The 71,908-nt window shown below is 47.9% G+C and overlaps 1 protein-coding gene, 1 long non-coding RNA gene and 1 other non-coding gene across 4 annotated transcripts; 2 read left to right on the top strand and 1 right to left on the bottom strand.

Moving 5' to 3' along the window:
* Window positions 1-16,292: 16,292 nt before the first annotated feature.
* Window positions 16,293-16,364, top strand: TRNAT-CGU (transfer RNA threonine (anticodon CGU)). Its single transcript has one exon. It is a non-coding gene; the product is annotated as a tRNA-Thr (tRNA).
* Window positions 16,365-35,676: 19,312 nt separating this feature from the next.
* Window positions 35,677-59,135, top strand: LOC132476754 (uncharacterized). Of its 2 annotated transcripts, XR_009530166.1 has the most exons (4): window positions 35,677-35,953; window positions 50,330-50,489; window positions 53,827-54,016; window positions 58,619-59,135. It is a non-coding gene; the product is annotated as an uncharacterized LOC132476754 (long non-coding RNA). The 2 variants fall into 2 exon arrangements; XR_009530165.1 differs by lacking the exon at window positions 53,827-54,016 and having other exon boundaries at window positions 58,619-59,128.
* On the bottom strand, window positions 47,719-47,938 carry LOC132476752 (cytochrome c oxidase subunit 7C, mitochondrial-like). The gene has a single exon (XM_060078906.1). It carries the CDS (start codon window positions 47,936-47,938, stop codon window positions 47,747-47,749), a length of 192 nt encoding a protein of 63 aa, XP_059934889.1. The 3' UTR covers window positions 47,719-47,746.
* Window positions 59,136-71,908: the final 12,773 nt, after the last annotated feature.

The raw sequence follows: 71,908 nt of genomic DNA, 5'->3' as shown, positions 1-71,908 counted from the left end.
CATAAAAGAATGAAATTAGAACATTTCCTCATACCATATACAAAAATAAATTTGAAATGTATTAAAGACCTAAATGTAAGATCAGAAACCATAAAAATCCTAGAAGAAAACATAGGCAGAAAAGTCTTCAACATAAATCAAACCAGTATTTTTTTGGATCTGTCTCCTAAAGCAAAGGAAATAAAAATAAACAAGTGGGGCCTAAGGAGACTTAAAAGCTTTTGCGCAGCAAAGGAAACCATTGACAGAATAAAAAGACAACCTATTGAATAGGAGAAAATATTTGCTAATGCTATGACCAATAGGGGTTAATATCTGTAATATATAAACAGCTCATACAACTCAATATCAAAAAAACAAACAACCCAATTAAAAAATGGGCAGAAGACCTGAATAGACATTTTTCCAAGGAAGACATACAGATGGCCCAGGCACAGGAAAAGATGCTCAACATCATTAATCATCAGAGAAATGCAATTTAAAACCACAGTGAGATATCACCTCACACCTGTCAGAAAGGCTATCATTAAAAAGACCACAAAGGGCTCCCCTGGTGGCGCAGTGGTTGAGAGTCCGCCTGCCGATGCAGGGGACATGGGTTCGTGCCCCGGTCTGGGAAGATCCCACATGCCGCGGAGCGGCTGGGCCCATGAGCCATGGCTGCTGAGCCTGTGCGTCCGGAGCCTGTGCTCCGCAATGGGAGAGGCCACAACAGTGAGAGGCCCGCTTACCGCAAAAAAAAAAAAAAAAAAAAAAAAGACCACAAATAATAAGTGTTGGCAAGGACGTGGAGAAAAGGGAACTCTTGTTTACTGTTGGAGGGAATCTAAATTGGTGCAGCTGCTGTGTAAAACATTATAGCAGTTTCTCAAAAAACTAAAAACAGGGCTTCCCTGGTGGCGCAGTGGTTGAGAGTCCACCTGCCGATGCAGGGGACACGGGTTCGTGCCCCAGTCCGGGAAGATCCCACATGCCACGGAGCAGCTGGGCCCGTGAGCCATGGCTGCTGAGCCTGTGCATCCGGAGCCTGTGCTCTGCAACGGGAGAGGCCACAACAGTGAGAGGCCCGCGTACTGCAAAAAAACTAAAAAAAAAACTAAAAAAACCCCCTAAAAGCAGAACTACCATATGATCCAGCAATTCCACTACTGCGTATATATCCAAAAACATGCTGCGGAGCAACTAAGCCCATGTGCCACAACTACTGAAGCCCACACTCCTAGAGCCCGTGCTCTGCAACGAGAAGCTACCATAATGAGAAGCCCACACACTGCAACAAAGATAGCCCCCACTCGCCACAACTAGAGAAAGCCCACGCACAGCAACGAAGACCCAACACAGCCATAAATAAATTAATTAATTAATTATAAAAACAGATGTGGTGTATGTATACAGTGGAATACTACTCAGCCATAAAAAAGAATGCTATTTTGCCATTCGCAACAACGTGGATGGACTTGGAGGGACTAAGTGAAATAAGTCAGACAGAGACAAACACTGTATGATATCACTTACATATGGAATATGAAAAATAAAACAAACTAGTAAATATAACGAAAAGGAAACAGACTCACAGATATAGAGAACAAACTAGTGGTTACCAGTGGGGAGAGTGAAGAGGGAAGGGGCAAGACATGGGTAGGAGAACAAGAGGTACAAATTATTATGTATAAAATAAATAAACTATAAGGATATATTATATGACACAGGGAATATAACTAATATCTTATAATAACTATAGATGGAGTATAACCTTTAAAAATTGTGAATCACTATGTTGTACATTTGAAACTTGTATAATGTTGTACATCAACTATACCTCAATTTTAAAAAGTATTTTTAAAATATTGTATGCTTCCACTCATATGAGATACCTAGAGTAATCAAATTCACACACAGACAGCAGAATGGTCATTACCAGGGATTGCTGTAGGGGAAAATAGAGAGTTATTGTTTAGTGAGTACAGAGTTGCAGTTTTGAAAGATGCAAATAGTTCTGGAGATGAATAATGATGATGGTTACACAATGTGAATTTCTTAATGCCATTGAATTGTACACTTAAAAATGGTTACAATGGTAAAATTTACATTATGTGTATTTTATCACCATTAAATATGTTTTTTAAAAAGCAGACGGGGAAAAGACACATTATGAATAATGGAGCAAAGATAAGGATGATGGCAGATTTGTTGGAAATGATACAGGGTAGTGGAGTACCATCTTTAAAATTCTGAAAGAAATCTGTCAACCTAGAGTTCTATAACATGCAAAAGTATCTTTCAAAAATGAAGGCAGGGGCTTTCCTAGTGGTGCAGGGGTTAAGAATCTGCCTGCCAATATGGGGGACATGGGTTTGAGCCCTGGTCTGGGAAGATCCCACATGCCATGGAACAACTAAGCCCATGCGCCACAACTACTGAGCCTGCGCTCTAGAGCTACGTGCCACAACTACTGAGCCCGCGTGCCTAGAGCCCGTGCTCCGCAACAAAGAGAAGCCACTGCAATGAGAAGCCCATGCACCACAACGAAGACTAGCCCCCATTCGCTGCAACTAGAGAAAGCCCACACGCAGCAACGAGGACCCAACACGGCCAAAAATAAATAAAAAATAAATTTATAAAAAAAAAATTAAGGCAAGACGTTCTCAGACATACAAAAGCTGCAACAATTCACTGTCTTCAGATTCTTATAAGAAATGTTAAAGGAAGACTTCAGGCAGAAGGAAAATAGTGCCAGACGGAAGTCTGGATATACACAAAGAAATGAAGAACACCAGAAATGGTAACTATGTAAATAAGTATATGACAGTTTTTCTTAGTATTTGAATCTCCTAAAGGTTAAGTGACTATTTAAACAAAATTAACAACAAATGTTGTATGGGCTTTATAACATATGTAAAAGTAAAATATATGAAAACAAAAACATAAAGGTCAGGTAGAGAGAATGGGAGCATATTATTGTAAATTGTTTACATTATATGTTAAGTGGTATAATATCACTTAATGGTAGACAGTGATAAGTTAAAGATATATATTATGAATCCTACAGCAAACACTAAGTTAAAAACAAAAACCAAAAAACAAAATGATAGCTAATAAATCAAACAAGGTGATAAATGGAACTATAAAAACTAACAAAATCAAAGTTGTATAAAAAGAGAGAAAAGAGAAGGAAAAACAGATGGGACAGATAGAAAACAAGTAGCAAGATGATAAATTTAAACTTATATCAATTGTCTCATTAAATGTAAATGGTCTAAATAATTCAATTAAAAGGCAGAGATTTTCAGAATGGCTAAAAAAGCAAAACTCAACTCTATACTGCCTATGAGAAACATGCCTTAAATATAAAAACACAGATATAGGTTAAAAGGAAGCATATAGAAAAAGGTATACCATGCTAATACTAATCAATTATTGGAATGGCTATATTTATATAAGACAAAATTTCAGAGATTTCAGGACAAAGAATATTACTAGAGATAACGAAGGTCATTTCATAATGATAAATTCATGAAGAAGTCAAAAGAATGCTAAATGTTTATGCACCTAACAACAAATTCAAACTACATGAAACAAAAAAATTACAGAAATTCAGGGAGGGATAGATAAATCCATAATTACAGCCAACGATGTCAATACCCTCTCTCAGTAATTGATGGAACAAGTCAACAGAAAATCAGTAAGGATTTAAAAAAAAAAAAAACAGAAAAACAAAAACGATACTAGCAGCCAACTTGACCTATTGACATTTATACAACACTTCACCCAACAACAGAATACACATTCTTTTCAACAGCACATGTTCCCCAACCACAGGGAAGTTAAAGTAGGAATTAATAAAAGGAAGATCCTTTTGAAAATCCCCAAATATTTAGAAACTAACACACTTTTGTGTAACCTGTGGGACAAAAAAAAAAAATAAGCCAAAGGAGAAAATAAGTATTTTGAACTGAATGAAAATAAAAACACAATATATCAAGTTGTGTGATAACCTGCTAAAGTGGTATCTGAAGAGAACTTTTATAGCACTAAATGCCTTTATTAGAAAAAAAAAAGTTCTCAAATCAATGGCCTCAGTGTCCACTCTAAAAAAAAAAAAACTAGAAAAAGAAAAGCAAATTAAACCTAAAATAGAAGAAAGTAAATAATAAAGGCCAGAGCAGAAGTCAATGACATAAACAGAAAAGCAATACAGAAAAATCAATGGAACTAGAAACTGGTCCCCGGAGATCAGTAAAAATGATAAACCTCCAACAGACAAATCAGGAAAACAAAGCAAGAGGACACAAATTACCAATATCAGGAATGAGAGAGGTGACATCACTACAGATTCTACAAATATGAAATGGATAATAAGGCAATGTTATGAAAAACTTTATGTCAACAAATTCAACGACTTAGATGAAACAATTCCTTGAAAGTCAAACCATGAAGTTCACTTAAGAAGAAATAAATAACCTGATTAACCCTATATCTATTTTTTTAAAAGTTGAATTAATAGTGAAAAACCTTTTCATAAGGGAAACCGCAGGCCCAGATGGCTTTCCCGGTGAATTCTACCAATCATTTAAGGAATAAACAATACCAGTTATATGCAAACTCTTCTAGAAAACTGAAAAGGAGGCAATACCTCCCAACTTATTCTATGATGCCAGTATTACCCCGACACCAAAGCCAGACAAAGACATTACTAGAAAAGTAAATTACTGACCAATATCCTTCAGGAACATAGAACATTTCTAAACAAATTTTAGAAAATTGAATCCAACAATATATAAAAAGGATAATATATCCTAACCAAGTGGAGTTTTGTCCAAGGAATGTAAGGATGGTTTAATGTTTGAATAATCAATCAGTGTAATTTACCATATTAACAAACTAAAAAAATTTAAAACCATGATCATCTTAATAGACAAAGAAGAAGCATTTGGAAAAAGCTGACATTAATTCCTGATTTTTTAAAAAATCCCTCACCAATTAGGAATAAAAGGGAACTTCCTAACCTGATAAAGGCCATCTATGACAAACCCACAGGGAATACCATGCCTAATATTGAAAGACTGAATGCTTTCTCCTTAAGATCAGAAATAAACTAAGAATGTCCTCTCTCACCACTTCTACTCAACATTATACTGGAAATTCTAGACAATAAGGCAAGAAAAATAAATAAAAAGCATTCAGATTGGAAAGAAGTAAAACTGTCAGTATTCACAGATTACATGATTGCCTATATAGAAATCTGAAGGAATCTACCAAAAGACTACTAACAAGTGAGTTTAACAAAGTGGCAGAATAGCAGGCCAATATAAAAAATTCAAGTGCATTTCCATCTACCAGTAATGAACAATCAGGACTTGAAATTTTAAAATATCATTTATAATATACTCCAAAATATGAAAAATAAATCTGACAAAATATGTGAAAGGTGTGTACACTGGGAATGACAAAAACACTGCTGAGAGAAATTAAAGAAGGCCTAAATAAATCAAGAGATATATCATGTCCAGGGACTGGAGGACTCAATAGTGTCCATATGCCAGTTCTCTCCAAACTGACCTAAAGATTTAAAGCAATCCCAATAGGCTTCTTGTATAAATTGTTACCAGATTCTAAAATTCACATGGAAATATAAAGGAACTAGAATAGTCAAAAGGAAGGACAAAGTTGGAATACTAACACTACCTGATTTCAAGACTTATTATAAACCTGCATTAGTTAAGATAGTATGGAACTGGTGTAAAAATAGACAAATAGATCAGTGGAACAAAATAGAGCCCAGAAATAGACCCACACATATGTGGACAACTTATTTTCAACAAAGGTACAAAGGCAATTCAGTGGAGAAAGGATGGTCTTTTCAACAAAAAAAATGGAACAATTTGATACCTATATACAAAAAAGTGAACTTCCATTCATAACCCACAATATATACAAATTTAACTATAAATGGGTCATCGACCTAAATGTAAAAACTCAAATCATAAAACTTTTAGAGGAAAACATAGGAAAAAACCATTGTTACTTTGAGTTAGGCAAAGTTTCTTAGATATAACAAGAAAAGAATGATGCAAAGGAGAACAAATAGATAAATCGGATTTTATCAAAATTTAAAACTTCTGCTCTTAAAAGAACACCGTTAAGAGAAGGAAAAGAGCCACACGGGATAAAATATTTGGAAATTATATATCTGATAAAGGATTTGTATCCAGAATATATCAAGAACTTTCAAAATTCAATAATGAGGGGGCTTCCCTGGCGGTCCAGTGGTTAAGACTCTGCACTTCCTTGGGACTTCCCTGGTGGCGCAGTGGTTAAGAATCCGCCTACCAATGCAGGGGACACGGGTTGGAGCCCTGGTCCAGGAAGATCCCACATGCTGCAGAGCAACTAAGCCTGTGCGCCACAACTACTGAGCCGGCCTGTCACAACTACTGAGCCCGCGCACCTAGAGCCCGTGCTCCACAACGAGAAAAGTCACCACAATGAGAAGCCCACACACCACAATGAAGAGTAGCCCCTACTTGCCGCAACTAGAGAAAGCCCACGCGCAGCAACGAAGACCAAAGCAGCCAAAAATAAATACATAAATTTCTTTAAAAAAAAAAAAAAAGACTCCGCACTTCTACTGCAGGGGGCATGGGTTCGATCCCTGGTCGGGGAACTAAGAGCCCACAAGCCGCATGTCATGGCCAAAAAAAACAGAAAAACAACCCAATAAAAAATGCATAAGGTGGGGCCTCCCTGGTGGCGCAGTGGTTGAGAGTCCGCCTGCCGATGCAGGGGATACGGGTTCGTGCCCCGATCTGGGAGGATCCCATATGCCGCGGAGCGGCTGGGCCCGTGAGCCATGGCCGCTGGGCCTGCGCATCCGGAGCCTGTGCTCCGCAACGGGAGAGGCCACAACAGTGAGAGGCCCGCATACCGCAAAAAGAAAAAAAAAAAAAAATGCATAAGGTGTATGAACACTTCTCCAAAGAAGACAGATGAATAGTAGATAAACACATGAAAAAATGCTCAACTTCATTAGTCATTAGAGAAATGCAAACTAAAACAATGAGATAGCACGGCCCACCTGTTAGAATGGCTAAATTAAATTTAAAAGACTAACCACACCACGTGCTGATGAGGATGTGGAGGAACTGGAACTCTCCTACACTGCCAGTGGGGATGCAAAATGGCACAACCACTCTGGTAAACAGTCAGTTTCCTAAAAATATAAACATCTGATCCAGGCATTCCACTCCTATGTATTCACCCAAAAGGAAGGAAAGCTTTTTAATGTCCTTTCAAAGGCTGGTACACAAATGTTCATAGTAGCTTTATTTGTAATAGCCCCAAACTGCAAACAACTCAAATGTCCATACCACTCATAAGTAACAAGGAACAAACTCTTGGTTCACAATAACGTACAGCATGCATGGGTCTTGAAATAATTACACTGAATGAAAGAAGCCAGGAAAAGAATACATAAAACAACAAGGTCCTACTATATAGCACAGAGAACTATATTCAATATCCTATGATAAACCACAATGGAAAAGAATATTTTTTATTTTTTTTTTTATTTTTTATTTTTTTTTTGCTGTACGCGGGCCTCTCACTGCTGTGGCCCCTCCCGTTGCGGAGCACAGGCTCCGGACACACAGGCTCCGCGGCCATGGCTCGCGGGCCCAGCCGCTCCGCGGCATGTGGGATCTTCCGGGATCGGGGCACGAACCCATGTCCCCTGCATCGGCAGGCGGACTCCCAACCACTGCGCCACCAGGGAAGCCCGGAAAAGAATATTTTTTAAAAAGAATGTATGTGTGTGTGTCTATATATATATATATATATATATATATATATATATATATATATAACTGAATCACTTTGCTGTACAGCAGTAATTAACACAACACTGTAAATTAACTATACTTCAATTTTACATATATATATTTTTTGGCTGCACCACGCGGCACGTGGGATCTTAGTTCTCCGACTAGGTATCCAAACTGTGCCCCCCTGCATTAGAAGCATGGTGTCTTAACCACTGCACTGCCAGGGAAGTCCCCAATTTTTTAAAAAAAAGAAAAAGAATACACACTGTTTCGAGTCCATTTATATAAAATTCTAGGATATACAAACTAACAGATAGTGACAGCAGAAAGGCTGTTGGAGGGTGGGGGAGATGGATTACAAAAGGACAGGAAGAAACAACCAAAAACCAAAAACCAAAAACCAAAAACCAAAACCCCAATTCAAAAGAAAAAAGCCACCCTGGATTTCTACAAGTATTTTTACCTGAATGGAACTAGTGGCTTTTATTTGAGATAAGCTGAGATCTGGATGTAGTGTTTAAACTTTCTCTAAATATTTCCCATCGTGTTATTTTTAGAGCTAGCATGGGATTAAATAGCACTCACTAATATACCGTGACAACTGGCAAACACACATAGGTAAACGCCAGAGAACCATTCACACTTCCAAGGCCTCTAGTTGGTCCAACGAGCAGTTAAAGAGACAGAAAGCATCACAAGAAAACACAGTGACAGCTTTTTAAGAACCATGGAAGGAGAGGGAAGAACAGCAAAATGTTTCCAATAAAATCTTACTCATGTTTCCAAAAAAGCAATTCTAACTTGTCCATAATGGAACAAGGAAAAAGGGAAAAGCTCATCTTTCATGTTCAACATCTTTCTACCCAAGTTTTACGTGTATATGTAGTTTTACAGCACTAAAGCGGAACCACGAGGGGAAAATGCAAAAGGTAGGTTCTGCTCTGTAAGTAAATTTATCATCACATTTGCTCTCGTTTCCTTCCACCCATTTATCTTTTCAAGTTGCCAAGAACATCCCTGGGAATAATCACCTCCTACGTCAAAAGCTGGGGATAGGATAATTGGCATCTGATGATGGGAGATGACATCTTTAAATAGTCACTTTTAACTTCATAACATATATTTCATCTTTAACCATGTATATACTGCTTCAACTCCTAGCTTTAAAAGGCAGGGGGGTATATTGGAAGATGCCCCAATAACAAGCATAAATTCTCCAAAACTTTGCAATGGCTAAAAAAAATTTTGAAACCCATTAGATCAAGTGTCACTTATGTAACAAGGATCTTACAAGGCCTAGGAAAAGGTCAACATCCATCCTATCTATCTGTCTGTCTGTCTATCTATCAAAATGACTTCCTGGTTAATGATTAAAGGTTTGAGTTTTTGAAATATCATGTACTATGAAAAAACCTAAAGGAAAATAAATGATTCTTTGTGGTACTAATAAACACACACCATGTATCATTCATGTGAGATGCTGGTACTACTTTATACAAAGTGGCAACAAATGTGAAGGAACCCATTTGGGACATTCACATAATGTTTCTTACAAGCTCATAATACTGGAAACCAAAGGAATTTGTTCGGTTTGATACCAACACACTCACACCCATAATACGTCTCCACCACATTGGGTGGACCTCGGCCAAGACATCACACAAAGTGCGTGGCTGATTGTTTCTGCCTCGTCCAAACCAACTCCGCACAAAGTTGAAAATGAGAGCCTCAAGCAAGAGCAAATACAACTCCCGTAGCCCAGTAGCACTGATGGCCGGCTCACTCACCAGCAAGCAGATGCTTGCAGCACTGTTTGCTTAAGGCTGCTACAGTACGGCAGAAAGTTATCTTAGGAAAGCAATGACCCTGACATCTATGCTAAAGAACCTTCCACATGTGTGCACTGGGAGCCACGTGCAAAGATGCAAGAGCAGCTCTGCTTGCAATGAAGAAAACTTGGAAACAACCCAGATGGCCAGCAACAGGGGATTTATTAAAACTGTGCTACAGTCCCCCGAGCAGACTAGAACACAGCAGTTATGGCTACAGCCATAGGGAGTGACATGGTTAGACCTCTGATGCTTTGTAGAGTTAAAATCAAAAAGAAGACATGTTGGGCTTCCCTGGTGGCGCAGTGGTTGAGAGTCCGCCTGCCGATGCAGGGGACATGAGTTTGTGCCCCGGTCCGGGAAGATCCCACATGCCGCGGAGCGGCTGGGCCCGTGAGCCATGGCTGCTGAGCCTGCGCGTCCGGAGCCTGTACTCCGCAACGGGAGAGGCCACAACAGTGAGAGGCCCGCGTATCGCAAAAAAAAAAAAAAAAAAGAAGACATGTTTACAAAATATGCACAATATGTACCATTTGTTGGGTAGAACATCCCCCCAAAACACTACGTTTCCTATGTATAAACATAGCAACAGAAAAAGAAAAAGACGTGGGAAAATCCAAAAAAAACTCCTAAGAGTGGTCACCTCGAAAAGGAAGAGGAGAGAGAGGAGGGAATTGAGAGCTGAGAGGGTGGGAGTCCTCCACCGAACGCAGAACAAGTAATAAGAGAAATAGCGATTTAATCCTGTTACTGTCGACTGCTTTTTATATCCATAAAACCGTCCCCAACTCTGCACACTAATGTTTGTGCCTCAGATAACTGGTTGACCTTTTCAGAGCGTATCTGGGGGAAAAAAGGGAAAAGAGAAAGAACAAAACTTTTTATTGTTCATAGCTGCCAACTTGATCTTATTCTGGTTCTGGAATGAACCAATTTAAACTTATTTTTCCAGGGTTAGAGGTTCTAAGATTGACTTGATGAGGTGATATCAGGGCATTCTATACAGCTGTAATTTTTCTGCAGAATTCCTCTTTGTACCATTTTCTGTATGGTTGGCATTATTTGTGAAAGGGAGTTGAAAAAACTATTGCCTCTCTCTCCAAGCTGGGAGACCTTCAGTTTTTCAGAGGTTACACAGGCAACACATCCTGCTTCAGTCCTCACCTTGCTATGTTCTGCAGGGGCCTGCACACCGCCTCTATGTGGCAGGGATTCCTGCTTGGATGGAGTGCCGAAAGAAGGTAAACACAGGTACCATGAACTTTCTAGCTGCTCTTCCGCTGAAAATCACAGAAATCTCACATGATGAAATGCCAACGAAATGAATTTAGAATCCAAGAGTCATAGGCACCAGCAACAAACAATTGAAATATTCATAGATGGGGGGACTCAATAGTGTTAAGACATTAATTTCCCCCAAATTCAATTATAGCTTCACTACAATCCCAATCAAAATCCAAGCAGGCATTTTGTAGAAACTGATGAGCTGATTCTAAAAAGTATACAGAAAATCATATGGAAACAAAGGACTAGAATAGGCAAAACAGTTTTGTCAAAGAAGAACAAATTTGGAGGATTTACAATACGTGATTTCAGTACTCTCCATAAAATACAATCAAAGACTGTGTGGTAATTGGCATACAGATAGATATACAGATCAATGGAACACAAACCACAGCAACAGACCACACGTACACGGTCAAGTGAATTTTAACAAAGGCACCACGGCAGTTGCATGGAGAGAGGATAATCGTTTCAACAAGTGGTGCTGGATATGGGAAAAAATGGACATCAAGCCCAACCTCACACCATACACAAAAATTAACTCAAAATGGATCCTAGACCTAAATGTAAAAGTTAAAATGATAAAAATTCTTGGAGAAAACCTTTGTGACCCAGGTAGACAAAGCTTTCTTAGGACACAAAAAAGCATAAAAGAAAAACATTGATAAATTGGACTTCATCAAAATTAAAGACTTCTGCACTTTGAGAGACCCCACTGAGAACATGCAAAGGCAAGCCACCAAGTAGGAGAAACTACTAACAATACGTATATCTGAAAAAAGACTTGTGTCCAGAATATACAACGAACACTGATGATTCAAAAATAGGAAGGTGGGCTTCCCTGGTGGTGCAGTGGTTAATAATCCACCTGCCAACGCAGGGGACACGGGTTTGAGCCCTAGTCCAGGAAGATGCCACATGCCATGGAGCAACTAAGCCTGTGTGCCACAACTACTGAGCTTGCACTCTACAGCCCATGAGCCACAACTACTGAGCCCACGTGCCACAACTGCTGAAGCCCACGCACCTAGAGACCGTGCTCCACAACAAGGGAAGCCACTGCAATGAGAAGCCCATGCACGGCAATGAAGAGTATCCCCTGCTCGCCACAACTAGAGAAAGCCTATGCACAGCAACAAAGACCCAACATAGCCAAAAATAAAACAAATAAATTATAAAAAAAAAAAGAACTGGGTTAAAAAAAAAATAGGAAGGCAAACAAGCTATAAAAATGGGCAAAAGATTTGAGCAGACACTTCACAAAAGATGTAACAGGGACTTCCCTTGTGGTCCAGTGGTTACGAATCTGCCTTTCAATGCAGGGGACGCAGGTTCGACCTCTGGTCAGGGAACTAAGATTCCCACGTGCCGCAGGGCAACTAAGCCCATGCACTGCAACTACTGACCCGTGCACATCAACTAGAGAGCCCACATCCCACAATGAAAGATCTTGTGTGCCGCAACTAAGACCCAATGCAGCCAAAAATAAATAGATAAATAAAAAAGACAATGTAACAAATGGCCAATGAGCACATGAAAAAGTGCTTAACATCATTAGTCATCAGGGATATGCAAATTAAAATGAGGTACCACCACATACCCACTAGAGTAGCTAAAATAAAAAAGACAAGTGGACCCAGAGATTATCATACTAAGTGAAGTAAGACAAAGACAAATATTATATATCATTTATATATGGAATCTTAAAAAAATGACACAAATGAACTTATTTACAAAACAGAAATAGACGCACAGACATAGAAAACAAACTATGGTTACCAAAGGGGAAAGGGGTGGGAAGGGATAAACTAGGATTTGGGGATCAACAGATACACACTACTATATATAAAACAGATAACCAACAAGGACCTATTGTATAGCACAGGGAACTATATTCAGTATCTTGTAATAACCTATAATGGAAGAGAATCGGAAAAAGATATATATATATATAAAATTAATCACTTTGCTATACACCTGAATAACACAACATTGAAAACCAACTATACTTCAATAAAAATATAAAAGACAGGAATTGAAAGATGTGACCCAACTGGAACCATGTATTTCTGGCGGGAATGTACAATGGCACCACATCACCTGGTCCTCGGCCCCTTATTCCATGTGTCCTCCACGCATTCAATTCACAGGTTCATATAACCTGCCTGGCCTCATCAAGCCTGCTCTAAAACCCTGAGTTTATGAGATTAAGCAATGACAGGGGGCTGTGGCCTCTGGCTCTGGCCCTGGGTTCTAAACTGTCCATCACCGACAATGCAGTCGCAGGGATGCTGTGAGTAGCTAAGTGAGCCTTCTTCAGGCAAAGTCTTGATTTAGGTTACCAGAGAAAAGCATGCTGTCATCACCTCAGGCAATCTAAATATCCAAGCCTGCGGGGTTTTTCTTCCCTCCTCTGCAAGAAAATTAATTTCTCCAAGAACTCTTTAAAGCAGTTCTCAGGGCTTCCCTGGTGGCGCAGTGGTTGAGAGTCTGCCTGCCGATGCAGGGGACCCGGGTTCGTACCCCGGTCCGGGAAGATCCCACATGCCGTGGAGCGGCTGGGCCCGTGAGCTATGGCCGCTGATCCTGCGCGTCCGGAGCCTGTGCTCCGCAATGGGAGAGGCCACGTGAGAGGCCCGCGTACAGCAAAAAAAAAAAAAGCAGTTCTCAAAGTGAGGGCCCGGACCAGCAGCACCAGCACAGCCTGGGAGGTTGTGAGAAAGGCAGAACCTCAGCCCCGCCGCAGGGTCCATCCGCATCTTCCCAAGATGTTTAGGTTCAAGTGCCGAGCGTGCTAGGCCACAACCAAGGCTCCATGGAGCTAACGCAGGTGAAAGCCCTTCACACACTGTGAAGTGCTGTTAAAATGGATGCAGCCCTTGCTGGGGAGGGGCGGGGAGGGGGGCGCGTTGCGGGCAGCAAGCAGGGGTGAGGATGTTGAGGGCGGCCCCAACACAGGAGCCGGTGGCCGCAGAAGTCCTGCCTGGAAGGAGACAGTGTCTCCAAGACACCTTCATTTTTTCAAGCAACCTCAACTGTGGTTAATCACTTTTAGACCCACTGCATTTCAGTGGGGTTCGGGTGAATCATTTCAGAGGAGTGAGGGAGTAAAAAGGCTGAAAACCTGATAAAAACTGTGGCATCCCTTTCCCAGAAACACACACATTTTACATACACTTTTGGTGAATTCACAGATTTCTTAGTTTTGAGTGCAGTGGGCACCAGATTAAAAATCTCGGGGAAGGGCTTATCTAGGAAGTTCAGCGCCAGGACTCTGCTGGCACCGTAGCTGGAGGGCACTGGCCAAGGAGGTTCTCCAGACCACATGGAGGACCACACTGAAAGGAATCGCAGTTAATTTCCCCTACAATACTTTTTGAAGACCTACCTGTGCAGGTACCTCTCTAAGACGCTGGGGCCAGGACAGACAGATCCTCCAGCCAGGTGTCCAAGATTTGTGGCTTCTCAGGACTCCTTACACCTGTGAGAGAAGTAGGATCAGACCTGTGTTCTCTACTTTAGGGCTCACAGAAGGTCACAGGGTCAGCCTCCCTCAGGACACCCCAGACCCTGCGTACCTCAGGCATCCCACCTGCCCATCAAGATACAGATGCACCTCTATCATTTAATCCCCTCCCTCCCCTCAGAAGACAAAGCTGAAAAAAGCACCTGTTAGAATCTCATTTCCATTCCACCTGCCAGTTAGTTCTGGGCTCAGCTCACATGTGATGTTCTCTCATTTGCTAATTTCTTTTCACTTTTTATAAGCCCTATCACTTCTGTACAATAATTCCAACAACTCAGTGAACACCAAAAAATGGAGGGGGACAATGGAACCAATTTTATCATCAACTATTCAAAGGCAATGCTCAGTAATACATTTTAATTCTGAAAATGTTCAATTTTTTTTTTTTTTAATTAAAGAGCTGCAGTGAGATTTGCACATAGATCTCAAACACTCCGGGAGCAGTAACCCAGAGTTCCTGTCTGAGGGTAAATGTCAGGGCCTTTTCCAGTCACCTGCCCAAACCGTGACATTTAAAGCAACTTGGTGAACACAACTTCCTGGCATGTATAGGTTTCCCATTTGCCTATACACCTGCACAGTGGACTGTGGACATTCTTAATTTATGTCTCCTTATACCCTGCGAGCATCACTGGTACCAGGCGGCAAAGGTGCATGTAGCAGAATGTTCTGTGCAGCTAAAAAGCTGCAGACAACCCAAGGCCTTACTCCCAGAAATTGATTAAATCAACTGTGATAGAGCCACTGGATGGGAAACCGTGCAGCTATTAAAGAGAATAAGGTATCTCATCCATGCATTATATTATAGTATATAATGCAGTATATATAATTTACGATGCAATAGTGTAATAGTACACATCACATTAATGTATAAGAGAAACTGTTAATTTTAAAAATAATATATGCTATCACTTATCGTGATTATAAAATGTACTACAAGCCACTGTATTAGTTAACACATCCATACATTAATTAATGGAGAATCAAAGTGCACTTTAAAGTCAGTCCATTTGAATAAAAATAAAAGGGCACGTTTGAATACATAAATGTGAATATGAGTATCAATTGTCTAAAGCATTGCGGCTCAGCCTTTCCCGCGCATTGGCATCACCTGGAGGAGAGCCTGTTAAAGCCCAGATTGCCCGGCTCCCCCAGCAGGTCTAATTGGGTAGGTCTGGGGTGAGCCAGAGAAGTTGCATTTCTAACCAGCTCCCAAGTGATGCTGCTGGTCCCGGGGCCACGCACACACCCAGGGCTCAACCGCGGCAATCTGGAAGAGGAGCTTTGGGGCTTTTTATTTCAGAAAACTTACACATTCATTCAACAACACTCGTTGAGCGTCAGCTCCATGCAGGGCAGACGTAGACCGCCGGAGGGGTCGGGCTAGTAAAGGAACCACAACCTTTTCCTCCGCCTCCTGGGTGCCTCACCCTAGAGGGGAAACTGAGGCCCCGAGACCGGTTGTCCAAAGTCGCGGAGTCCCTCTGGTGGAGCTGGGATTCGACCCCCATGCTCTGAAATGCCTGCAAGCGTCCTGAGCGCTCCCGAGCTCCAAACGAATTCCTCCCGCCGAGGCTGTGGGGACTCTGGGGACTCCGGAGACGAGGTCCCCGGCCCGACTCGGACACGCAGGGTCGGACGGACTTCTCTGCCCGCTCTGCTGCCGTGAGTCTGCTGCGGGCGGCCGGCGCGCGCACGCTTGAGCCCCGCCCCGCCGGCCGCTGCGAAAGGGCGGGGCCGGGCGGGTGCGCTGGGGCCCGCGCTCGTGCCCGTGGGGCGAGCGCACGGGAGTGGCGCCAGGATAGAGGCTCGCCGAAGCGCCGTTCTAACGCAGGCGCGGTGGCCAAGTGGTAAGGCGTCGGTCTCGTAAACCGAAGATCACGGGTTCGAACCCCGTCCGTGCCTCCCGTTCTCATTTCCCTAGAAAGGGCCACCTTTTAGGGGTGTGACCACTTTTCGACAATAATCATCGATGTTCTACCGTTTCTGGATCCCATATTGATCGATAGATCTTCGCCTCTGGGTGCCGACGGAGCCAACTGTTTTCACTCAGTTTAGATTCAGGCTCTCTCCGGCCCGCGGAGGTCAAAGTCCTGGGGGTCAGGCCTCTGCACTGCTGTGCCGCTAACTTCACCCGCGGGGCGTTTGGCTCCCTGCAGACAGCGCCCCCTGCAGTCCCCGGACGCCTCGTCCTGTGCGGGATGGAGGAGGGCTCCGGGTGGGCGGGGGTCTTAAACTCCGAGGCCCCGGAGGTCACGTGAAAACCGTGGCCCGAGCAATGATTTTAGCGCAGAAAAACCTACAGAGGATGGCCCTTGGTTCAAGAGCCACTAAGCATTTTTCTGAACGTTAAAGTCCAATTGTTTCCACACTAATGAGAGAACTGCCGTTGCCTGACACTGAGCCCACACCCAGAGTCAGCTGGTGTCTGGCTTGCTATTTTTAAAAGGAAGTCCATTGTAGGCACTGCGTTAGAGAGGAAATCCTGCCCAGACTTGGAGCTGGTCCGACATGAAAATCTAAAGCTCTCTCCTCTCTCTCTCTCGGAGCCTCCGTTTGCCCCTCAGTAAAATGGATCTCTGGTCAGCGCTGGCGTTTGTAAAGCAGCTGCCGAGAGACTGGCTGTAGAGGCGGCTTCAGTAAACGGAGCTACCGTCGTAAGGCACCCATTTTCTTTGCATCACCACGGGGCTGCTCGAATGCATTTAAAGATGTTATGCAATTACCTCAACCTCCAAGAGCTGGCATATTGTATAATCTGGAAACCAGCTTGACCTAAATTGGGGACACCTGTATCAGCGCGAGATTCCTACTGGAAGAAAGCATTAATGGAACTCTCGGTGTGTGCCTAGTGGAGCCGGAGTCTGGGACAACCTCGGTGAACAAGGGTGGGTTCACTCAGAGAGAGGGGGAGATGGATGCGAAGGAGATCGGAGAGCCTGGCAGGAGCGGCGGGGGTAAGAGTCCTCCTCGGCAGCAGAGCGCTCACACTTGTGAGCAGTTCATCAGCATCCCCTGGAGGCGTAGTTAAAATGCCGAGCGCTGGGCCCCACCCCCCAGAGCGTCTGCATTCTGTTAGTTTGCGGTGGGGCTTGACATGTGCATTTCTAACAAGCTCCCAGGTGATGCTGACGGTGTTAGTTCCGGGACCACCCATTGAGAACCATTCCACTAAAGAGAGCTATATTCTAAAGCCACATTCTAAACCCAGGAGCACGTGTGTATGCATGTACACAAACATGTGAGTTAATACATATAAACACAGTGAACACCAGTGCTTCTCACACTTCAGCCTGAGGATCAGGTTAAAATTTAGGTCGGACTGTGCGTCTGAGGTGGAGCCGGAAAATCTGCATTTCTAATTGGTGTTTTAGTGATGCTGATGCCGCTGGTCCCACACCTCACTGAGTATGGGGGGGAGGGGGGGAAGAAGGCTGCACACAAAAATAATGTAACGGAGCAGGACCCTATGGGGCCTTCCCGGCGTAGCCTTCGCCCACATCCTCTGCTTTAGCGCCTCTCTGAAGTACCTAGATAAGTGTTTGATGTGAAAGTGTTTCACAGATGTGAAAAAACCCCACCAAATAGAAGATATTAACTACTTGATGACCGTGAGCATGTAGCCCCCAGGCCTCCTGGAGCCGACGGACTAATAAAGTTAACTCCTGTGCCACTGCCCTGTTACCTCACCATCAACCAATCAGAGACCCGTACAGGAGGTGGTCCCGTACCCTGCGGCCCCCTTCCCTCACTTGGCCTTTAAAAATGCTTTGCTGTAGCACAGGGAGATCAGCTCGGTGCTTTGTGACCGCCTGGAGGGGTGGGATAGGGAGGGTGGGAGGGAGACGCAAGAGGGAGGGGATATGGAAACATATGTATATGTATAACTGTTTCATTTCGTTATAAAGCAGAAACCAACACACCATTGTTAAGCAATTATACTCCAATAAAGATGTTAAAAAAAAAAAAAAAACAAGACATGTACCACCATGTTCATTGCAGCACTATTTACAGTAGTCAGGACATGGAAGCAACCTAAGTGTCCATCGACAGATGAATGGATTAAGAAGATGTGGCATATATATACAACGGAATATTACTCAGACATAAAAAGAAACGAAATTGAACTATTTGTAGTGAGGTGGATGGACCTAGAGTCTGTCATACAGAGTGAAGTAAGTCAGAAAGAGAAAAACAAATACCGTATGCTAACACATATATATGGAAGAAAAAATGCTTTGCTGAAACCCTTCAGGGAGCGTGGGGGTTTGGGGGACACGAGCCACCTGTCTCCTCGCATGGCCCTGCGATAAACCTTTCTCTGCTCTAAACTCTGATGTTTCTGTTTGTTTGGCCTCATTGTACGTCTGGCACATGAACTTGGGGTCGCTAACAATAACAGTTGTTGCCTCTCTGGAGGGAAGTAGGCTGGGGTAGCTGTTGAAAGGATTCCTTCACTTCTTACCCTGTGAACTTTCACATTGTTTGGATTTTCTACCAGATGATTGTATTACGCGTGTAATTTTTTCCCCCCAAAATCACCTCCAAAACCCACAGAGGCAAAGAGAACCGATTAGAAAACAGGCAAATTATATAATGATCCAGAATTAAGTCATATAAATGCTTGAGTGTTCTCTGCTCTCCATTGAAGTGTTTCGTCGTTTCTTTTTAGGTGACACAGAAGTACACTTATGTTCCTCCGTATTAAAAATATCCCCAAATAGTCCTCCCCATTAAAAATAAAATGACCACACTGCCCCCGACAGGCGGGCCAGTATCTGTGGAGCTGGTTAGTTGTCCACACAGATTTTCCTGTCCTTCCCTCCAGAAAATGAAGCAACACTCCTCTGGGACACCATCCCAAGAAAGAGCCCATTCTCATCCACGCCCACCACTGCCCACACCCCACCCCACCCTACACAGGGTGCTCCTCTCTCTGCCCCAGGTGAAGAATGGACTTTAGAAAATTTATATAAGGTACTGTAGGTTTCCATTTACACACAAAAACAAAATTGCATAAAATATCTAAGGGTATATATTCATGTATGGAGAAATGCTTGCTGTTTTATTTGTTTTTTGTTTTTAAGCCTGGAAGATTACACTTGAATCTCAAAACCATCACTGTTGGTTGAAATCTGGGGATGACACGGAGCTGTAGGACCAATGTGGCACAGGCTGCAGGATCAGAAACTAGTGAGCAAAATTCTGAATTCAGGTCCTGTTTACACTTAAATGGGTAAAGCTGACTGTGTGTCTGAATAAGTAAGACGTTTTGTGTTGATTTAAACTGCTTGTGTTCATGAATATATAAAGCCGTGTTTGGATCTCTGTAACTTCTGTATGAATTTCGTGTCTGAAAGTCACCTTGAAATCAGAAGTCTTTGTTCTATAATCACACTCTAGTCTCCCTTAGAAATGTAAAGAGAAGAGAAGACCCCTGATGCTGGGGTTAGGAGGAAAGACAGGCGGGTGTCACTGAGCCTAGAGGGACCCTCTGAGACCTCACTGTGAAAACTTGACCATTGGGAAGAAGGTGGATTTGCAGAAGGAGACCAGGGCTTTCTGGGAAAGAAGAAATTAAACTCTTCCAACCCACCTTCCTGTTATCCAAAGTTAGAGAGAACTGTAGGACAGGTCCTGACAGTCAGTGGCAGAAAAAGGTTTAATAGGACTTTTTTTTTTTTTTTGGCTGCGTTGGGTCTTCATTGCTGCACACAGGCTTTCTCTAGTTGCGGTGAGCGGGGGCTACTCTTTGTTGTGGTACATGGGCTTCTTATTGCTGTGGCTTCACCTTGTGGAGCACAGGCTCTAGGCGCATGAGCTTCAGTAGTTGCGGCACACGGGTTTAGTTGCTCCACGGCATGTGGAAATCTTCCCAGACCTGGGCTCGAACCTGTGTCCCCTGCATTGGCAGGCAGATTCTTAACCACTGCGCCCCTAATAGGACTTTTGAAGTCAAAGAGGGAGCTACAATCCTAGTGTTAGCAAAGAAGGGCTGTTTTTTGGGTTTTGGTTTTGGTTTTTTTGCGGTACACGGGCCTCTCACTGTTGTGGCCTCTCCCGTTGCAGAGCACAGGCTCCGGACGCGCAGTGGCTCAGTGGCCACGGCTCACGCGCCCAGCCGCTCAGCGGCATGTGGGATCTTCCTTCCCGGACCGGGGCACGAACTCGTGTCCCCTGCATCGGCAGGCGGACTCTCAACGACTGCGCCACCAGGGAAGCCCAAGAAGGGCTGTTTGTCAACAGAGGCTGCGCAGGAGAAAGCTTCAACTGTGACACCATGTGGCAGCATGAAGCAAGAGCAGCACTAGAATTATTTTCCTGCCCCACATCTACAAGAATCAGTGGGAGGCATGGACTAGCCACATAACCTCTCTGTGCCTTTGTTTCTCCATAAAATTGGAGTGACACACACTCACTGGCTTCCACTCTCATGGAGTTCGTCTGATGACAATATTGTAAACATCCACCAGCCAGGACGGTTCAGTAAATGGAGAGCCATCCCTCATGCCATCATGGGCAGCCATTGAAAGGAATGATTGGGACTTCCCTGGTGGTGCAGTGGTTAAGAATCCGCCTGCCAATGCAGGGGACACAGGTTCGAACCCTGGTCCGGGAAGATCGAACGTGCCACGGAGCAACTAAGCCCGTGCACCACAACTACTGAGCCTGCGCTCTAGAGCCAGTGAGCCACAACTACTGAGCCCACACATCACAACTACTGAAGCCCAAGCACCTAAAGCCCATGCTCTGCAACAAGAGAAGCCAGCGCACTGCAACAAAGAGTAGCCCCCACCCGCCGCAACTAGAGAAAGCCCACGCACAGCAATGAAGACCCAACGCAGCCAAATAAATAAATTAAATTAAATTATCAAAAAAAGAAAGGAATGATTGATTTATTGATCTGAAGGGGTGATAATGAGATACAGCTAATTGAGAAAAGCCGACATCCTGTTTTTGGGGTTTTGTCTTACAGCTTTATTGAGGTATAACTGATTAACAAAAAATGGCACATATATCCAACTTGATGAACTTGGACATATGCATACACCTGGGATACATCCCCACATTCAAGGTAACAGATATATCCATCACCTTCAAGTTTCCTGCATCCCTTTGCTTCTTTGTGTATGTGATAAGAACATTTAACATGAGATCTACCCTTTTAACAAATTTGTAAGTATACCATACAGTACTGTTACCTATAGGCACTATGTTGTACAAAACATCTCTAGAACTTATTAATCTTTTTATCTTTTTATTTTTTTAATTTATTTTTGATTGAAGTATAATTGATTTACTATGTTGTGCTCATTCATCTTGTATAACAAACTCTGATGTTCTGTTTTTGTAAAAATAAATAAGCATAACTACTGTATATAAAATAGGTAAACAGCAAGGACCTACAGTATAGCACAGGGAACTATACTCAACATCTTGTAATAAACCATAATGGAAAAGAATCTGAAAAAGAATATATATATGTGTATGAATATATACACATATATATATCTGAATCACTTTGCTGTACACTTGAAGTTAACACAACATTGTAAATTAACTATACTTCAATAAAAATTTTTAAAACATATATAAGATGCAATAAATAAATAAGCATATTTATCAGTACACATAGTGGTGTGTGTATTGTTTTTTGGAATGTGAAGGATGCCCATACCCCAGGCAGAAGGCTCCACGTCATGCTACTGACAGTGAATACCTCCAGGTGGGGCGAGAAGTGGAGAGGAACTGCAGGAAAAGTTACTAATTTTTTTTCCTAATATTGTGGCATTGGAAAGAAAAACTGTGTTACTTTGGATTCACTATTAACAACAGAAAAAAGAGAAAATGTAAAGAGGAAAGAGATGGCAGACTCTGGACAGCACAGGCGTTAACACAGAGCTGGCACCACATCCACGAGGTGCTGAGCGTCCAGTGGAAAGGCTCGCTCTTGTCCTCCACTCTGACCCTTTCCAAGGGGAGCCTCCCCTCCACTGCCCTGGCACGTCTCCCATCTGGGCTGACATCATGCGCTTAGTAAACCTACATTAAAGAATAAAAATGGGACGCCTCATAAAGGAGAGAGTGGTTTGTAGCCGAGCATGAGCTGAGAACCACATTTCAAAACCAGAAGCGTATTTCAGGCGTGAGTACCACTTAAAAGAAAATATTGTGGCAGGCCCCTGGAAGCAACAGACGTTGTTTATGTCACATCGACTTGAGTTTTGCTTAGCAAATCACCAGGCTGGCGTGTGACGCACATTTCCTGAGACTGTATTCCCTTCGGCCCCTGTCCTGCCCTTCTAACTCAGGTGAGCTGAGCTGATTTTTCCTTACTGAGGGGTCAAAAAGAACCCCTGAACCTGAGGCCCCGCTGGATGAAAAAATCTGTAATAATTCTTGAAACAGGCCCCGATAAGAAAGCCCATATGTCCCTTTGAGAAGTTTTGGTGAATGGACTCTAAGGAACTCACTACCCTTGCCTTCTAGGATTCATGCCCTTGTGTAATCCCTTCCTCTTACCTGTGAGTGGAGCTGTGACCTGTTTCCAACCAACAGAATACAGTAGAGGTGGCATGATGTCACATCTCTGATGGTCACATAAGATGGCAATACCCATCTTGCTAGCAGACTCTCTCCTCTTGCTGATGTGATAAAACAAGTGGCAGTGTTAGGGAGGCCCATGTGACAAGGAACAGAGGGCATCATCTAGCCAAAACCAGGAAAAAACTAAGGCCCTCAGTCCAACAGGCTTCAAGGAACTAAATTCAGTCAACAGCCACATGAATGTGAAAGCCAAGTCCGTCCCTGGGTGCTGTGGACTGAATGTTTGCATCCCTCCCCACCACCAATTTCATGTATTGAAGCCCTAATCCCCAATGTGATGGAATTTGGAGGTGAGGCCTTTGGGAGGTGATTAGGGGTAGATTAGGTCATGAGGGTGGGACCCTCATGGAAGAATTAACCCCTTATCAGAAGCTCTCTCTGGGCTGTGTGAAGACTCAGTGAGAAGGCAGCTGTCTGTAAGCTGGGACGAGAGCCCTCACTAGACACCAAATCTGCCAACACCTTGAGCTTGGAGTCCCCAGACTCCAGAATTGTGAGAAATAAATCTTTGTTGTTTAAGCCACCCAGTTTGTAGTATTTTGTAATATTGAACCGACGAGGACACTGGCTGGGCATTGTGAACTCAGCCCCGGCCAACACCTTAATTGCAGCCTTGCAGAGGACCCAGCTAAGCCGTGCCTGGACTCTGACCCAAAAAACTGGGAGATTATGCACGTGTGTTGTCGTAAGCTGCTAAGTTAGTGGTAATACTGTTATGCAAGAAGAGTCCGACAGGGAACACCAAAATCTGATCGTCCGAGTCCCCACGCGGAACTCGGAGTCACCATGGGAGTCCCCATGGTGACATCTACACAGTAGCCCAGCAGGAAACCTGGGAGTCATCCCTGTGTTCATTTTCTCCTCCTGCTGTACCAAGTTCCCACAGCCTTAACGGCTTAAAAGAGCACAGTTTCTGTACATCAGAGCTCACGTTAGCTCGGCTGGTTACTCTGCTTGGGGGTTTCACAAAATCAAGGTGTTGACCGGATGGGCTACTATCAGGAGGTTTATCCAGGTTGTTGGCCAAATTCAGTTTTCTTGCACTTGTAGAACGGAGTCCTCTCTTTCCTTGGCTCTACAGGCCTCTCTGCAGTCAATGCACATGGGGTCCCTACATCTGGGCCAAATCCTTCTCATATTTCAAATCTCTCTGACTTCCCTTTCTGCATCGTTCTCATGTGAGCCAAAGAAAGTTCTCTGCCTTTAGAGCTCGTGGATTTAGATTGGGCCCACCTGGATAACACAGACTCATCACTCTATTTAAGTTGAAAACCTTAATTACATCTGCAAAATCCCTTTTGCCATGAAACAACATATAGGTTCCAGGGATTAGGGTGTGGACAATATCTGGAAGACCATTATTCTGCCTACCCCAACCCATGACTCACCTCTCCTCCTCATCTGCTCATCTCATTGGTCACTGCCCAAACCTCTCTCCAAACAGTCACCTCCTCTGTGTTGCCTCCCTGTACCATTTCTCCTTTGACCTCTGGGGTCTGGACTATTGCAGTAGACTCCTAATTGGTCCCCCTTGCTTTCAGCCTCGTTCCTTTTCCATCTCCTCCCACTGTCACCTGACCTCTGTCAAACACAGCAGTGAACATGTCACTTGCATCCTTTGGTCCTTCATGAGAGGCCCACCACCGCCACCAGGATAAACCCCAACTCCTTAGCCTGGTATTCTAGGCCCCAAGCGTCCCTCCTACCATTCTCCCCCTTGCTCTTGCCACACCAGCCTTCGTTATTCCTTCAGTTCAGCTTGATTTGTGCCTGTGCATATGCTGTTCCCTCGGCCTACAATGCCCTTCCTCTACCCCCATCTTGGAAAACTCCTACTCATGCCTCAAAACCTTGCCTAATTGTTACTAACTTAACTATGATTTTGAATCATTCCTCAACCTCTTAGTTGGAGTTAGTTGCTATTTCCTCTGTGTACCACCAGCACCTTGGGTGTATCATTTTGATAGCACCTATCACAAGATGTTACAGTTTCTTGCTCACAGGCCCATGTATCTCCCAAAAGCCCAGAAGCTGAAAGCCCAAATGCTCACAGGAGCCAGACAGATCATGTGAACATTGAAGCTGCTTGGGTACAAGACAACAGGGACTAGTGGGGACAGAAGAAAACTTGAGAGGACATGCCAGGTGAAAGGCCACCACAGAAAACCCCATGTAGGGGCTTCCCTGGTGGCACAGTGGTTGGGAGTCTGCCTGCCAATGCAGGGGACACAGGTTCGAGCCCTGGTCTGGGAGGATCCCACATGCCGTGGAACAGCTGGGCCCGTGCGCCACAACTACTGAGCCTGCGTTCTGGAGCCCACGAGCCACAACAACTGAAGCCTGCGTGCCACAACTACTGAAACCTGCGCATCTAGAGCCTGTGCTCCACAATGGGAGAGGCCACTGCAATGAGAAGCCCTCGCACCGCAACGAAGAGCGGCCCCCGCTCGCCGCAGCTAGAGAAAGCCCGCGCACAGCAACAAAGACCCAACGCAGACAATAAATAAATAAAAGTCCCATGTAGATGAGACACAGGAATCCTACTCTGAGATGTAAACCGTGGGGAAATTCTCATTGTATCCACCAGGCTGCTCGGAACAACATTGCTGGGAAGAGCTAAGTGTCCATCAAGGGGAGCATGAGCTGAGAACCACATGTTCTCAAAGCCCCCACCACAGGAGCTTTGGCCTGAAGAGTAAACCATGGTGGGTCCACAGGGTGGAATCAAGTTCTGCAGTTCAAATGCATAAACTGTAACTCCATTGCGCGAGGCAGATAAAACTCACAAAAAGAGGAGCAAAAAAAGGCAGGCATAGAAAGATGATACACCATGATACCATTTATACAGAATTAACGTTATGTAAACAATACCCTGTTTGTTGTTTCTGGCTACTTAGGTAGTAAAAGCATAGAAACATGCCCAAGAGTGATGAAGTCTAGACTCAGGACAGTGTCATCCGTGGGGATGTCAGAAGATGGGCTGAGACAGAGAAAGGGCACACGAGGGTCTTAGTTGAATCTGGATGTGAGTTATGTATTAATTCAGCTGGGTGGTAGGCACACAGGTGTCTGTTAACTTATTTCCCATCCTTTTCGGTTGGCCTGAAATAGCTCATAATTAAAAACAAAAACAAACCAAAAAAAAAAGTGGGTCAAGTGTGGTCTAATCCACATCTCACCACCTAGCTCAGAGCCTGGCACAGAGATGATGAGGGAAATACTGCTTCCACTTTACAGATGGGGTAATTGAGAGAAAGAGAAAGGAGGTACTCAACCTGGGCCCCGGAGGAATTGTTGGCGTTGGGTACCAGGCTGGAGAAGCGTGGGCAGATGCAGGAATGGTTCATCCCTAGGCAGCTTCCGAGGACTCCCCTGGAACCAGCCCTCCCTGGGTCAGATTTACTCTGATTTTTGCAGAATGTGACATTTTGAGGCAATACCCGTTCAATATCGGAAAGGAACTGACCAGCTTTTTTGGCCTCACTAGGCAGCATGCAGCATCTTAGTTCCCCGACAAGGAATGGAACCCGCACCCCCACCAGTGGAAGCGCGGAGTCCTAACCACTGGACCGCCAGGGAAGTCCATGACCAGACATTTCAACCTTCACTGTGGGCTGTAGGAAGGTATCAGAGGGGATGCGGGGTGGCGAGCGCTCCACTAATAACACAGCTCGATGTCTTTGAAAAGACCCCCCGCCTTTCTTCACAGCCCGCCCATCCCAGTAGGAAGCTGCCTCTGGCCTCTCCCCAGACTCTACATCAACCCAGCCGGGCTGACTCCCTTCCGTCTGGCCAGCTCCACACTTGTCACACACACCATCTATTCTCTTCCTCAGACTCTGTCTCTTCCCAGTGTATCTCCAACCTGTCTAGGTTCCTTTTGCTCCGTCCCCTCACCTATTATCCAGACAGACATACCAGGAAACCTTGCTCCCAAGGCTAAGATAGAATTCTTCTGAGTCTTTGGGAAGAGGCTGTGGGTATTGAAAAAAATACTACTTTCTTTCTTTTCACAAGGATGACCACTCTCATTGACCTGAACCAGCAACTCTCTGCTCCTCCCAAATCCCCAGTCCAGGACAGCCAGGGTGACCCACCATCCCCATTCACTTGGGACTGTTATAGTTTTATCACTGAAAGTCCCATGACCCGGGAAACCCCCCAGTCCTGGGCAAACCAGGATGCTGCGTCTCCCTACTTTCCTTCCTTCCTTCCTTCCAAAGGAATTCAGTTTGAATGTCATCTCAGGGACTCTCTTAAGAGGCCTGGGGACAGGCTGCCACAGCTCTCGTCACTCCTGTTAGGAATGACCGCCAGCCTCTGACCACCCAGAAAGGCCCTTCTCCTGCTGGACCCCCAGGCTCCATGTTTTTCCCTGATAAGGCCCCAAGCTCGAGTCTTTCACAGCCCACCTTCTTGATTTCAGCCATACCTTGTACCTCCTGCATTGTATTCCACTAATATTTTTATTTAACTTAACTCACCTGGATAACCTAGACAATTTTATCTCAAAAGAAAAATGTTATCTCACTTCCTCAGATGGAAAAAGAGCACCATCTGCCATAAATGGGTGATAATTACTTTAAAATGCAACAAAAACAAAATGATCTTTGTACATTGCATAGCGATACTGCTACGATGAAATGTTCTGAGCCAGAAGCCTGGGCCCCCTTCCAGGGGGCTTAGTAAGTGTTAGGAAGGTGTTAAACATGGAGCAGCACCTAAGTGAGATTTTCTCCTTCACAAGATCACAAAGCGTATAAGAAAAGTGAAAGGGGAATACATTTCTACTAGGTTATTCAGAGCTATCTAATGCCTCCTCTGTGGAGGATCTACCTTGCTCTACAATATGGGCCTTGTACTTTAGGGCTACGTCTCCCCAGTGACCAACAGTTGGAGCAAACCATCTGATCATTCAGTGGATCTCAGCAGCCAGGCAGTGACCACGCCACCAGCCAACATCTACTGTGAACCCTCTGGGTGCTGAGCCTGGGAGAAGAGCCTTTACATGTCAAGTCATCGAATCATCCAGCAATGCTCACAGCAATCAGAAACTGAAGCTCAGAGAGGTTCACTGGCTAGTCTAAGTTCACCCAGCTAAGAAGTGGTGGAGCCCAAGCTCAAATCCATATCTGCTCATCTTGTGGTCAGTGTCACGCATGGATTGCTGCATCCCCAAGATGCAGGTGGAGACAAAGACCCTGGATGGGCCCATGTTGTCCCAGGAAGCACTGATAATTGCACGTTGCATCCTTAAGTGGTAGACACTTAAGGCCATGAAGATCAGCTGGCTGATTGACCTCAGCTCTGATTGGAAAAAGAAAGCATTTTAGGTCAAGTGCCCAAAACTCAAATACATACATGGCCAGGCAGGTGAATGGCCAGACCTAAGTGAATCTAGCCAGGCAGCGATCTTAGTTTGGATACTTTATTCTACAAGGAACAGGAATTCCCTGGCTCAAACTGGCTTAAACAATAAGATAATTTATTATGCATTTCTCAGGAAGTCTAGAAGTAGGGTAGGTTTCTGGATTAGTTGTTTGAGCAGCTCCACCAGGCCACCAGAGACACGGGTTCCTTCCATCTCTCTTTTCTGCCATCACTGTGTTGGTTTCACCACAAGACTGGTCCCCAAATGGCTGCTGCTGTTCCAGGCATCATATCCAAATCCATCTTGTCTCATTGGTTGGGATTGTATCACATGACCATTCTCCAACCAATGACAGAAAGTTTCCCCTGAGCCAAATGGCTGAGCTGGGGAGAGGTGAGGAAGAACAATGGGAAGAACAGATCTTCCATGACCAAGTAGAGAAAGCATGTAGGGCAGCCACTTGAAACAGAGATGCTGCTGCTTATAAGCTTCTGTGTTCTCCTCTTCCTCCTGGGCCCTGAGCTAGGCACCGCATTTCACAGCCCCCTTGGGTCCCTGTTGGGCCTCATGACTGGTTCTCACCAATGTGGGACACTTCCCAGCTGATACAATTAAAAGCTGGTCTGCTTTCCTACCATCTCCTTCACCATCCTCCAGCTCAATGTAGAAAGAATGAATCCCTCGAAGATGTCAGAGCCATGAAGTGGAAGACATCTGTTTCCCTAAATAATGTGTGGACACCCCCATCCCCCACTTCTTGGACTATGATATTGTAATAAGGAAGAAACTGTATTCTACTACAAGTTAATCACTAAAGGGATGTTGTCTACAAGCTTAAATTATACATAATGGCCCATCTCTGGGAACCCTGCATCCCAGGTAACAAGCATTAAGCTAAAATACCTTTGTTTAGCTCACATGAAACATCCTGACCAGGCCCACCTGTGAATGACTGTGGGAAGGAAGAAATTAACATATCCCCTCCAGAGGCTGACTGGAACCAGGAAATGTTTGACTTGACTCCCTCTCCTTTTACTATAAAAGAAGCCTGAACCCTAACTCAGGCAAGATGGTTCTTTGGGACATGAGTCTGCCATCTTCTTGCTCTGCTGGCTTTCCAAATGAAGTCGCTATTTCTTGCCCCGACAACTCGTCTTTCGATTTACTGGCCTGTCAGTGAGCAGTACGAACTTAGACTTGGTAACAATATGAGCAAGAAATGAACTTGTATTGTGGTAAGCCACTGAAAGCTTGGGGATGTTTGTTATAGCAGCTAGCCTTCACTGACTAATATATCCTGTTATCCACTGTTCTGCTCCAACCAACTGTTGCTCTGCAGGAAGACAGGCCTATGGCTGCCAAATCTTTTTTTTTTTGATGGGTGGGATTGTGTTTCTGTCTTACTGGTTGTTTAGCCTGAGGCTTCCAACACTGGAGTTTGTAGGCTGTTGGGTAGAGCTGGGTCTTGGTGCTGAAATGAGGACCTCCGGGAGACCTCACTCTGATGAATATTCCCTGGGGTCTGAGGTTCTCTGTTAGTCCGGTGGTTCAGACTCAGAGCCCCCACCACAGGAGCTTTGGCCTGACCCCCAGCGGCTCGCTTGGGGGTTCCTCCCATCTCCTTGGGCGTCAAGGTCCCCCACCAGTATCCGGCAGGCACCCTAGTTGTGGGGAGATGTGAACTCCGCATCTTCCTGTGCCACCATCTTGACTCCACCCCCTGCCAAATCTTTTGATCACCTGATTTTCTTAAAAGACACCAGAAATCTGGATTATTTAAATAGGAAATTTCCTGGTTTAAAAATGTTGGCCACCAAATCAAATTTATTTTTATTATTTTAAAGCCTCTGTAGGCCAAATGAAACATGTCTGTGGGCCCTGCTCAGCCTGTGGATTGCCAGTTGCAACCTCTCATAAAAAAACCCTCCAAATCCAACAGCATTTATTTTAAAGTTGGTATTGGTCTGAGAGGTGGTGATGGGTCCACAGTCATGTGGGTTCCAGAGAAGAATTCTATGCTGATGGAGATGTTGATCAACTCTTTCATTTCCAACTGGACTGGATGTGGAGCATTCTACTAGTTTCATGACACAATTTGGCCACCCTATTGAAATTCCAAGAAGCCAACTCTGGGTGACACTCTTTCTGGGTGACCAGGTCCAGCTCAGCTGAGCTGGCCCACCCATCCAGACCCTGGTGCTGCTTCCACTTTGGTTTCCCTGGGCTGAGGGGTGAGGATGAAACTGGTGCTAGGGACACCAACCACATCTTAAAGGAGAAGCCCTCGCACTTGTAAATCTATTCCTACATCCCAGGCATGGCCGGTTCAAGACCCCCATTGAACAGCTAATGATAATCCCTACAATTTATCGAGCACTTGCTATGTGCCAGACCCAGACAAGCACTTCATGCAAATCATGAAATTTAATGCTTTTAACATCCCCATTGTTGTCAATGAGGAAACAAATTTAGGAGGACTAAGGATTCCGGGGTCATGACCCCCTTAGCAGGTGAGGACCTTGTTCCCAGCCCACCAGGAACCACAGACCCCTTGGTCTCACCAATGGCAGTCTGTCTTTCTGTCTACTCAGGGCCTGGAGTTTTTCGCCTCCTGGGAAATGACATCCCAGGCTCACCGCCTCTCTTCCAGTACTTTTCCTTCCTTCTTATTCATTTTCTAAAAAATCTTTAATTTGCCCGGCCATGTGCAAGACAAGGCAGAGTAGCAAGGCTACAGGTCCTGGGCGAGTAGGTTGCCCCCGTGTTTTTCCGTTTCGTAAAGAAACATGAGGCTTCAGGCCCACAGGGACCTGTGGCTCTGGGTGGCCTTAAGAAAACCCAGGCAGGCCAGGGGCTGTCTCCGCCTGACATCACAGAGCCCGAGGGGCAGGGCCATGGAAACTGCTTTCCCTTTCATCCCCTTTGCTCCCAGTTCCTGTTGTTCCCTATGGGGCACAGGTACCACTGTGGCAGGTGGGCAGGGCCAGATGAAAGGCCCTGGAGTTGCTCCTGCCATTCAGCATGCTGCCGAGGGTCCGAGGCCAGGGTAGGATGAGGGTGAGGCGACCTCTGGCTTTCAGGGAGCTTTGGACCTAACTTGTAAGGACCACTGGGCCTAAGTCCTGGTGTTCAGGAAGAATTTTTAGGCGAGATTCTTAACATTATCTCCAGAAGATATCATAAGGGTGGTCACAGCCACCTCCTGATGGGGTTGAGGGAGGAACACAACCATCACGCCACTTCAGACTCATGTCGCACGAACCTCGGTGGACGCACATAAGAAATTACTTTCCGTAAATCCTGATTCTGTCCCATATCTAGCATAACTACATTGCTATGATTGCATCCCTGTTTGTGTGTACCTGTTTTTTAAGTCCACATCTGTTCGATGCAAATGGTTAAAACCTATTGTAGAATAATTTTTATATGCTTGCTTTGGAAGTTTTTCATTTTTGATATTCTAGGAGTCTTGGGAGATGGCAGTGACCGGGCATTTCTCCCTCCTGTACGCCCTGAGGAAAACCTACAGAGAGGCAGGGTGAAGCCTGCTCTCTCTCTCTCTCTCTCTGTCTCTCTGGGTCTGGGAGCCAGGAGTCCAGGCCTTTCTGGAAGGCTCCCTCTTCCTGGTGTGGCCTCCCTGCACTTCTGGCCTAGGCCTTGGCATCCTCCCTGGGCCAGAAACCTGGGTGCGGGTCAGGCTCCTTCCTGGGAGAAGGCCAGAGTGGGCCTCTGGGGCTTCCGGCCGAGGAGCGGGTTGTTTTCCGGAGTCTGGCAGCGCTTCCGGTACTTAACTGGATTTCAGGCCCGCCACTAGCTTGAGTCATGGGAAGCTGAGCCAGAATGGGCAAGGGCAGGCCTCAAAGGGATCAGGGGCATCTTTTAAAGTGCAAGGTAAAGGCAGGGCCCTCGCTGCCTTTGGTGGGACCTTGCCCATGGGCCTGCCTTCTGCATCCAGCTCTTAGGGTCTGAACTTGGGGTGATAAGGTGACCTTCCAGAATCCTGGGGCTCAGCGCACAGATGTGGGCGGGGGCATCCTACAGGACCTTGAACCAGCCTACTGTGGCTCCAGGGAGCTACTTCAGCTCCCCAGAAGGGCTGGCTTTGCACGTGCTACACCTGCGGCCTGGACTCCACCCCTCTCACTGGCCCAGTTTTTTTCCTCTTTCCAGTCTCAGCGCAGACATCCCCTCCTCCAGGTAGTAACACAGAGCACAACCAACCATCTGGTGAATGTACTCAGAGGCCCTTCTCCATCAAATGTTAAGATTCTAAGAGAAATCCCGTTCTCAATTTTGAACTACATATGAATTTGGCAAACTGGTTTCCTCCCGCAAAAATGAGAGCAAAAAGAGAAGAAATCTGAAATATAACTCTGAAGCTGCAGGAAGATCAGAGCAAAGAGAAAAAAGAAGCATAGGGACACTTACTCAACAGAAGCATCTTTAGACGAAGGTACAGAACAATATGTCAGCAGGATCTCAGAGTGACCATTTCTGATGTTTGTCAGGATTGCATTCAGAAACTGAGGGATTTTCTACTTTGGGTATAGATGGTAAAGAACTGAAACGCCCCCCTATTTAGACTGATTTGGAAATGTTAGTGTTTGTACAAAAGTCATATCAATTAAAGCAACCGTACTCCAATAAAAATTTTTAAAATAAATGTCATATCATTAATTTCCAATGGAGTATGTATTAATTTCCAATGGAGTATGTAATTTCCAATGGAGTATGTATTAATTGGCCTTAATGAGGCCAATTTTTCCAGCAATGTTTTTTTCCACTTCTTAGGAAGCTTTTGTTATGTATGTTCTGTCAATACACTTAAAACTGCAGCTTCTAAACACAAAATAAAAAGAAAATTTTACAAGAGAAACAAATTTTTTGATTGCCAAATTCTCCTACATGGACTTTGTCTCATTTAATCCCCCTACAAGTCCTATAAGGCGGGTATTATAACTCCTGTTTTACAGATGAGGAAACTGAGGCCTAGAGAGGCTAAACCAGGCCCAGGGACTTGCAGCCAGTCCTGGCAGGGGGCAAGAAGTGGGAGAGGGCGCAAAGCCTCTCTCTGGCTCTACCCAACAAGAGGGGACTGACCCAGAGGACAATGCAGCCTTGACAGAGGCAGCACTGAGTGGGACAGTAGGGAGGCCCAGGAGGGACATCCCGGCCCAGCCTTAGTCTCTCATGGTGCCCTGACCCCAGGCAACTGGGCTCCAGCACTCATGCCCTGGACCACGAGGGCAGCATGGTAATCCCCTGCTGACGTGGGTCTCTCCCTGAGATGATGAGTTCCAGAGGGCAGCGCCTGTCCTCTTTGCCACTGTGACCCCAGCATCAGCAGAGGGCAAGCAAGCATTAGTTCAATGAACAACTGACCTCTAAGCCTCAGTCTTCCTGTCTGGCTGCCATAAGGTAATGCGGTGAGTTCGGTAAGACAGTATATTCCATGTGCTTGGCACATAGTAGGTCCTCAGGAGGAAATGGGGATGGATGATTATCAGTGATCAGTCCTCTGCCTTAAGAGGGGTCTGACCTAGCCCCCCTTTTTCTCACTGCCCCTCCAAGCTGCTATTGGTGAAACCATCCCCTGGGGGTCCCCCAGCCCAGAGTGAGCCCAGAGGGCCCCACCGCAGACTTCCTTGCCCCCCCCGTGAGCACAGCCCTCCAGACTTCTGGAATTGGGATCCAACGAGAGAGAAGGGACATGAGCCACAAGGCCAGTGGGTCAAAGTCCAGGGCAGTGGCTGCAAGCCAGGACACCCCCACCCCTCCCCACCTCCCTCGGTGGGGGCAGGGTAGGACTGCAGCTGAGGCAGGAGGAGAGGAGGGGGCTGTGTGGCTCACTTCCTCTGACTGGGGCCCCCGGGACCCCCCCTGATGGCATCAGGAGCGCCCACTGGGTTGGGTGATGTGTTTTCTGAGTGTGACACCCGTCGGCCAACAGAGGACAGCAAATACATTTTTTATGATCCTGGGAGGCTCATTCCAGTCACGTTTACTTGAAAAGAGGCTGGGCAGTCGAAGGGGACAAGTCATGTCTCAGTTATGTGGATCCTCTTTGGGCAAGAGGGGACACTTGTGGGATGATGTGGGGTTCTGGGAAAGCGATGCGGGGTGGGGGGCAGATTTCAGGAAGGGGGCGGGCTGTAGGGGGTTCCCCCTTACTGTTGGAACCTCATGTACTTTATGGAGGGGGAGGAGCTTATGGGGGGAACGGGTGTCAGCACAAGAGGCCAGATCTTTGCCAGGTGGAGAGGGTACCCTCATCCCCACCCCCCAATTTCCAGCCTATCTCCCAGAGCCTGGGACCATGAAAGCGCAACAGAGGGACTTTGGAATGGGGAAGGGGAAGCACAACTTTATGTTTTGGCCTGAAGGTGGGTTGGTATTTTGGGGAGTTCTTGGGAACAGAGCATGTCTATCCAATTTCAGACCCAGGGCTTCTGAGGGACTCCAGTCATCCCAGAGGAGGTTAGGGGCCGCCAAGGGGTGAGCGGCCAGGTGTGGAAGCCAGACTTGGTGCAGCTCCAACTTCTACTGTTTGTTCATAGCGTGTAGGGAGGAGTGAGAAAAATCGGAGGAAGGGCTAAAAGCGCCGGCTGGCACTGTCACTGAGTGTTCCGAAAGTGGGGGGGGGCGGATCTGGGGGCGAGTCGGAATCTTAAGTAGATGCGTCCCCATTCAGACACCCCCGGCTGAGGGATCCCTGGAGCGCATGTGGAGGAATCCTGTCCGCCCCCCAGAAGGGAGGCCCAGCCTAGGCTCCCTCCTCCGGGCCACCGGGGTATTGGAAGTGGGGAATCTCCCCTATTCCCCGTCCCCGCCCCCCACCCCGAGTTTGGAGAACCCCAGGCTCTGCCCCCATAGGTCGAGGCTGACGTCGCCGCCGCATTTCTAGGAATGCCCCTATCCGCTGACTATATTTGGCGAGGGTTTCTAGGAAGCTCCCCCCACCCCACCCCCCGCCCCGCCCGGCCCCGCCCGGCCCCGCCGCAGCCCCCGCCCCGGGCAGGCGGGAGCGCTCGGCTTCCAGGCTCTCACCCTCTCTCCCCGGCCGGGGAGGAGCCGCCCCGCCGCTTGGGCCGCCGCTGCCGCCTCCCCAGCGCGGCCAACCCCGGGCCGGCCCAGCCCCCGCCCCGGGCCGGCCATAGGGCGTGGGGGGGTGGGGAGCGGGGGAGGGTGGAGGCCGGGCCGGGGTGGGGGGGCGGGGGCGCGGCTTTGTGGCGGCAGCGGACCGTGGAGGCCGGGTGCAGCCCCGTCGGCTCCGCGCTCTCGGCAGAAAAGGCTTTTATACGCCCCCTGCCCATCACTTGGATCTGATCTGAGTAAGGGGGGGGATTTTTTTTCTGGAAGTACCCCCCCACCTACGGTGAAGGATTTGAAGCTGGGCTCCAATCGAGGAGGAGGCTGCAGGGCCCGCGGGGCGCCCCCCACCCCGCGCACGCCTCCCGGGAGCCCTGGAAGGCGCAGCCCCGGGGGGCCCCCTGCACCCCCGGAGGAGGCAGCGGCGGTGAGTTTCCCCCTTTTTCCTGCACGGCAACCCTCCCCCGGGCCTGGGAGCCGCGGCAGGTGGGTGCTCAGGCCCCCGGGACAGCAGAGGGTGCGGGGTGGCTGCCTGGGGGTGGGTGGCGACACGAGCCGGGAGGGAGGTGGCGGCGGGGTGAAGCGCGCGGCTCTCCCGGGACCCGGCGCTAGACGCTTGCCTGGGAGGGAAGCCGCCGCCGCTGCCGCCCCCCGAGGCAGCGGGATTGGGCTCCCTCCCCCCCTCACCCCTCCCTGGCTCCCGAGAGAGGCGTGTTAGGCGTGGAGGTGGGATGGGGGCGAGGCAGCCCCCCCACCTCCCTAATGCCGGGGCTTGGAAATTAACGAGGCGGGTTGAAAGCCTACCACCCCACCCCCACCCCGGAAAGCCGGTTCGGGAAACTGACTCGCTGCGTGACCCCGATATCAGTGCCGCTCGGAGAGCAGGCCGCCCTGCTCGCGCGTCCGCGCCCGCCGCACCTCGTCGTCACTCCACGTGCGCCCGGGGCCGCGCTGGCACGGGCAGGGGGGCCAGCGCCAGCCTCCGGGGGCTGGGCCCTGGGGACGTCCGGAAAAGCCGGGAGCACAGTCCCCAGAGAGTTACCACCTCCCCGAAGTAAAGTTGGCTGCCCCCTCCCTCCGAGGAGTAGGCGGCCATAGCACGTTGGCTGTAGCTTTCGCTGGACAGGAGTTTAAAAAAAAAAAAAATCTAGGTTCCGGGGTGCGGATCGGGGTGTCAGGGCCCGAGACCACACCAAGTTGCTCTGGCAAAAGTTAGGAGAAAAAAAGGAAAAGGCATTTTTGATTTGGGGCTGGGGGGGAGTGGCGTTTCTGGTTTCTCCTGCTTCCAAGCCCCACCGTGGGGAGCGTTGGAATGTGCCGCTCAGATCCTCTGAGGACACATCCATATTTATAATTTATTTTTAGGAGAAGTTGTGAAAAAGGGAGGGGGTTTAAAATGGGGAGAAAAGGTGTGTGTATCGGGGTGGCCTTTCCAGAACCCAGAGGCTAATTGAGCTATTAAGATGGAAATCACTTCCTCCAGTCGGGGCAAGCTGCAAATTTGACTTTAATAAGACAATTAAGGGCACAAATAACTAAACTTTAGCCGGATTTGGGAAGGGGTGGGGGTGGGGCACTGCAGGAGGCCCCCCAGGCACAACTTTTGCGCTCCCCTGAGGGCCATTTTGGACGCTCAGCGTCTTCCCTGGGACGATGTCAGGCCCAGCTATGGGTCTGGGGGCAAGGGAGGGAAAAGATACCCCCATGGGGCAGGCAAATACGCCCTCCGTCCCCACCATGCTACTCTGGCTTTTGGATGAGATGAACTGTCATCCCATCATTCCTGCAGGAAAACCCAGTAATGATTCCTTTAATTATCCAGGATTCTCCAAAATCCTGCCTCAAAGGCAGCCTGCCCCAGTGCTGTGAGCTGAGAAGGGGGACACCCTTCTGGAGAAAGGAGGTTTTGGAGGCTGTGGTCCCAGAATCGGGGTTTTGAGGGCGAGATGAGTTTATGTTTTATCCAACTGGCCCACAAAGTCCCGCTTTTGGGGTCATTATAAACGGCGAGGGATTCAGGCCCCAGCAGTCCCTGGAGGGAGGGGGCAGAGACCTAGCTGCACTCCGAAGGTCGGTCGGAGGAAAGGGTAAAACTGAAAAGCCGTCTGGGGGATATTCTTATATATGTGTGTGTATGTGTTCTCAGTCTGTTGAACCTGCTGTTTTCAAGGGCCTTTCTTTGGGAGGCCAAGAAGGTATGAGAAGGCAAAAGTACTTCCCCCCACCCCCCCCCCCCAGTGGTTTAATGAGATGTTTTAAACAGGATTTTAAGGGAATGAGTGACACATGGGTCGTGTCAAACCATTTGACACCCTCAAAAATCAAACATCACTGACATCGTGAATTGCAGTTACATTAGATTTGCTTGCTTGCTCCCACGTGGAATCGCAGTATTTCTTTGCAATTCTTTGCTACGCTGATCTTAGTCATTTTATAAGAAACGCTGGATAATGTTGTCAGGGAATTCTCTAAGGCAAGGGTGGCGGAGGTACAAATGCCCTCCCATTAACCTTATTAAGTTCTGTTAATACACACACACACACACACACACACACACACACACACACACACACACACACACACACACACACACACACACACACACACACACACACACACACACACACACACACACACACACACACACACACACCCTCCAGTTGTAACCTATATAGACATCCACATACCTTAAGTTTCTTTATTTGCAAACCTGGATTTCAATCAAGTGTTCACAGCAGGGCATAGAGAAAAGTGAGCTGTACCTGAAAAACTCTGGAACACCAAGTCCCTGATAGAAGATTCGTGTTGAATAGACATGACACATAGACACACTGGTGACATTCGCGTTCCCGGGGCCTTGGCAAAAAACAGTTCTTTACTTTTCAGAGTTCTTTCCCTTTGTTATGGGACACGATGAAACAGCACAATTTTCAGGAGTCCACAATCCCAGCGTGGCTGGGCGATGGGAAATTGTCACGTTGTGAATTGCTGAATCGTCACCCCCATCGTAGCGCCAGAGAGCTGACTGTCAGGTCCTATTTGCTTTGCTAAATAAGGACATCTCACCAAATTAGCCTCTAATGATACTTCTACAAATAGGGTGTTTTACGTGAATTAACGAGACCGGAACACCAAATGTCGCACCAAGATACTGAGCTATAATCGTGGCGATGAAGTAGCATGTTAAAATTGCTGAATTGTCAAGTATGGAAAAATCAGAATTTAGTGCTGAATGTGAACTGGGGGCTGCTTTAATTCGAGCAATCGAAACAGCACAGCCCCTGCTTACACTCGGCCCTCTGCAAGGGTGAATGTAATTATGAATACATTTAGCAAACTCCCCCTGCCTCTGAATCTGGAAACAGGCAGAGTAGTACGGTGAAGAGATTGTAAGTCAGTACTTTGCAGTGAGAAGTGGTCACTAATTCAGCAAAGGATCACAGCTTCTTTTCATATTCTGACCACTGCTCTCCCCCCACTCCCCGACCCTAACCAATAAGAAAAAAAAAAAGCTCAGCTCTGGAACTGCTGAATACATTTTGGCTTTTCTCCTTTTGCCCCTCTGTGTGAAATTTCACGAAGCAGTTGCTACTTTTCCCTCCAAGGAAGTGTGGATGGATTTTGAAAGAAAAAAAAAAAGCAAATTTGAATGTCGGTCTTAGCAATACACAAGCCATAGCCGACTCTCACAGGGAAAAAAATGTTTCAACAGAAAGAATATGGAATAGCTGGGGGGGTAAAATATTTAGGAAAGGGGCTGCAATGAAACTCCTACTTCCTTAAAAACAAAACATGCGTTTCTGACCCAAACCAATGAAAGTTGGAAAAGTCCCTAAGGGAGCACTCCCTCTATTTCTTGCTTCCCAGCCTCCCACCCACTTATATTAAGAGCAGAAGGAAGATTCTTGCTAGATAAATTTACAACTACCTTATAGAAGAGCAGCTCAGCCTCTTGTAATTGTGATATTGTAAATATCAGCTATTTTAGGCATGAGGATAGAAATGGGTCAGATGAAAGTGAGGGCAAACTTGGTCCTTAGAACCACTTGCCAGAAAGGGCACACCCAAACAAAATCATCCATTTTCTTTCTTGCCGAGCATCCCAAACTTGGGAAAATGTATCCCAAACTTGGGAAAATGTATCCCAAACTTGGGAAAATGTAAAGTCCTTTTTGCTTCTTATATTTGGAACAAGGTGAAAGTAAACGCTGAAGAAAAACACCGACGCGAACGTGATATAAAATGATCACAGACTTTAGGCCTAGTAGCCATGCATGCTTTTCAGGCAAAAGAGTACATGTTGAAGAGAGTTTGGAAGGAGGGGACTTCGGGGTCCCTGTCACCCCCAAGCCCCCCACACCTCCTGGGGGTCTCTTTCCAAAGCACCCAGTCCTCAGAGGCTGCTTTCCCAGCGTCCTCCATTGTAGGGGGGGGGTGTGTGTGCAGATATTTACAAAGCTTTCGAGTTTCCGATTTTACATCATCTTCCTTAATATAAAATAGTCAAGTTGAAGGAACCACAAAGCAAACTCCTTTCTCAGTGTCTCCGGAAAGGCTGCCCCACTAGCATGAAAGGGAAGCACACCTAGAAAAGGAAAACGGATGTTGGTGTCCCAAGAAAGCCATTGTCAAAAGGGACTGAGAAGAGGGAGGCAAATTTAGCCTTTGCTGGAGGATTTGGCCCAGGCGGGGAAAGGAGCCTTAAGGTAGCTGTGCAGTGTGGTGTGAAAATTTTCTGAGAGACGTGCAGAAAACCAGGCTCTCTTGTTGGAATCATGCGTGAGATCAGTGCCCGGGTCTGTTGGCATCTCTGCCCAAAACAGCCTGGACCGCTGCCAGCCCAGACCTGAACGTGGCCTTGGAGCCACCACCAGAGCCCAAACAAGCCCCAGACAGGTGCTGGGGTGCGGTGGGGTGGGGTCTCTCCTCCTGGGGCCCTCAGGGCCCGCAGCATTTCTTGGCTAAAAGCAGGGAGCTGGGGGGGGTGTTAGGCTCCCGAGAGCAGCCTCCCCAGAGACTCTTGACTGTCCCGGTTACCATGTGGCCTCCGGTGAGGGCAGAACCCAACTTTGCTAAGACCAGGCTAGCAGGTTCCAGAGCAGAGCTGTGCTTTTGCAGCCCGGGCTGAAGCTCTCTCTGCCCTCCAGCAACAGGGCTGCGATCCTGCCGTTTGGGGTGGGCCGAGGGGGTGTGGCACGGGGCCAGCCGCAGAGCAGGGACACATCTAAGCTACCGTGCAATCTACCCCCTGCAGGTGTGTGTGTGTGTGTGTGTGTTTGCCTGCCTTCTCCAGCCAGCGGCCTCCCGTCCACGTGGGGAGCTGAACCCTCTTCTTTCAATCAGGGTGCAAGGAAAACCCAGGCCAGGGGGTCAGGGCTGCAGCCTGGAAGTGGGGAGAAGGCTTTGGCAGGCCATCAGAGGGCCTGGAGGGAAGGCCAGGGAGGTGGATGAGGGGACCTACGTCTAAGCCACCCTGGGGGCCGGCAGAGAGAGAACTGTGTGGGCATTCCAGAATAAGACATGCAGGAAAGAAGCCTGCTCAGCCTTGGCACCGGGTCGCATCCTCTGGGGGAAGTTGCACCCAGCCTGGAGTCAGCCAAGCCCACAGGCCTCCCGTTTGGCCTCAGTAACTGGACTCTAGGCCACCAAAAGGCCCCATGGGTTCCTGATTGTATCTTCGAGTGGCATTAAAAGGTCCAGACCAGGCACTCGTAGGCCAGGCCATATTTAGCCTCAGGTTCACCCGGAGAATATTTTAGGTGCTGCTTGAAAGGCGAGATCTAGGCCTGGTTGCCGGCTGTCACATGGCAAGTGTAGAATCGCCCCCTCGCAGGTCTGGCCGAGGTGGCCGGGTGCTCACCACCACAGATGCCCGGAGTCCCTGCCAGAGCTCCGGGGCCACGCGACAGGTGCCGAGGAGCCAGCGAGCGCCCAGGTCGCGGGTTCTGTGTTGGGAAGGCTTTTTGCCCCGTTTTTCACTCTGATGGTGATAAGGCCGCTTCCATTCACAGAACTCACAGAGGCTGTTTTCAGCCCCTCTCTTCCGCGATGGCCCAGTGTGATATGCCAGCTTGCTGAGTGAGCAGCCTCCTCCTCGGGTGTCAGCAGCGGTAGAGGTGTTAACCCTTTCAAGGCGGGCGGGGGGTTGCTGGCTGGCTTGGGGGAGGGCCTTGTCTGCAGAGACCTTGAAGGCCACAAACCCTGGGGAGCCCCTGCCCTTGACTCCTTAATCCTCACTCGTTAGTGGCTGGACCTGAGAGTCGGCACACTGGACTTTAGCTGTGATTTTCCCCCTTTGGCCCCATCAGTGATAACCGCCAGGCTCCCCGACCCAAGCTCTCGCCCTTCACTTGTTCATACAGCCCTGGAAACGGCTGCTTAATTTACAGATATTTTCATCCGGGTTTCCAAGTTGATAACTTTCCCACATTCCAGAGGAAGGAGGGATTGAAGGATCTGTGATTCACTTGGGTTATTAACGAGGGTTTGGGATAATCATTCGGGGTCTTGGGGAGATGGCACTGGCTCTTGAGCATCACCTGGCCTTAGGGACTAATCCTCGTCACCTGCTCTGGGATTCCAGATCCTGGTTTTCTGGGCACAGAGGAGGCGCATCTATATTGAAGCCACTGTGTGGAGACACATTTAGCCAATTATCAGCCTTTCGGGAGCCTGGGTGGAGCCACCGCCTGTGCACCAGGAAAGCGTCGGCTTGTTTAAAGTTTGCTCTAACTTTGTACATTTTTTCCTTTTTAGTTTTGGCTCTTGGAGTTCCGAGAGCCACCACTTCCTGCCCAGCTGGTTCATTACCGCAGGGAAAATGAGGGACTTTTGGGGGCAGATGTGTTTCCATTCCGCTATCATAATGCCCCTAAAAATCCTTATTGCTCTTGCAGTATTCCTCGGGGGTCCCTGGGCCAGCTGTGGCAGCTGAGTTTCTCCAGCAACTAAAAGAAGAGACAAAGGTGTTCCCCCAAACCTTCCCTTCTGGTCCCTGGTAGAGCTCCCCTCAGCAGTGCTCAGAACTGGTGATCACCATGAAAAATAAAAAGATGCCATCCGCAGACACCAGTTCCTAAACATGCTTTTTGCCCTCCAGGGGCCGAATGTTGGAGATCAGGCTTGGGAAACAGGGCAGCTGAGGCTGCTGTCAGCGTTTGCTCTGGGGGTTCATGGTGGGGGAGGTGGGGAAAGTGGGGAAGAAACAAGTGTTACCTGTTTGACAAGGCAATTCACATTCAGCCTGGGCCTTCCAGCAGGGCCTCTGGGATCCTCACCTTGGCAGGGGCTCTGGACAGTCCTGATTGGCTCACCAGCTCCCTGAGTCAGACCACTTCCCCATTCTCTGCCTCGGTTTCCTTCTCTGGCAAGGGAGGGGCAACACCCCATGCTCTGTTCTGAAAGGGTTCTCACCTGTACCTAGAGCGTTATCATGAGTTCAAGTGATAGAAAAGCTCAGAGGGTGCTTTGAAAGTGGTGATGCCAAAGCATGAAACATGGAAGCTGTTAGTGCTGATACTTACTAATACACGCTTCATATGCTAAGACAGCTCGGACAGGAGCAGAGACTACAGCCCAGCAGTAAGCACAGGTTTCTAGAATCATGGAATCAGGCAGCCCCAGCCCTGAGACTCTTGCACAGTGTCACCCCCAGGCAAGTGACTCAACCTCTCTGGGCCTCCATTTCCTCACGTAGGAAACCTATGTTTTGGAATAGAAGTTTCCCAAGTCTGATATGCACATGATTTTAAGTGGTACCTGGCTAGAGACGTAAATTATTCTAACAGGTATTTCTTTGTACAGCAGATTTCTACTTATGGCAAGCAGTTGGCTTTCAGTTTAGGGTAGGTGTAGAAGGGCTCTTTTTTACATCAATTTATGCAAGATAAAGAGGGTGAGTTGGGCCTCCCTGGTGGCGCAAGTGGTTGAGAGTCCGCCTGCCGATGCAGGGGATACGGGTTCGTGCCCCGGTCTGGGAGGATCCCATATGCCGCGGAGCGGCTGGGCCCGTGGGCCATGGCCGCTGAGCCTGCGCGTTCGGAGCCTGTGCTCCGCAACCGGAGAGGCCACAACAGTGAGAGGCCCGCATACCGCAAAAAAAAAAAAAAAAAAAAAAGAGGGTGAGTTGCTTGAAAGAAAAATATTAAGCAAAGGAGAGCACGGGTGGCCTGAGGATGGGCCAGAACCCAAGATGATTCTTTCTAAAGTTTCAAAGTCTACCTCTCTTTTTTTTTTTTTTACTTTTTGGCCGCGTGGCATGGCTTTTGAGATCTTAGTTCCCCAACCAGGGACTGAACCCAGCCCTCGGCAGTGAGACGCGGAGTCCTAACCACTGGATAGCCAGGGAGTTCCCCATAGTCCACCTCTTAAGAAGTCTTGTTTGTCTTAGGGATTTTCTGCACCCGTGGAGTTGGTGTGGGGAGGGGTAGGTTGCCAATTCCAATCTGCAGGGGGCTCGACCTGTGACAACCGGGGGGTCACGTGTCTTCTCCCCCCACAAACTCCTGCCCTGCTCACCAACACCAGTGAGACCCCTTGGATCTCTGCCCCTATGCCCACCCATAGCTCTGACTTGTCTTTTATTTTAAGATCCTGCTGCCCCAGCACCCTCCTTCCTGGCCGAGGCACCTCTCTGAGCCTCAGTTTTCTCAGTGAAATGGGGAGAATAATTAACCCCCTGTCTCAGAGCAGTGTGAAGATCAGGGGTTAATGGGACTCCACTGAGCAGCTATGATGGTGCACAAACGGCACGGCTCAGAAGGCAGTGGGCACCGGAGGCCCTGGGATGGGCAGGGGGCACAGCGGCACCCTTGGCCTGGAGGGGTATTCCTTGGACAGGCCACCCGATGCCAGGCCTGGGCATCAGCTCCCCACCCACCCCCTGGGATGGGGAAATAGCAAGCACTGGGTCCCAGCCAGCAGGGGCGGGCTCTGGTTTCACTTTCTGCTGTGTCATGGGGTGGGGGGTGGCATCAGGGCCCAGCTGGCCAGCTGGGGCAGGCACCGAGAGGCTGGCAGACAGCTGTGGCCCAGCTGCCAGAGCACAACCCGTGCCCTCACCCTGCAGCCTGCCAGGATGGGGGCTGGGCCCTAGGGCACCCCTTAAATGCCTCTCACCCCCTTGCCTTGCACAGCGAGAGGACCCCAAGTGAGAAAAGCCAGGAGGGGATGAAATGGTTCCTCTAGCCACGAGATTGCCCCCAAACCAGTTCTTAAGGCCGCAGTCTTGAGGTTCTGAGCACTGCAACTGTTGATTCTGGATCAGAGCGCTCTGGCTGGATGCCTGCTTCCCACCTGCCTTCACTGGTGCATGTCTATCGAGGGCCTACTGTGTGCTCAGCACAGTGCCTGGTGCCAGAGGTACAGCAGGAAGCAAGACAGTGCCTGCTCTCATGGGGCTCCAAGTTGAGTCGCAGGGGACAGACAAAAGAGCAAGTAAAGAGAGAAAAAGGGAACTGCCTGGTGGTGCAGTGGTAAGAATCCACCTGCCAATGCAGGGGACAGGGGTTCAATCCCTGGTCTGGGAAGATCCCACATGCTGCGGAGCAACTGAGCCTGTGCGCCACAACTACTGAGCCCACGTGCCAGAACTACTGAGCCTGCGCAGCTAGAGCCTGTGCTCTGCAACGAGAGAAGTCACCACAATGAGAAGCCCGTGCACCGCAACGAAGAGTAGCCCCCGCTCGCCGCAACTAGAGAAAGCCCACTTGCAGCAACAAAGACCCAACGCAGCCCAAAAATTAATTAATTAATTAATTATTTTGAAAAGAGAAAGAATCCCATCTTATGGGACAGTTCCACACTGCACGCTTTGTGGTAGCATCTCAGAGAAGGTACATGCATACATGCGTGTGTGTGCAAGTGTGCGTGTCAGGGATGTGTCGACTCCTGGGACACGTAGTCGGTTGAGAACACAGACCTAGGGACCAGATGTCCCATGTTTGAATCTGGATTTTTCCACTGACTGGTGTGAGATCACAAGCAAGTTCCCTCTCCTTTTTGGGCCTCAGTTTCCCCATCTCTACATGACAGGGTTGTAATGAGGATGAAATGAACATCCGTAAAGAACTTAAGACAGTGTCTGGCATCAACCGTCTGCTGTCTAAGTCTTAGCCATTATCTAATAGTCATAAATGTGCGCTCTTCTCATAGGATGAAATGCAGCCGTCACTGCAGGCTGAGAACAGTGATATTGTTGAGCCTGCCCTCCCTGCTCAGCGCTGTACCTGCCTCATCTCACTTACTAGCCACAACCAGACCTCACATTGGCCTTAGCATCTCTTTGTTCACATGAGGAAATGGAGGCTCAGACAGGTGAAGAGATGTGTCCAATGGTACCCAGCTGGAAAGCAGTTTGACCCCAGGCGCAGGGCCAGCTTCACAGCGTGGGCCCTGCATAGTTCAGTGCTCTGCTGTTGTCATCCTGAAATTTTGAAGAATTTTCGAACAAGGTGCCCACGTTTTCATTTAGCAAATTACAGAGCCAGTCCTGCCCAGATCTGACTTACTCCAAAGCTGGCGCTCTTAACTCCTACCATCCATCTATCATACAGCTGGCCCAGAGTGGTTTTCCAATTCATTGGTACAGTATTTAGTGTGGGACTGAAATCCTGGGGAGAATACAGGACTTATTATGGGGCCAAATTGCCCAGATGCCTACTTGATTGTCGCCCCCATCAGAAGGAAGGGGGTTAGTTGCCAAGGGCAGGGGGTGACTCATTCGTTGCTATATCCCTAGGACCTGGCATGTATTAGCTGCTCAGTTAATCACTGTGAAACAAAGTGAATGAATGGGAGGCTGCCGTATCTCCCGAACTAAACCCGATTTAAATAACACCGTCCAGGAAATCAGGTCATCAATGGTGGCTACCCTCAGCTGGCTTCTGGACAATCCCCTGAAGGGTGTGGAGACAAAGGTCTCTTCCCTCCCCTGGCTGCAAACCTGCATGCCAATACCTCGAAGCAGATTACTGTTTAAACAGGTTCTGGTGGGGACCTCAGAGGAAACACAAGTGTTTAAAGACATGGCAGGCCTGGATTCCTGAGCACCTGTTGTTGGGTAAGATGCCGAGCTCAGCCAAAAGAATACTTGAGTTCTGGGCAGGTTCAAGTCCCAGCTGAGGATCAGGGGGTACAGTTTCCTGGACTGCTAAATGAGAGAGTTTGGATTTGGGGGTTAAGGGTCCTCTTTTCCTCTGAAATTAGAGTTTTTCTACACTCTCACAGTTCCAAATTTGCTCCCCCAAAAAACTTAGCTTTACTAAGAAGCAAAGAATCCTCTCAAAAGCCTTTAAGATATTTATAACAATAATAAACGTGTTTTGGCCAACTGTTTTCACAGGCTTGATCTCCATCACTTCACATAATTACCATACGAAATAGGAGTTACTGCCCTCATTTTCTAAATAACAGAGTAACCACCAACATATATTGAGTGTTTTATATGATGTAAGCACTTTACACATATGAAGTCATTTTCATTGCACAAGCAACATATAAAGGAGGCACTGTTACTGCCTCTGGTTTCCTGATGAGGAAACAAGCTTAAAGAGAGGAACTGACTTGTCCAAGGTCACACACCCAGCATGTGATGAGCTGGAGTTCAAGCCTGGATCTTCTATGTCAGGGGTCAGCAAACCTTTTCTGGAAAGGGCCAGATACTAAATATTTTTAGACTTTATAGACCATACAGTCCCTGTCACAGCTACTCCACTCTGCTGTTGTAACAAGAAGCCAACCAGAGACATTAAGTAAATGAATGGATGTGGCTGTGTGTTCCAATAAAACTTTATTTACAAAATCAGGAAGTGGGCTGATTTTGGCCCACAGGCTATAGTTTGCCAACCCTGTTCCAGACCCCAAAACCTGCAAGAACCTGGCCCTGGCAACGATCTTCCTCACCCTCTCTCCCCACCTGTGAGGTGACTGAGTTACGTTTCAGAACAGAGACCAGTGGGGCTTGGGAGAAGTTGAGTTGGCCCCTCTTTCCTTGGGATTATGAAGCCCTTGGAATTTACAACTACTAGGACTTGTTAGTGACTGCCATGATAGATCACCACGGGGACTTTAAAATCGTAATTTTAATAGCTGTCAAGTGAGTAACTTTTTTATGCCATAAGTTTATTTACAAACATATCTAGGATGCTGAGTTCAAGAGTTTGATCCTTTTTTCAAAGAGACTGCACACTTAAAATGCTCCTCTTCGTATCTGTCTCATTGATTATTTTTTAAGCAGTTGGTGTCTTACTATATAGAAAGGTGCAGCAAATCCAGACCCAAAGTACAAAGTCATCATAGCTAGTAACCACCACTTGTTTTCCACTGAAAATGGTAAATTCTTCCCTGGACCCTCCTCACAGTGGCTCCTACGGACCACTGAGGTTGTGAACCTCCGGATGCTTTGTCCCAACATAGCGCTGTTGGAAGCCCTGCGAAAAGCTCAGAAACCGAAGGCAGAAGAAATGGAGGCAGCACACCTCATGCTCCTTTCCTCACGACCTTGTTCCCCTGCGTGCAAGGACCGAAAGGGAAGTGAGTAACTTTTAAAGAGCAAAGTGTTTAGGAAAATACCTCTATGGGGCACTTTGGCTGTGGAAGGAACTTCTCTTTGGGGAAGGCACTTCTCTGTAGTTGGTGGGAATGGCAATAGAGTGAAAAATGTCTTAAGGCAGAGGAAGGTACCGGGAAGGGGAGATGGAAAGTTGTGTGTGTGTGTGTGTGTGTGTGCACACACACGTGCAGAGAGAGGGTGGAGGAGAGAGAGATTTCCCAAAGGCAGGAGGCTGGAGCCTAAGGATTCCTGGCAGGAGAAGGGGGTCAGGGGGGAGGACATGACTTTCTCCCCCAACAGTTTTATTGAGATATAATTCATTTACCATGTAGTTCACCCATTTCAAGGGCACAACTCAATGGCTTTGAGTATATTTACAGAGTTGTGCGACCATCATAACAATCAATTTTAAAACAGTTCTATCCCCTCAGAAAGAAACCCCCATACCCGTTAACAGTCACCACCCCACCCCAATCTTCCAGTCTCTCCCCCAGTCCCCACCCCTAAACAACCACTAATCTACTTTCTGTCTCTGTAGATTTGCCTGTTCTGCATATTTCCTACCAGTGGAATCATACAGTATGTGATCCTTTGTTACTGGCTTCTTTCACTCAGGATTTGTGTCCTCAAGCTTCATCCATGCTGGGCTTCCCTGGTGGCACAGTGGTTAAGAATCTGCCTGACAATGCAGGGCACGTGGGTTTGAGCCCTGGTCCGGGAAGATCCCACGTGCCGCGGAGCAACTAAGCCTGTCACCACAGCTACTGAGCTTGCGCTCTAGAGCCAGCGAGCCACAAGTACTGAGCCCACGCATCACAACTACCGAAGCTCACGCGCCTAGAGCCCGTGCTCCGCAACAAGAGAAGCCACCGCAAGGAAGAGTAGCCCCTGCTTGCCACAACTAGAGAAAGCCCGCACTCAGCAACAAAGACCCAATGCAGCCAAAAATAAATAAATTAAAAAAAAATTTTTTTTAAAGGTTCATCCATGCTGTGGCCCATATCAGAACTTCATTCCTTTTTATGACAAATAACATCCATATTTTATTTATCCAGTTGTCAGTTGATAGACATTTGGCAGTTATGCATAATTCAGCTATGAATATTCATGTGTTTTTGTGTGGACGTATGTTTTCATTTCTTTGGAGTAATATATCTAGAGTAGAATTGCTGGGTCATATGGCAACTCCATTTTAACATTTTGAGGACCTGCCAGAGGCACATCATATAGTGCCTTCTTCAACTTTGTATTATGGAAGTTTCCTACCATACTGAAAATGAGAAAGCACCCTGTACCCATCATCCAGGTTCAACAACGAACAACATTTTGCCAGTCTTGTTTCACCTGCCTTCCCTCTTCCACCATTGTTTCCCACTGAGTAGTTTGAAGCCAGTTCACACACTGCACTTTATGCTGTTAACTTGGCTGAGAGGTCAACATTTCCTTTCATCCCAAACCTTCAGGCCAAGTCTCCTATACCCATATCCTTGTGTGGATGGAATTTGGGGACAGTGGAGGAATTGGGGCATAGTCTAGAGTGAGTCAGCGTGGGGTGGGATGGGAATGCTGCTGAGTGAAGCAAGTCTAGCTACAGGATTTGCAAAATGAAAATGTGGAGCCCTTTGTTCAGAAATTACTAAGAAATTCAAGATAGCAACAGTAGAACATCAAACTTAACGTAGACCCTGTACAACAGCACAAGTCATGTGCCCATGAGGCCAGCAAAAGGGCGCCCAAGCAGAACTGAGAACTGATTGATTGGCTGCAGGAATTTCGAGCTTTGGGTGCCTAGGAGGGACACAAGCCTCCCTCACCCCCAATCTCTGGAAAGGAGAGTTGGGTCTCTCATGGCATGTGGGACAGCGTTTAAGTCCGTTCCATTGGAATCTCCAAAAATAAGATGACCCCAGCTGACCTGTGGGTTATAAGTACTTCTAAAAAATAGCCATTTGTCTTAAGCCTTCTTCCCTAAGAACCTGCAGTTGTTTCATTTGGCCACAGCATTTTGTCCTGGACTCTGAGTGTACCGTGATATCACGGCAAATGACAGGGCTGCAGGACAGAGGCCTGCTGGTGAGCAAACAATCCAGGGCAGCAGCACAACCAGGGATACCCGTTAGAGGCAGGTGGCCATGGCAGACACTGGCAACCATCATGGCACCCAATCCCTCCCAGCTCAGACAGAGCTCCCTTATCCTTCTCAAAGGATAGCCTCCACCAAGCAAATGAACCTTATTTCTCGTGCTTATCTAGACTCTCAACCCAAGAATTCACCTAGAGATTCAGAGTCTACAGTTTGTGTTGGGATGACACTGCAAGGATTCACTTATACTAACGGAACCTTGTCATGAACGGGAACGCAACACGACTGAGGAGGAGAGAGTGGAAGAGAGGGACTCACTGAAGAGAGCAGGTAAGGACCTTGCAGTGCCTCCTGTTCTCTGTGGCATGTTCAGTGAATGAGTGAACATTCATTCATTCGTTCAATTATTTGAGGACTTATACATAAGAGACTGAGTTACCGGGCATGAGCAATCTAGTAGTCAACAAGACAGACACAGTTCCTACCCTTAGGGGAAGGAGAGGCAATCATAAACCAAAGAGGAAGAAAACATTTTACATTTGATTAAAATAATATAACAACGGCAAAAAAAAAACCCAACAACAGGTCTGAGTAAATTCGGCTGGCAGTTTTGGGGTTTATAGACAGTGGATCTTAAAGCAAAGCCCAACTCAGGATTTTGGCAATTCTCAGCAGAGTGAATGTGGAAGCAGCACAACCAGGAGAAGGCTCTGGAGGAGGTAGATGGCTCAGGGTTTTATTTTTGTTTTTTCAACTGACAGCACTTTCTCCTCCCACTTCTCTTAACAGACGCAATGCCCAGTGGGAATATGGCCAAAGATGGCCGCTTACAGCACCCAAGCCTCAGCTATAGTAATTGGTCCAGGCACAGACACGTGACTCAAATACAACCAATCACTGCAGCCCACTTCTGGGCTGCAGTGATTCATCCAGGTGTGGTCATGTGACCCAAGCAGGGCCAATCCAGGATTACGCTAACTAGAGCTGGTGAGAAGGCTGCTTTTCCCACCCCCTCTCCAGCATCCAGAGCTATCTGTGACCACAGAGACTGAGGCCAGTATGGAGGAAGGGAGAAATGAGGATTGGGATGGGGGTATGGGGAGGAGAGAGAGACTGGCGCTGCGTTCTGTCCCTGGATCCAAGAGCAACTCAGCCTCTTTTGTTCTTCATCATAGCTACCTGAGTAATGAATCTCCCATCTTCCTCAATCAGATCAACTCTGGTTTCTGTATGGTCCAAAGCATCCCAATTCAGGACTTGGGAACTGTTTTTCCCTCTTCATGGATTGTGTGAATCTAAAAGGGGTAGGTTATCCTCAGAGCTCATTCTCCCCTAGGTTTGCCTGCCGTACTTGGGAATGAGAGATTCCCCAGACACATCTCCATGCTCCCCCGCTCCAATTCATTTACCACTGAATCAGAGCTAAACACTTATTCTTGGACTTCAAGTCCTGCCCTCTTCCTGCTTGCTTGCTTCTCCCCGACCTCATTCCCAACATACACCCACCTCCCCTTCCCACCCTGCTCTCCACCAAGGATGGAGCCTGCAGCTTGCCGTGGCCTCTGCTCCAATGCCCACCACATTATATTTGCAATGATTTACTTATGACTGTTACCCCCCATGACCTTGAGCTTGGGGACCCGCGTCTCACTCATCTTTGCACCCCCAGCAGCTGGCACACAGCAGGTGGGCAGCAATGTGGGAGGGAGGGAGGGAAAGGAGGAGGAGGGGAGAAAGGGTCACTCCTTCCTACTGAGTCTGGTCAACAGATGGATCACTCAGAGGGTCAAGTTCTATACTTGTTTCCTCCGCCAGATACTCTTCCCTCAGGTGGACACACAGCTCGTGCTCCCAACCCCTTCAGGCCTCTACTTCAGTGTCACCTGGGAACTGCATTCTCCCAGTCCCCCCCACCTTTTTTTTTTTGTGTGGTATGCGGGTCTCTCTCTCTCCCTCTCTCTCTCACTGAAATGTCACCTCCAGGTGGGCAGCCATCTTTGATTTGTTCCCTGCTGTATCCTCAGCACCTAGTAGATGCTCAATAAATATCTGTGGAATGAATGAATTCACCAAAAACCACAGTCTTGCCAAATTTGTTGCTCCCTGTGCACTTCATGTGTTTTACAGGTGTCAGGTGATGTATTAGGTTCCTAGGGCAGCCATAACAAATTACTACAAACCGAGTGGCTTAAAACAATAGAAATCTATTCTTTCAAAGTTCTGGAGGCTAGAAGTCCAAACTCTGGCAGGGCTATACTCCTCCCAGGCGCTCCAGAGGAAAATCCATGCCTTGCCTCTTCCAGCTTCTGGTGGCTCCAGTGTTCCTTGACATGTGGCTGCATCACTCTAATCTCTGCTTCTATCTTCCTACGTTCTTCTCTCTGTCTGGCTCTGCTTCTCTCATACAAGGATGCATGTAACTGTATTTAGTGCCCATCCGAATAAGCCAGGGTAAACACCTCTCAAGACGCTTAACTTAATCACATCTTTTTCCATATAAGGAAACCTGTGAAGGTTCTGGGAGAGAAGTGGACATAGCTTTTCTCTCTCTGGGGGTCGCCATTCAGTCCACTGTATGATTGGCATGAAGACCAGAAAAGCAAAGGTTCCCACCACCACGCCATTGGCCTGACAGATACGTAATGAAAAAGAGTATTATTGTTGTATTACATTGCCCTGGTCAGAGGAAATAGGGGAAATAAAGGAGCCCCTTTGCATTTTTTCTCTAACTCCACTTTCACTTTTTAAATGTAACCACTGTAAGCAGTCTGCATAATCTTCATAAATTTTCTAACCATATTTGAGAGCATATACTTTTTTGGCTCCTAATATTAAGAAAATTGGAGGGGGTGGGTGTTATAATATATCCTGAAGACATGACAGCCCTCTGACCCACCACAATCTTTCTAATGACTTCTAGCAATGCACCATAGTTAACCTGTCCCCAACTGGCCAGCACTTCAGTTAATTCCAGGATTTTGCCATTGTAACATATATACTCTCTGGCATGTGTCCCGGTATCCTCATCAGATACATTCCTAGAAGTGGAATTTCTAGGTCAGAGGATATGTGCATTTTAAATTTCTACAGCTATTGCCCAGTGCCCTTCACCAAGGTGGCATCATTCATAGGCCCATCAACAATGCACAAGTGAGGGTGTCTGTTTCCAACACCCTCGCCCCCCTTGGCAAGGATGCAGCATGTCAGGAGGAAGCAAATCTCAAACTCAGATAAGTGGACTTTCCATGTGGACCTGGGTGAGGGTGGACACGGCCTCCAAGTTTGTCCCTGTGGCTTTCTGAAGTGCTAAGTAAGCCATTCACAGTTCTCGTCTGGGTTTTATAAACAAAAGCAGAGTTTGGGGAGGTGGGCCAGAACCGTGCAGCGGATGCATTGTGCAACTCAGTATTTATTTCTTTAGTGCGGTCAGAACTTAAATATGGTCAAAACATATTCTCCTGTTAATTTACACAAACAAATATGTTCCTGGGCTGACACCTCCAGTGCCAAGTTTCTAGGGGAAATGAAATTCTACTGTGAGAGGATAAACCACTAGAGAGAAGATGAGGGTGGAAAAGTCGCCACCGTTTGCTTTGCACATCCGAACTGGGCTGCTGAGAGGTGTTTCAGAACTGGGCTCTCGCCTCTTGGTCTCTTTCTGTCTTAGCTGCAGATAAACTTGCCAGTAATTTCAGCAAATGAAACATGGAACGTGTCGAGGCCAGAGGACGGAAAACACTCCGGTTTCGATAAAAGGAGGTCTGCTCGCCTTGGAATCCTCCACCCTGCTAGTCAGCAGACGCAAAGATTTATCCAGAGAGGGGCTGATGAATTGAGAAAACAGAAATGAGGCCAATGTGAGTTGCCTTTCAAGAGCTGTGCTAATATAAAACGAAGCAACTTGAATTTGTTCCAAGAGGGGATTAAAGCAACATGTTATTTTGAGTGATTGCTTAATTTATTGAGCTGTGGCTAGATCTGTAATGAAATACAGCCCTTGCAACTGATAACCTCCTGCTGTAATTGAACTTCTACAATTAAGGAATATTTTCTAAGAGTTTCTCTGGAACAGCTCAGAATTTTTAGTCTGTGTGGTGGGGTGTTTTTGAGCACTCATTTTCCAGGCAAGCTTTTTTTTTTTTTTTCTTTAAGGAGTGACAGGCTGATGTTAATAAGGAAAATAAGCAGCATTTTATTGAATGTCTTACGTGCACCAGGCACTTAATATACATTATCTCTAATCCTGACAACAGCCCAAGGAAGTCACTCTTTTTTGTCCTTATTTTACAGAGATGAGACTCCTAGATGTTAAGTAATTTTGCAGAGTGGCACTGTCCAAGATGGTAGCTACTAGCCACTTGTGGCTATTTCTGTGTAAGTTAGTTAAAATTTTTAAAATCTAAAAATTCACTTCCTAGGTTGCACTAATAACCCTATGGGGCTAGTGGCTACCACACTGGACGGTGCAGATATAGACCATTTTGATTACTGCAGAAGGTTCTACTGCTCCATGCCATTCCAGGTATTTCACAGGTAGAAACTGGCAGTGCTAGATTTCAATCCCAAGCTAATGGGCTTTGAAGGCAGCATCTGCCATACCCCTCATTTCCTTCTCTTCCTTTGGCTGAGAAGCAAGGACTAGAGCAGTGATTCTAAACCCTGGCTGCACATTAAAATTACCTGGACTGCTTTAAAAAACAGTAGTGGGCTTCCCTGGTGGCGCAGTTGTTGAGAGTCTGCCTGCCGATGCAGGGCACACGGGTTCGTGCCCCGGTCTGGGAAGATCCCACATGCCGCGGAGTGGCTGGGCCCGTGAGCCATGGCCGCTGAGCCTGCATGTCCGGAGCCTGTGCTCCACAACAGTGAGAGGCCCGTGTACCGCAAAAAAATTAAATAAATAAAAAATATAAATAAATAAATAATTAAAAACCAGTAGTGATGTTAGTGTCCCAGGCCCAGAGATTCTGACTTAATTGTGATTGAGAGGGGTTTTTAATAATTCTCCCTGTGACTCAAGTGTGCAGCCAGGATTAAGAGCAGTTAGATGAGAGGATCCACACACAGGATGGTGGAAGGAGCTGGTTCGTCTGCCATGAGAATGTAGTCCCTTGTGGATCCTGACATGGGCTTCTCTCAGAGCCACTTCTAAGCCTCCTCATCAGAGACCTCAGGTTCATTTCTGAGGGAAAGGCTTAAGTGCTTTCTCATATGCTTCCTGCTTGAGTGGGAGACACAAAGGGGAACTCTGCTTTTAGAAAGAGGCTTTGTCACACTGTCATGGAAGAAAGGAGATGTGGATGTAAGATCACAGAGATGAAGTGAAAAACCTGGAGTCCCCAGTTTGAATGGGAAGCATCAGTATTTTGCCTTACAAAATAAAGCACGTGTTTCCTACCCCTGTCCACTGAAAAGGTTAGAAATAATGGGCAATTCACTAACAGTGAGCACTCCCAGCACCCACGTTGTGGTCTCTAAACACCACTTCCAACTAGAAGTGCTCTCTGCAGGTTCTGTGGAGATAGGGCTGATTCGAGGTCTGAGGCGGGAAATATGCAAGATGAGCCTGGAACACCTTATCATCCAAGTAGCTCAGAAGCTGTTATGGGGACATATCAAAAAGGAGGCAGGAAGACAACGTGAAGAGGCTCCCACTGGCCAAAGATGGGACATTCTGAGCATCAATAAGAATAATAACTGCAACTGATGGAAATGTGTTAAGTATGTCCAAATCTGTAAGTTCACAATGATACTTAGAAAAACAGAAAAGCATAAACTCATTTGTCATCTTTGGAGGATGTTGGGACCAACTTTTTTTTTTTTTCTTTCCTTTTGGCCACACTGCATGGCTTGCAGGATCTCAGTTCCCAGACCAGGGATTGAACCGGGGCCATGGCAGTGAAAGCCCGGAATCCTAACCACTAGGCCACCAGGGAACTCCCTGGGGTGAACTTCTTATTTTGAAAACTGTCAAGTACAGGGGAAAGAAACAAGCATTTATCCTTTCTGGTATGAACCACACTTTACAGTAACCAAATGGCTGATCAGGGGAAGTTTCTTTATAGACATATTCCAGCTAACAAATAAAGACAGAAGGAGAGAATTAGTAAGCCGCCATTTTCAACCTCTAATGGATCTAGACGGTGATCATCAACGGCTACTAACATCATGAAGGGGGACAGCCACACGTTACGTGCCTTCAAATAGAAATGCAGCCACTAGGAAGTAGTCATACAAACACAAAAAAAACAAACATGAATCTCAGCGAACTTCTAGATCTAACTACTGATTTACAAGAAACAGAGTGGGCAGAGGAACACGTATAACACCAGCTCGGGGATGCAATAAGCAAAATCCAGACCGGAACACTCTACAGAACAACCAGCCCAGTTTCCTCAACAAATAAATTGCAAGAGAAGAAAGAGGAAGGGAGGGAGAACCCGCAGATTAAGAAAGGCGTAAGAGGCGTATCAACCAGTAACAATGTATGAACCTTATATGAATCCTGATTTTTTTTTTTTTTTTTTTGGCCGTACGCGGGCCTCTCACCGTTGTGGCCTCTCCCGCTGCGGAGCACAGGCTCCAGACGCGCAGGCTCGGCGGCCATGGCTCACGGGCCCAGCCACTCCGTGGCATGTGGGATCCTCCCGGACCAGGACACGAACCCGGTCCCCTGCGTCGGCAGGCGGACTCTCAACCACTGCGCCACCAGGGAAGCCCCACTGAATCCTGATTTTAACTGTAAAGGAAACAGTTATGAGACAACCAGAAAATTCTGACCACTGGATATTTGCTGATATTAAAGCATTACTGTTAGTTTTAGTAGGTGTGATGGTGGTAAAAAAAAAATCCTTTTTTTTTTTTGGAGTCATAAATGAAAATATTTGCAGAAGAAATGGTTGATGTCTGGAATTTGCTTAGTATCTGAGTATCTGGGATGAAGGAGGAGGGGAAGGGGCTATAGATGGAACAAGGTTGGCTGAGCGTTGGTGATTATTGACGCTGGGTGATGGATAGCTGGGGTTTATGGTACCATGTACTCTACTCTTGTGTGCACTTGTGTATTGGTTTGACCTGCCCACCACTGCTGGCATCTCTGGGCAAGCCTGGGTAGCAGGTTTGAGATACATCTCAGTGCATGCATGTGTGCACACCCTCTCCTGTCTCCATGGCAACCAGTGAGGTGAGAAAGCAGCATCCAACAGGTTCCTGTCCACATGAGGATCCGGCCAGGCTGCTGGTGTTCTGCTCGGCCCACCGTGGCTGCTCCCTTTGGAGAACTCCTAGTCAGATCTTCACAGTCCCACCCACCCCCACCAGATCTGCCTCCTTGCACCCCTTTGCCATCACTTGTGCTCTCCCTACACACCCCCTGAGGAAGTAGAGACCAATTAGTGGAGAGACAGGACCCTGAATCAGATCCAAGTTCAATTTTTGATTTCTCCACTTAATGGCAGGACCTTTAACCTCCCTGAGTCTCAGTTTTCTCACCTGTAAGATGGGCATGATGTGACTTCAACGAACTCAACAAATCTTTATTATGGGGGGAACAGTGGCAAAAAGGACCTAGTCTCCACCTTATGGAACTAGACACCTGGAGGTAAAAGGCAATCTTAAGAATATGTACTGTGATAAAGTACATGTTTAAAAAAAATTTTTTTGAAAACTGGCAGAGTCACTACCTATGAAAGATCATAACTCTAAATCACACTTTTCATTAACTAGGATATCCACACTTTCCAACTACTGACTATCCGCTATGCCAGACCTATAGAATATTTTCACTTAACGGAGTGTTCATATTTCCATGAAGTAAGTACTATTATCACTACGATTTTATGGAGGAGGAAACTAGGCATTAGAGGTGAGATAACTTGCCCACAGCTGCACTGTGGGCGCATGGCCCTGTCTTCTTTGCTCGGCCCTCTGCATTGATTAAGCTCTGAAATGCAGCAGCAGGGCAGGGAAACCAGAACTACCAGGAGGCCAAAAGCTCTCCAGGTCAAACCCCATTTTGCAAATGAGGAAGCAGTGGCCCCGAAAGGCCAAGTAACTTGTTCCAAGCCACAAGCTGAATTGGCTGCTTAACCTGTGTCCAGGCCGCTTGGGGAGAAGGTACAGGGAAGCCCCACGCGGTGAGGGAAGCTTATTTCCCCAGTTCATCCTGTCCCAGGGTAGGGTGGCCAGTCATCCTGGGGCTTCCCAGGACTGGGAACTTTAGGTGCTTAAATCGGGAAAGTCCTGGGCCAACTGGGATGAGCTGATCACGCTGTCTCACAGCGAGGCATCTAAATGGATGTTTTCTAGGACATGAGAACCAGCACCAAGTCCCCACAGAAGTACTGGGGTTTCATGCCTTATATAATTAACTGATTATTAATATCTAGGCTCCCCCTGCCCCAGCTAGACTCTCCACCCACAGGGGCAGGGACCAGTATGTGATATCCACTTCTGTTTTACAGCCCCTGACTCAACGGTGACCCATGAATGACACTCAGTAAACAGTGATCAAATGGACCAGCCAACACTATCATCACCTCTGACTGGGCCTCCATCTGAAATTGCAGAAACCCTCTACAGCTGCCGTGACCTCCAGTTCCCATTTCAGACAGACTGGTATCCATGATGTCACATGATAGAAGATGATTCCAGAGAAAGACTGGCCAAGAGGCTCCTGGAGGGAGCTATGGCAGACAAGACTGGGTGTGGTTTTTCTATAATTATTGTACCTGTTTTGTCTGTTCTTTCTTGGCTCTGTTCACATCCCCATCCCAGCACCAGTGCAGGAAAACAAAACATTATTGCAGAGTTTGAGACAAGATGGCTGGCTGGTTCCCTCTCTGCTTGTAATTAATGCCAAAAATGTTCATGACTTGCCTTGGCCACAAAGGTAATAATAAAATCAGGCAGTCTGATTATTTGGCTACTAATTTCCTTCTTCGTTTTTTTTTTTTTCCTCCCCGTTTCCTTAAATTAATTCCAGAGTTCCTCCAGATTTCTCGTTGCTAAGCTATAAAATTCCAATTTCTCAGCGCCCATGCTGATTGGCAGGGAGGCTCTGGGCAGTTCCAATCAGAAGCAGGTTGCTGAAAGGAACATCCACATCGTAGCTTGCCCCGGGGTATTGGAATTTTCTCCCTGATGTTATGAACCATCAAAGTCTTTGTCTAACTGTGCAAAACACGTTCTCTTGATCTTGTCTGCCTCTCTCTGGAGTGCAGGCTGTTGGGGGGATGCCAGAGGTCCTGGAATTTCCTGCTGGTCCTGGAGGAATAGGGAGTCCCTGGGTCTCCAGGTTGGGGTCAGCAACAGAAATGCCCACGACCTGTCCATGGTTGACCAAAGATGACAGCATGGAGCCCTGCCATGGGCTGGGACACGCCTCAATCCTCCCCTGACTGACCTCTCCCGTGCCATCTCTTAAGCTTGGTGAAAGGCTGAAGGGGGTTGAGGAAAAGTAGGTGCCATTGGATGTGGGGTTGTTGCGGAGAGGCTGCATTTGTAAAGGACTTTAAAACATGTAGACGGTAAGGACACCGTGGAGGGCCATTCTGGTGTTTCACCTCCAGAATTCTGATGCAAGCAGCCACCGTGAACTGAGCTCCTACTTTGCGCCAGAAACTTTATTTTTATTTTTTAAACCACTTTATTGAGGTATGATTGACATACAAAAAGCTATCTATATTTAATGTATACAACTTGTTGAGTTTGGAGATAAGTATACACCCGTGAGACATAGAGAACAGACTGGTGGTTGCTAAGGGAGAGGGGGTTGGGGGAGGGATGGAGTGGAAGGTTGGGGTCAGCAGATGTGAGCTTTTATGTATAGAATGGACAGACAACGAGGTCCTGCTGTAGAGCACAGGGGACTATATTCAATATCCTGTGATGAACCATAATGTAAAAGAATATTTTAAAAAGAATGTAGGGCTTCCCTGGTGGCGCAGTGGTTGAGAGTCCGCCTGCCGATGCAGGGGATAAGGGTTCGTGCCCCGGTCCAGGGGGGATCCCACATGCTGCAGAGCGGCTGGACCCGTGAGCCATGGCCGCTGAGCCTGCGCGTCTGGAGCCTGTGCTCCGCAACGGGAGAGCCCTCAACAGTGAAAGGCCCGCGTACCGAAAAAAAAAAAAAAAAAAAGAATGTATACATATGTATAACTGAATCACTTTTCTGTACAGCAGTAAAGAACACAACATTGTCAATCAACTATAGTTCAATTAAAAATAAAAATAAAAAATAAGTATACACCTGTGAAACTACCATCACAATCTATGCCATAAATATATCCATCACATCCAAAAATTTCCTCCCACCTTCTTTACTATTCTTTTTTCTTGTGATAGGAACATTTAACATAAGATCTACCCTTCTGGTAAAATTTTAAGTGTACAATACAGTGTTGTTAACTATCATTATCATGCTGTACATTAGATCTCCAGAACTTAGTCATCTGGCAGACCTGAAGCTTTGTACCCCTTGACCAATATCTCCCCATTTCCCCCTCCTCCCACCCGCTGGAAATCCCCATTCTATTCTCTGGTTCTCCGAGTTTGACTATTTTAGATTTCTCATCTAAGTGGTATCATGGAGTGTTTGTCCTGTGTCTGGCTTATTTCACTTAACCTAATGTCCTCAAGGTCCATTCATGTGTTCACACAGTTCAGAATTTCCTTCTTTTTAAGGCTGAATATGCCATTGTATGTACGACAGTTTCTTTCTCCATTCATCTGTCAATGGACATTTAAGTTGCCTCCATGTCTTGGCTATTGTGCTAGAAACTTTACACACACATCTCCCATCCTAAAACTCCCACCGGACAGAGAACATGATGGACGTCTGCTGGTTTTCCTTGCACAGCTTTATCTTTCACCGACAGGGGAGCCATGCCACAGGGGAAATCATGTGACCCAAGCCTGACCACAGTGATTGGCTCTGGGATGGGCACATAACCAAGTTGGGCCAATCAGAATCGTTCTTGTGCCTTTTTTTTTTTTTTGCCAGAATTATAGGAAAAGAGCCCCCGCTCTTGCCACTGGATTTGCTGAGCTAGTGACCACTGTGAACACACGTGGAAGGTGCTTGAGGGAGATAAGGAGCCCCTGTGACAATGCTTGAGTTCTGCATGCAGCTCTGGGGATCTCAGATCTATTTCTTGGATTTTAGTTAAAGGAACAGTAAGTTATTTGTCTGTTTAAGCCAATGTGCCTTGTGTGTCTGTTGCTTCTAACTGACAGAGTGAATAATACTGACACATAGTTTTCTCCTCATGGTGTCTGGCTCTGGGTTGGGCAATTTGCATGTATTCTCACATAGGGTCCTTATAATCGCCTGGTGAGGTATTCCGTTTTACAGATAGGAAAACCAAGGCTCAGAGGACTGAGGGACCCTGGTGCAGACAATACTGCCAGTATGTGCTCAGGGATTCAAACCTGGTCTAATGATGTCTTGGTGGCTTATCAAATTCAACTGGTCCAAAGCTGAATTTGAGAGCCACCCCTCAAGTCTGATTTCCCCCAGGGCCCCCCACCTCAGGGATAGCACCTCCTTCAGTCTGGTGAGGCTAACCAGAAACCAGGTGTCATCCCTGACCCCTCCCAGCCTCACCCAAGCCTCACTAAGTCCTAACCATCAACCTGCTCGGCAGCCCTGGAAGCAAGCAGTTTACTCCTTTCCCCGTTCACCTCTCCACCCCTACCCAAGCTGTCCTCATTTCTCAAATCCTCCGCCTTTTAGAGCCGCCTCCCACATGGTTCACCTATATACACTCCTACGTACACTCTCGCCCCCTCCTCCAATATGGCTCCCCTTGGCATCCAGAGGAATTGGCTCAAAATGCCAATCTGGTCATAAAGCGTTGCTGGGAGAGCCTGCGTTTATTGATCTGATGGCACACATTTGCCTCTGGGGACGTTTTGAGAATCATGCAACCCCTTGGTCCAACGTGGCTTTCAGGAACAAAGTCAGCAAGGCCGAGAGCTGGGGAGGACACAGTCCCCTGCATCCTCAGCCGCTCCGTCATTTATTCCACAAAGCATTGCAAAGCACCTCCCGGGCACCCCTCCCCTGTGCTGGGGCTCCAGAGACAACAAACAGCAGCCTGAGCAAAGCTCACAGGGCGCTCGCTGAGGGCTGGGCCCTGCACTCCGGGCTTCACATCCACACGCTCTCTTGCTCCTCTGGTAATTCTATGAAGCAGTGACTATTATTATTATTTTTGGCCGCATTGGGTCTTCATTGCTGTGCACGGGCTTTCTCTAGTTGCGGCGAGCGGGGGCTACTCTTCGTTGCGGTGTGCCGGCTTCTCACTGGGGTGCCTTCTCTCTTGGTGGAGCACAGGCTCTAGGCGCGCAGGCTTAAGTAGTTGTGGCACGTGGGCTCAGTAGTTGTGGCACACAGGCTTAGTTGCTCCGCGGCATGTGGGATCTTCCTGGACCAGGGATCGAACCCGTGTCCCCTGCATTGGCAGGTGGATTCTTAACTAGTGGGCCACCAGGGAAGTCCTGCAGTGACTATTACTAATCCCACCTTACAGATGAGAAGAAAAAGGTCCCTGTTTTCATGAAGCTCACACACACACACACACACACACACACACACACACGACATAACTCACGGAGTGAGGAACCAAAGTTAATTCTTGGAGGCTGAGTCCAGAGGCTCCCAGGCGCCTCCATCTCAACTCACAGTCTATAATGTGTGCAGGGCCCAGAGCAAGAGCCCATGTATACTATATGTCTACAGATTTAAAGTTAAATATCAAGCTAAGAAACCGTGTAAATAAAATATGTTCTAGCCTCCATCTTTAAGGAACACACCTTCACCACGACCCGGAAGGCCAGATCTGAACTCAGAACTCTCCCAGAATCCTTGGAGTTCCACAGACCACCCGCTTCTCTCCCCACACTCTCCACTCTGCCTTGAGGGGCCTGTGAACATACCCCAGGCTAAAAGTCCAAGTTCTGTCCTAAGCCCCACAGATGCCTGCCCCTGAGCCCCCCTTAGGTTTAGGGGTGTACACACTGGAAGCCAGCCTGCCCTCAGCAGGGCAGAGCTAGGGGAGACACCTGAGCAGCCTTTGGAAATGGCTCAGTGCTGCTGAGGAAGGGAGTTCCAGAGTTCTGGACACCTAGGACTTGGCCCAGAAGTGGGGAGTCGTGGGGACCATGTGGGCGTATCTCCCTGGCTCCACGGCTCCTTGCCTTGTGGGAAGGGGCCCGGCTGGAGAAGGACCAGCGTGGGCCCCTCCAAGTCATAGGGCCAGACTTGCCCGAGTGTAAAGGCAGTGTTGCTCTGCTCATAGCCTTCTGGTTTCTACTGTGGAACCCTTGCTATCTGCATCCTGACCCTCCCCGATCCCTACCTGTCTGCCTCTGCCTTACCTCCTATACTGGGTTGCATCGTGCTGCCCCCAGTTCATGTCCACCCAGAGCCTCAGAATGTGACCTTGTTTGGAAATAGGGTCTTGGCAGATGTCACCAAGATGAGGTCATACTAGATTAGGGTGGGCCCTAAACCCAATGACTCACATCCTTACAAGAGGAGAGGACACACAGGGAGAAGGCCACGTGAAGATGGAGGCAGAGACTGGAGGGATGCTGCCACAAGCCAGGGACACCAAGGGTTATGGGAAGCTACCAGAAGCTGGAAGAGGCAAGGGAGGATTCTTCCCTAAAGCCCTTGGAGGGGGCACAGCCCTCCTGACACCCTGATTTCAGACTTCTCACCTCTGTGAGGGGGTAAATTTCTGTTGTCTTATACCACCAGGTTTGTGGTGATCCGTTATGGCAGCCCGAGGAAGTTCACACACCTCCCTGCCCATCCACCCCCCAACCTCTCCCACATCCGGCCTCAGGCTGGTGTAGGAAAAAATGTCACTAGCAGGTCCCTCTCACAATTCACCTGGCCAATCCCAGAGGCAAAATGTTCTTAAACACCATCTTTTCCAGGACGATTTTCTGCACCCTTGCCCGTGGCAGCCCTGGGGACAGGCTCTGGCTCCAGGGGGATGTGTCAGGTCCCTGAAGCAGGACCTAGAAGGAGGCGGGCTCTGCTCTGGGACAGCCAGCTGGGGAGCCCCTCACCGCCGTCCATCCCAGCCTCACCCACACTGGCCAGCGCCTGGGGGAATGTATGTCAACAAACCCCCCTGGGCTGCAACTACATGTGGTTTTTTGCTCAGCGTTCAAGTGGGAAGCTTGGCTGTGTTTGTCACAGTGTTAGGGTTTGGTTACATTTAACCAAGGCCGAGGAGGTGTGTGTGTGTGTGTGAGAGAGACAGAAAGAGAAAGTGTGCACGAAGCCTGCTGTAGGACTGCCTGACCTTCCCCACTTCCCAAATACAGATGACAAAAACGTAAACTGAGCAAGAGGGCAGGACTCTCTAGAAATCAGTGTTTGAATTCAACAGCAAAGAGCTGCTGTTTATTCTGAACTTCATGAAATGAGATGACTTCTCACCTCCAGATAAGTCATCAGGGTTACATACTGTTTGCATATCAAAAGCCATTTGTCTGTTCATCCACCTATCCATCCACCCCTCCATATCCATCCATCCTTCCATCCATCCATCCATTCGTCCGTCCATCTACCCACCCATCTATCCATACATCTACCTGTCCATCCATCTATCCACCCATCCATCCATCTATCCACCCACCCATCCACCCACCCATCCATCCATCCATCATTTGCACTGTAATAACATTAACAGCAATAATAACAGTTTCTATTCAATGGGCACTTTCAATGAGAGAGGCTGTGTGCTAAGCACTTTGTGTGCATCATGTTTCATTCTCACAAATAATTCTATAAAATAGATGCCAATAGACCCAGTTCACAGAGGGGGTAAAGTAAGGCCCAGAGAGGTTAAGTCTCTTGCCTAAGGCTTTACAGCCTACTATGGAAGATCAAATATGGCCAGAAATTCCCTGTTGCTCTTCCCACCAAGAGGCAGATTCTATTTCTCCACTCTCCTAAATCCAGGCTAGCCTCATGACTTGCTTTGACTAATAGAATGCACCAGAAGTAGTGTTGTTCAAGCCCCAAGCTCAGGCCTCAAGAAGCCTGGAAACTTCTGTCTTTGCTGACCTGAAACCTCCACAAAAGGAAGCAGGTCTCACCCACTGGAAGATGAGAGGTCAACTGAGGCCACCCAGCCAACAGCCAGCACCAGCTGCCACACATGAGAGGGAGGCCATCTGGACCTTCCAGCTTGGCTGACCCTCCTGCTGAGGGAACCCAGTCAAAACCAACAGATGAGGCACTAAGCTAATCACAGAATCATGAAAAGTAATAAATTGTTGTTTTTAAGCCATTATGTTTTGGGGGGTGTTTGTCACGTAGCCAAGGCTAACTAAGATATGTTGTAAGAGGTGAAGCCAAGGTTCTAACCCAGGTCTCCCATTTCTAGAATCTGGGCCTCTCAGAGGCAGAGACTGTGACCACAGAGCTGAAGAGGATGTAGCCCCTGATTGTGGGGACCTCGGGGAACACACACTCCAACAAAGACCCTGCTGGGTCATCCATGTGAAGGAAGGCATAGGTTCCTGGGACACTGACTTACGTGTTTCACTTATATAGCAACCAAGTGCTGCACACATACCAGGTGACAGGCACTATACTAGGTGCTGGGTATGTGGCAGCAAGCAACAGATCTCTGATCTCAGGAAGCTCAAAATTTAGGGAAGAAGACAGACAAAAGTAAACCAGTAACCACGCCATGACAAGTTGTGAAAAATGTGAAAGAAACCAAGAGGCCTTGAGGAGAGAAAATAATGGAATGAAGTGACTTTAGATCCGGTGATCAGGAAAGATTTCTCCACAAAGGTGATGTTTAAGCTGAATCCACCAGAATGGCAGAGAGACATGCAAAGAGTTACAGGAAAAATAATCCAAGTTGAAGCAACTGCATGAGCAAAGGTCCTGAGGAAGGATGGAGAACTGGAATTTCTAGTAAGGTGGGAGCAGAGTGGGTAAGGAGGAGAGTGGCTGAAGACAAAGAAGGAAGTGTGGGTCAGGCCAGATCATGCGGCCTTGGAGGCTGTCTTAGTCCCTTTGGACTGCTAGAACCAAAATACCACAGACTGGGTGCTTTATAAACAATTACATTTATTTCTCACAGTTCTGGAGGCTGGGAGTCCAAGGTCAAGGTGCTGGCTAATTGGTGTCTGCTGAGGACCTGCTTCTGGTTCACATAGATGGTCATGTTTTTACTGTATTCTCACATGGCAGAAAGGGAAAGGAACTCTGTGGGTCGCTTTTATAAGGGCACTAATCCCATTGGTGGGGGCTCACCCTCATGGCCTAATCACCTCCCCAAAGGCCCACCTCCAAGTAGCATCACACTGAGGATTTGGTTTCAACATATGAATTTTCAGGGGACACAAACATTCAGTCTAAAGCAGAAGTTATGAGAAACAACTGGAAATTTTCTCTAAGTGTGATGGGACAGCAATAGGAAGTTTTGAGCAGAAGAGGAACATGATTTTATTTAGATTTCAATAGACACCTCTACTGTGTGGATGACAGATTGAAGGGAGGTCATGGAAAGGGGGACATTCACAAAGATGTCCCTGCAGTTGTCCAGGAAGACATGTTGTCTGGGGCGGTGGCTGTGGAGTTGAAGAAGAGATTTGAGATGTGTTCTGCAAAAAGACTTGATAAGACTTAAGAGATTGGATTGGGCATGAAAAGAAGTATCCAATTTAGCTTGAGCTTCCCAGAAGCAGATGCTGAGACAAGGATGAAAGCAGTAGAAGTAATCTGTGTACGAGGGGATCTGAGGTAGCCTAGGTGGGGAGGGGGAAGGGAGACAGGAAAGGAAGACAGTGGGGGTGTGTCACAAAGCACGTTACTTCTGTGGGCAGCCAGTGCTCATTCCCACTGAGGAGCCTGGGGGAGATGATGTTGAACATATACCCTAGCATGGATCCATCTGAGAGGTGAGGGAACTGGGGTATTTATACACCAGATCTCTCCAGTCACTGGTTGAGGGCTGGTTGTCACTGTTTACAGTAGTGACAAAATACCTTATTTCCCCATATGGTTTCTAACTATAACTAGATGTTTCCAACCACTCTTGACATAATTAAGGTCTAACTTTGCCCCATCTGGAGGTGAGCAGGTTGGCGTGGTTCTCACATGCGACCCAGCCCCCTTCACACTGTAGATATCCAGAACCATTTTCTGCAGCAGATATAGGTGCTCCCACCCATCCCCTAGATAGGCAACTCTGTTCGTTCCTCCTAACCCACTGTGGCCCCTCAAACATGGTACCTGGATAATGTGATGTAAGACCCTCCTCTGTCTCCAGGCACCAACTCTGATATTTGCCAGCTGTGCCCCCTTGGGCAAGTCACTCCACCTCCCTGAGTCTCAGTTTCTTCATCCAAACGATCAAGGTGATAAATGCACCCACCCCATCGTGTTCATTAAGGTCTCTGAGTGCCGAGTGCCGAATGCAGCCCCAGGTGCAGAGAACCCACCAGGTAAATGCAGCCACTACTGCTGCTAGCAGAGAACCTAGTTTGGTACAATTATAAAAACATGTTTTATTGGATTTTCCTTCCAAGCTACAGAGGCAATATATGTTCCTTGAAACAACCCAACCCACAGAGGTGAACAGAGAAAAAGCCAGATCTCCTGTGCCTTTAGTCTAACCATACAAGCCCCTTCCACACACCCCACATGTCCCTAGAGGAGGTAACAGTGGGCATTTTTCCTTCCAAATCTTTCTTTGCAGAGTCATCCATTTGCCTATGTGTGGCTTATTTCTTTCATTTGTGCAGCTATGAGCTAATTCCATTCATATTTTCCCAGGCCAGTACAATAGAAATCAATCCTGCTCTTTTTAGCAGCTTCCTAATATTCCTCGTTGGTGATATGGCAAGCTATTGCCCCTCCCCGCTCCACCGATAGCTATTTAGGGTGTTTCCAGCGCTTCACTCAGCCAGCCATAGTGCACTGACCCCCCTTCCCCCGCATCCACCTCTTCATTTCTATAGGAGAGGTTCCCTAGAGTGAGGTTAGTGGGGTCAATGGACACAGGTTTTTGTTTTTGTTTTTGTTTTGTTTTGTTTTTGTGGTATGCGGGCCTCTCACTGTTGTGGCCTCTCCCATTGCGGAGCACAGGCTCTGGACGCGCAGGCTCAGCGGCCATGGCTCACGGGCCCAGCCGCTCCGCGGCATGTGGGATCTTCTCGGACTGGGGCACGAACCCGTGTCCCCTGCATCGGCAGGCGGACTCTCAACCACTGTGCCACCAGGGAAGCCCTCACAGTTTTGTTTTGTTTTAATAAAAATGTGCTGCTGAAAGTGTGTTGAGTGACTGAATGACGGTGGGCAGCCCCAAAGTTATTCTGCTCTCTCCAGAAGCCCACTAGGGTCCTGATGTTCTCAGCAGGGCAGACGTCCACTCCAGCCAACAAAAGGGACATGGTTTCACCCACCAGGAGGAAAAAGAAAGCTCTACATCCTACTTTTGGAGCTTAAGAAAGACCTGGGCAAGTAGGAAGAACCACAAGCACAGGTGGGCACTGGAGGCGACCCCTGTTCTGGATTTTCATGGGGCATCACTTCCCGACATAAGGCTGGATTCATGGCTGTCTCCAAGCTGGCACAAATGAAGACAAATGTCACCCTCGTTCCTTGCCCGTGCTCCAGGGGACAGGCGGTGGCTCCAGTGGCAAAAGAAACAAGATTAGGAGGCAGCAGAGGGCTGCCTGCCCCGGGGAACCAAGTGGTCAGAGAAGCCTCCAGACAAGAACTCCTTGACCTAAGGAGCCAGAAGGCCTGGTGCGGGCTGAGCCCCTGGAGCACGTGATGCATAAGGTTCCACAGCTCACTGGCAGGGAAGGGATCTCATCCCTCGTTTTATAAATGAGAGACTGAGGCGTGACCTCAGGCAAGTTGCTGGATGTGTCTTTATTCCTGTAAAGTGGGGATAATAATAGTGTGTCCAGCCCTCCTGGGTTTGCTGTGAGGATTCAGCAAGAGGTGGTGGGTTGCAGCTGGTGCTCAGGTCTCCCGCGCACCTCCCTCCCCACCTCCACTCTGCCATCTTCCCTGTGGACCATCCATGAGCCTCTGGGGTTCTTGATCTTCTTGGCTCCAGCGTGCCACTCTTCTCCCCATCCCAGCCACCTACCCCTGGGGTTAATCCCTACTCCCACCTTCGCCAGTAACTGGATGTTCTACGCCCTCACCAATAACTCCACCTCCAGCCTCTCTAACTGCCCCACCCTGACTTCTGTACCACTTCCCTTACTGCAGGACCCTCAGCCCCCAGAACAGCGGCTGACACATAGTAGGGCCACAATAAAGATCTGTCAGATGGATGCATAAATGAACAAATGGACAAAGGTTTGGCAGCTACTACCAGTAACTAAGAATTGTTGTAATACTAGGCACACATTCCTGTAGGAAAACGAGGGAGAGGTTCATTAGAAAGGGGGTAAGGCTTCCTGGAGAGTCAGAATGAAGTGACACAGACAAAGCCTGTAGCGGAAGAGGTATTTAACGCCCGCACTGTCATGTATTCACTCATTCAAAACACATGAGTTGCAGGTGAGCAAAATAAACCCAGAGCCTCCCCCAGGAAGCCAGGAAGACAAGGAAATGAGTCATCCAAGGACCGAGAAGGTGGTCAGGGAGCTGAGAGGCAGCGGGTAACACTGAAAGTATCTGACCTTGACGCCACAGATACCTATCAGAGTGTGCACCATCACTGTCCTGGGGCCTGCCCCGTGCTGAGCACTAACCCTTTGGTGCTGGTCATGGAAGCTCCAGGGGTGGGGCCAGGGTGGTTGGGGTGATGGGGGTGCTCTGGGAGATCTCTGGGCTGCGGCTATTTGCTGAGTCTGGAAGTGTTTCAGTATTTCAATATCAACAAGAGTGACCCAAGAGAATCACGCTTGGGTGACGCAGGAGAGCGCCAGGTGGAAGGACCGCCTTGGGCAAAGGCTTTACGCCAGGTGCCTCTAGCTAGCTGGTCAGCTGGGCCCTGGAGGAGACCCAGACCTCCTGGCTCTGGCGCTTAGTCCAGGGCCCCCTCCCTGGTTGGCGCTTGGTGTTGCCCTGGCACGGGCTTTGTGGGGTCAGCCATAACCTCCCTGGGAGGTTTATTCTGGGGGTGATGGGCACGAATAGCTGAGGCCCTCAGAGGGTAGGCTGCTCTGGGAGTGCCCATGTGCCTCCTAGGGGTCCCCTGGAGGGATACCCCTGGCGCTCTGTCTACCCAGGGTGAGGTGGGAAGGAGACTTCCTGGACTCCCACGGCTACCAACGTCCCCCCAGACATCCATCTAAGGGACAAATGGCTCACGGAGGAGGGACGAAGAGGTGGAGGGGACCCAATCCTCCACCCTGGCGTGGGGCTTCACACTGAATGGCCAATTTCCCAGTGTCAGCACTGAGGATGGAGCCGGGAGGCTCACTCCTCACACCCAGAGGCCCAGGGCTGGGGTTGGGGCCCGGCTGGAGGACCCGAGGGGCGGCTTGGCAGGGAGTGGGCTCCCTTTTCACAGTCCTGGGGGCTAACTTCCAGCGCATCTTCCAAACAAGTCCTCTTCTCCTGGTCACCCGGACGCCCTCACCTGCCCAGCCTCCCACTGCCCTCCCTAAAGCCACCTCCACCCCGCAGGCTACCAGGAGCTCCATCCCCCGGCCCTCCTCTCAGAGCCGGGCTCCTCAAGGCCTGCATGCCCTTGGCCTCCTCTCCCACCGCGTCCTCCGCCCAGGCCTTTGCCTCTGCCCAGAGCTCTGGCTCCCGTGCTCTCCACGTGGCTCCTGCTTCTGTCCTTCGGGGCTGGGCTCGAATGGGACCTGCTCAGAGAGGCCTGGATGAGCCTGTCTCGGGGGATCCCTCACCCCTCATCTTGCTGTCCTTTTTTCACAGCGCTTTGCTCTCTTTGAAATGACCTTGAAGCGTCCCTGCCTCTTCCTCTCATCCTCTAACCTCTACACGGGCTGTGCTGAGTGTCCCCTGGGAGATTTTGAACGTCAGGAGCACAGGGACTCAGCCAGCCTTTTAGCTGCACCATCCCCGGACTTAGCACAGCGCCTGCATGCAGTCGGTGCTCAGCATTTGCTGGAACCAAAGGAAAAACCATTGCACGGCTGGTGTGAGGAGGGGCCAGGGGCTTCGCGCTTGACCTCCAGGTCACGGCCTTGACCTGTGTCCTTGGCTCTTCCTCTAATCCACAGTACACACTGAGTGACCTCCAGGTCCCTGGGTTGCTGCCGCCCCGCCGTGATGCAGTACCTCTCAGAGCGTTGTGATATCATGGTTGTCTCACTGGTCCCGCCCCCATCCAACAACCCCCAGAAGGCAGAGGAGGGTGACCCTGGTGGAGAGGAGGTGATGGTGTAGGGGGAGGAAAGCAAAGCACATGTGTCCTGTGACCAGGCAGCCAAGGTCACTGAGGACCATCAGGAACACTGGGATGACTTGTTTTGTTTGTCTGTCGATTTGGCTGTGCCGCGCGGCTTGTGGGAATCTTCGTTCCCCGACCAGGGATTGAACCCGTGCCCTCAGCAGTGAGAGTGCAGAGTCCTAACCACTGGACCACCAGGGAATTCACTGGGATGATGTGGAAAGGCCAGGGACCACCAAGGGTGGCCCGCAATGGGATGGGAACTGGCCACCTTCTCCGGGCCTCTGTCACTTAAGGCCAGCTTCTTGGTGGTTGCTACTCACACCCACACGTAGAGCTCCAACCCAGCAAAGTGACTGTCCAGACCCTGCCCTCCTTGTC

The sequence above is a fragment of the Mesoplodon densirostris genome, chromosome 16 (genome assembly GCF_025265405.1).
Source record: "Mesoplodon densirostris isolate mMesDen1 chromosome 16, mMesDen1 primary haplotype, whole genome shotgun sequence".
In the NCBI taxonomy this organism is placed as follows: domain Eukaryota; kingdom Metazoa; phylum Chordata; class Mammalia; order Artiodactyla; family Ziphiidae; genus Mesoplodon; species Mesoplodon densirostris.
This window is presented reverse-complemented; position numbering and strand designations above follow the sequence as displayed.

Excerpts from the sequence above, each read along its gene's own strand:
- LOC132476752 (XM_060078906.1), bottom strand. The coding sequence starts at position 47,938 with ATGTTGGGACAAAGCATCCGGAGGTTCACAACCTCAGTGGTCCGTAGG.